Source organism: Salmo salar, chromosome 15, assembly GCF_965601325.2.
Source record: "Salmo salar chromosome 15, fSalSal1, whole genome shotgun sequence".
Lineage (NCBI taxonomy): Eukaryota > Metazoa > Chordata > Actinopteri > Salmoniformes > Salmonidae > Salmo > Salmo salar.
The window spans coordinates 99973820-100045908 of record NC_138305.1 but is presented as its reverse complement, the minus strand read 5'-3'; the positions used below and the strand labels follow the sequence as shown (position 1 = coordinate 100045908).

The 72089-nt window shown below is 43.5% G+C and overlaps 2 protein-coding genes across 4 annotated transcripts; one reads left to right on the top strand and one right to left on the bottom strand.

Moving 5' to 3' along the window:
* Positions 1-18586: 18586 nt before the first annotated feature.
* LOC106572690 (uncharacterized) lies at positions 18587-50608 on the top strand. Of its 2 annotated transcripts, XM_045696330.1 has the most exons (7): positions 18587-18802; positions 19327-19451; positions 21323-21422; positions 21805-21837; positions 22050-22103; positions 49483-49561; positions 50239-50608. In XM_045696330.1, the coding sequence occupies exons 1-7, from the start codon at positions 18679-18681 to the stop codon at positions 50255-50257; spliced, it is 534 nt and encodes a 177-aa protein (XP_045552286.1). In that variant the 5' UTR covers positions 18587-18678; the 3' UTR covers positions 50258-50608. The 2 variants fall into 2 exon arrangements, with proteins under 2 accessions (XP_045552286.1, XP_045552287.1); XM_045696331.1 differs by lacking the exon at positions 21805-21837.
* Positions 50609-51728: 1120 nt separating this feature from the next.
* Positions 51729-69304, bottom strand: LOC106572688 (glycoprotein-N-acetylgalactosamine 3-beta-galactosyltransferase 1-B). 2 transcript variants are annotated; one of them, XM_045696326.2, is made up of 7 exons: positions 68980-69304; positions 68097-68237; positions 67496-67652; positions 62650-62803; positions 62219-62380; positions 61498-62000; positions 51729-52322 (listed from the first exon to the last, which is right to left on the bottom strand). In XM_045696326.2, exons 3-7 carry the CDS (start codon positions 67574-67576, stop codon positions 51972-51974), a joined length of 1251 nt encoding a protein of 416 aa, XP_045552282.1. In that variant the 5' UTR covers positions 67577-67652; positions 68097-68237; positions 68980-69304; the 3' UTR covers positions 51729-51971. The 2 variants fall into 2 exon arrangements, with proteins under 2 accessions (XP_045552282.1, XP_045552281.1); XM_045696325.2 differs by lacking the exon at positions 68097-68237 and having other exon boundaries at positions 68980-69293.
* Between the last annotated feature and the right edge of the window lie 2785 nt (positions 69305-72089).

Genomic DNA, 72089 nt, shown 5'->3' with positions numbered 1-72089 from the left:
GTGGCTCCTCTAACAGCTGGCTCCTCTAACAGGTGGCTCCTCTAACAGCTAGCTCCTCTACCAGCTGGCTCCTCTAACAGCTAGCTCCTCTAACAGGTGGCTCCTCTTCCAGCTGGCTCCTCTTCCAGCTGGCTCCTCTTCCAGCTGGCTCCTCTAACAGCTAGCTCCTCTTCCAGCTAGCTCCTCTAACAGGTGGCTCCTCTAACAGGTGGCTCCTCAACCAGCTAGCTCCTCTAACAGGTGGTTCTTCTAACAGCTGTGTCTTCTAACAGCTGGCTCCTCTTCCAGCTGGCTCCTCTAACACCTTGCTCCTCTACCAGCTGGCTCCTCTAACAGCTGACTCCTCTACCAGCTGGCTCCTCTAACAGGTGGCTCCTCTACCAGCTGGCTCCTCTAACAGCTAGCTCCTCTACCAGCTGGCTCCTCTAACAGCTAGCTCCTCTACCAGCTAGCTCCTCTAACAGGTGGCTCCTCTTCCAGCTGGCTCCTCTTCCAGCTGGCTCCTCTTCCTGCTGGCTCCTCTACCAGCTAGCTCCTCTAACAGGTGACTCCTCTAACAGGTGGCTCCTCTACCAGCTCGCTCCTCTAACAGCTGACTCCTCTACCAGCTGGCTCCTCTAACAGGTGGCTCCTCTACCAGCTGGCTCCTCTAACAGGTGGCTCCTCTAACAGCTGTCTCCTCTAACAGGTGGCTCCTCTAACAGGTGGCTCCTCTACCAGCTGGCTCCTCTAACAGGTGGCTCCTCTAACAGCTGGCTCCTCTAACAGGTGGCTCCTCTACCAGCTGGCTACTCTAACAGGTGGCTCCTCTAACAGCTGACTCCTCTATCAGCTGGCTCCTCTATCAGCTGGCTCCTCTACCAGCTGGCTCCTCTAACAGGTGGCTCCTCTAACAGGTGGCTCCTCTAACAGCTGACTCCTCTTCCAGCTGGCTCCTCTACCAGCTGGCTACTCTAACAGGTGGCTCCTCTAACAGGTGGCTCCTCTACCAGCTGGCTCCTCTAACAGCTGGCTCCTCTAACAGCTGGCTCCTCTAACAGGTGGCTCCTCTACCAGCTGGCTCCTCTACCAGCTGGCTCCTCTAACAGCTAGCTCCTCTAACAGGTGGCTCCTCTAACAGCTGGCTCCTCTAACAGGTGGCTCCTCTAACAGGTGGCTCTTCTACCAGCTAGCTCCTCTACCAGATGGCTCCTCTAACAGGTGGCTCCTCTAACAGCTGGCTCCTCTACCAGCGTGTCTTTCTCATGGAGTGTAGGCCTAAAAAACTTCACTGGGGAGAGATGAGCAACACATGGAGAAGTATCTGATCACACTCGTGCACTCATCATGTACGCCATGTCGACCATCCGCTACTCACTGAAAGGTTGCCTGAAATGTGCCTTGACCCGGCGTCTTGCAAGTGGTTTGGGAACTATCTGTCAAACAGGACATGTGTGCTCTCTGATGGTGTTAAGTCAAGTTACCTCGCTATTACTAAAGGTGTCCTGCAAGGGTCGATTTTGGGACCTGTCCTCTGTACTATTTCTATAAATAATATTGGTCTATCTGCATAAACCTGGAACATTCATCTGTATGCAGATGACACTGTTGTGTAGGATCTGTTGGATCTGCAATCTGATTTTGTTGCCTTGCATAAAGTCCTTGTTGATTTAAAATTGGTACTGATTGGTAGATAGACTAAATCTATGCTATTTTCTAATTCTCATAGAAATATTTCAGATGGCTTATACATTTATGCATTGGATTGTTCTTTCATCAAGCAGGTTCTCGCTTATAAATATCTGGCTTTTGGATTGACAATAATTTGACGTTTAAAAACATGCAGATGAGCTAGTCAAGAAGCTGAGATTTAAATAAGGCTTATTTTATAGAAATAGATTGTGCCTCTCCCTAAACAGCAGGAAGGAGATTGTACAGTCAACTTTCCTGCCAGTTCTTGACTATGGTGACACATTTTGAATTTGTTGTATTGTTGTCCTCAGGCCACCATTGTTTTTTTGTTTTTTTTTATTATAATTTTTTTTAACCTTTATTTAGCTAGGAAAGTCACCGGCCAAACCCGGGCGACGCTGGACCAATTGGGCGCGATCCTATGGGACTCCCAACCACGGCCGGTTGATATACAGCCTGGATTGTAAATAAGACCCTGGTCTTAATGGGTTCCCCTGAATAAATAACATTTTCATAAATCAAAATTAAGACTGTCTACAACATTCCACTATCCCTCCCTGACTGACATTATCTTTTAATTTTAATTTTATTGTGCTTATAAGTGCTGCACTTTAGCTGTCAACATCCCTCCTTGTCCTTCTTCCTGGGAGAGAGCTCATTCTCACCCACCAAACTGAATCCGTCTAGGTGGTGTGTCAGTCAGACAGCGGCACATGGTAGGCAGTCACACAACAAAGCCATCCCCTGTGGTACTCATTCAGTGGGAAGACACCTGAAACAGAAAAGCATGACAGGGAAGAGAGTGGCCACCAAAGGCACCAACAAGGGTAACCGTATTGGCCAAAGACAGCAACAAGGGTAACAGTATTGGCCAAAGACAGCAACAAGGGTAACAGTATTGGCCAAAGACAGCAACAAGGGTAACAGTATTGGCCAAAGACACCAACAAGGGTAACAGTATTGGCCAAAGACACCAACAAGGGTAACCGTATTGGCCAAAGACAGCAACAAGGGTAACAGTATTGGCCAAAGACACCAACAAGGGTAACAGTATTGGCCAAAGACAGCAACAAGGGTAACAGTATTGGCCAAAGACACCAACAAGGGTAACAGTATTGGCCAAAGACACCAACAAGGGTAACAGTATTGGCCAAAGGCAGCAATGGGCTTCACATGGTTCTGCTTCCACATTCTCAAGTAATTACATCCTGTATTAGTCTGCAGAACTGACCTGATTTAGAACACACAGGTTGTCACGAGACAGAAAAGTCCGGACAGATGTCCACCAGCTTGCACACACACACACACACACACCTCATACCTGCACGCACGCCCGCACACACACACACGCACACCAGCAGACCACTACGTAAATATATCAAGACCATTACCTAAATATATCAACCACTACCTAAATATATTAAGACCATTACCTAAATATATCAAGATCATTACCTAAATATATCAAGATCATTACCTAAATATATCAAGATCACTACATTCATATATTAAGACCATTACCTAAATATATCAAGACTATTACCTAAATATATCAAGATCACTACATTCATATATTAAGAACATTACCTAAATATATCAAGATCATTACCTAAATATATCAAGATCACTACATTCATATATTAAGACCATTACCTAAATTTATCAAGACCACTACTTAAATAGCAATTCATAGAATAGCATGTCTAAAGTATGCTTTGAAGTCCATTCACATCTGCAATTAATCAAAATAAAGTTTAATCTGATTCATGATTCATGATTAATTTGTGAAAATGTAGTACTTTGAAAAGTTTGACGCATCACGCTCCTATTGTTCTCTTCTGGTTAGAATGTAATTGAGATTTTTTGGTACCAATTTCTATGGTTGAAAACCGATCTCAAGACTGTCAAGAGGGCAGATTGCTACAGATGTAGAGACAAGAATACAAACAAATAGAGCCAGTGGGAAGAAACACTGATTACCCCCAGTGACAAATACTGTCTTCATCTTCGCTATCACTAAACTACTTTTCTTTCTTCTCCAACTGGATGGCGAGCAGTAAACGGGCATCAACACTAACAGAAGCACCAGAGTTGTCCACTGATAAGATGTTTGAGGCTAAACAACATTGAAGTGTCTTATTTTTCTCCAGTTTGTATCGTATTCACCTATCGTCATAAAAGATAAAGTGCAGAAACAGATTTTTGAGCGGAATACAAAAACACTTTCAGGACCTAACTAAAGAACTTTGAAACCAGACACGCACACGTGTACACACACACACACACCACAATGGAAGTGTGTTTCAATGCAAATGGTATTTAAAATGAAATCCCATTAACATCAGATGACACGGATGCTGCGCTACAGGACTGTTTTGCTAGCACAGACTGGAATATGTTCCGTGATTCATCCAATGGCATTGAGGAGTACACCACCTCAGTCACCGGCTTCATCAATAAGTGCATCGACGATGTTGTCCCCACAGTGACAGTACGTACATATCGCAACCAGAACCCATGGATTACAGGCAACATCCGCACTGAGCTAATGGCTAGAGTTGCCAATTTCAAGGTAGCAGGACACTGATCTGGACGCTTATAAGAAATCCTGTTATAGCCTCAAATGAACCATCAAACAGGCAAAGCGTCAATACAGGACTAAGATTTAATCCTACTACACCGGCTCTAATGCTCGTCGGATGTGGCAGGGCTTGCAAACTATTACGGACTACAAAGGGAAACCCAGCTGCGAGCTGCCCAGTGATGTGAGCCTACCAGAAGAGCTAAATGTATTTTATGCTCGCATCGAGGCAAGCAACAGTGAAGCATGTATGAGAGGACCAGCTGTTCCAGAAAACACTTTCAGGACCAAACTGGAGATTACTGAAACCAGACACACACACGCATCACAGGAGGTTGGTGGCACCTTAATTGGGGAGGTCATGCTTGTGGTCATGTCTGAAGCGGAATAGGTGGAATGATAACAAATATATCAAACATATGGTTTCCAGGTGTTTAATGCCATTCCATCTGTTCCATTCCAGTTATTATTATGAGCTGTCCTCCCTTCAGCAGCCTCCCATGGCGCACACGACAATGGAAGTGTATTTCAGTGCAAATGGTATTTCACATCAAATCCCATTAACATCCCTGCCCGACAGTCTTATAGCCTTAGAGGAATATACCACCAGCCTAGCAATCAAATGATCATTTAGATGAAAGTGACATCTTGAGAACTTGAGGTGTCAGAGTTCAGGCAGAAACAATCCTGTACCCTACAGAGTCCAGAGTCCACAGGAGACTAGACACACAGGAAATATCCTCAGTTTCATTACAGACCAATAATTCAATTACTGACAGGTGCCTCTCAGCTCTTATCTTGTGGGGAGGAGTTGGGTGTCTGTGGAAGCGCATTGGAGTGGAAGATCTCCACCATTACGCTCCTTGATTTCCTCTGACGTTTTGAGAAGGAAGCCAGAAGAGAGGGAGATCCACCTCAGACATCCATTGGTTGTATTTATTTCTGGCTTCCATGTGTCGCTGTTGGCTGAAGAGAACAGCGGGGGTACAGAGAGTGGGGGACTGTGTTTCCCTAAGTTTGGGTGGTGTGAGCTCACACGTAGTCTGACACCTCCTTCAGACACACACAGGCATACAAAAAAATCTAATCAATTGTTTTTTGTCACATGCTTCATAAACAACAGGTGTAGACTACCAGTGGAATGCTTAGTTACGATCCCTTCCCAACAATGTAGAGAGAGAAAAAGAGAAATAATAGAAAAATAATAACACAAGGAATAAATCCACATTGAGTAATGATGGTTACTTGGCTATATACACAGAGTACCAAAACTGAGTTGATGTGCAGTGGTACGAGGTAGTTGAGGTAGATACTGTATGTACATATAACTATGAAACGTGACTAGGCAACAGGATAGATAACAAACAGTATCAGCAGCATATGTGGTGTGTGTGTGTGTGAACACGTTATGTGTGCGTTGGGGTGTCAGTGTAAGTGTGTGAGTATGTGTGTGCCCAGTGTGTGTCACAGGCCGGCTCATAGCCTGTGGCAAAAATGAGAGGACATCAACAACCGGTATAGGCCAATTCAAAAAGTTCTTTATTATAAAACAAAACTATTAATTCTAAACAAAGAAAAAGGAATGAGGTGTGGAAATGTCATAATGTAGGGTGTATGTAGGGTGCACGGATGCGTGAATATGTGTGTGTAAACATGACTGAGTGGAAACTAAATAAACCAACAAAGGAACAAACAAACAAAACAGGATCATACCTGGAGGAGCAGGGAGAGAGAGAGAGCAAGCGAAGCCAGACAGAGAGAGATTAGTGGAGCAGTTTGTTAAATACCCTGAGCCCAGGTGGCTCCAATCAACACCAGCTCCAATCACTAACGACCCTCCTCTGCCTGCAGGAGGAACCGCCCCTGCACTGCAGAAGAGGAGCCGTGACAGCATAGAGTTAATGGCCAATGCCATTTGGTTAGCTATTTAGCAGTCTTGTTTAGCAGTCTTATGGCTTGTGGGTGAAAGACTTGGTGCACTGGTACTGCTTGCCATGCGGTAGTAGAGAGAACAGTCTATGGCTTGGGTGTTTGGCAATTTTTTGGGCCTTACTCTGACACCGCCTGGTAAAGAGATCCTGGATGGCAGGGAGCTCGGCCCCAGTGTTGTACTTACGGTCTGCTGCCATGCAGTTGCCGTACCAAGCAGTGATGAAGCCAGTCATTGTAAATAAGAATGTGTTCTTAACTGACTAGTTAAATAAAGGCAAAATAAAAAAATGTATAAAAAAGTGAAGATCTTGACCCAGTCCACTACAGCCCCATCGATGTGGATGGGGGTACGCTCACCCCTCCGTTTCCTGTAGTCCAAGATCAGCTCCTTTGTCTTGCATATGCAGATATACTCACAACATCTGCCCCTGGGACTCATTGACAATGGGTTATCAGCTGTCTCCCGTCCTAGCCTGTGTACAGATATATTTGTTTTTACACCCACAAGCTCTACTCAGCAACTTCATCCTCTCTCTCTCTCTCTCTCTCTCTCTCTCTCTCTATTTCTCTCTCTATTTCTCTCTCCCTTCTCTTGTCCTTCCATACCTGCAAAATCAATGACGTCAACCCTCTCTTCAATTCCTCTCAACTCTTTTGACGAGATGAAACTTAAAAGCCTGTCCAAATGGAAGATGAGAAAGGCAGACTACCAGGGTATTATATCCTGTCTATGTCTGTGGTTTCTTCACCATTCAGGTAGTCTTAGAGCAAATAATCTGGATGGAAATATGTTCCTGTATAGACATCCAAATCTAAAGTCATTGTATTATAAAATAATTATAAATGATAAGTAAATGTATTATAAAATAATAATACATTATTAATTGTATTACAAAACATTTTACATGGCCTTCCTGCTAAATGAGAGTCCAAGATGTGAACGACTCCAAATCATACACTCGAAAATGCACACAGAGTCATACACGCGTGCACACACACAATCACTCACTCACTCACTGATCACTCACTGACTGAGCCCCAAGGGTCATATCAATATGTTGCGGCTCCTCTGCTGTCTTTCATTGGTGTTCTACAGTACATCTACTCAACTTATTTCACCCACCGGGAGATGGACGTAATAGATTTCATTTCCTGAGTCACAGCGCACACTCTTCATGAGCTAGCCTACTTGAGACAGATTCTTCTCCTACTGTATAACAAGAGTATAAACTGCCAACTCCACGGTGAAATAGATATATTTTGACAAATGGGTAGGGCATCATCGGCCAGTAGAGTATGCGGTCATCCCAATAAACAAACAAAAATACATCTGTTACGCAGGGTGGAGCAGGTGAACAAAAGTGCTGACTCAGATGAAAAAACAGGGATAAGGTAACCATGGTATTTATTGAAAAGCGGGGGGGAGATGGGGTGCAGGCCAGGGGGAGTTCGGGCAAGTAGCAGGGAACCAGGAACTGAGGCTGGGGCAAGGGGAGTAGGGGCAGGGTAAGCAGGTTCGGAGCAGAATCCAAGGAAGCTGTAGAGCGGAGGTCCAGGGCAAACGGCTTGGAATGCAGACTGACTGAGCAGAGGTTACGATCTGGCAGTGTGGAAGTGGCAGGGCTGAGTACTTGTAGAGGTCTTGATTATGTAACAGGTTGCAGCTGGTGGGAATCTGCTCTGACTCCAGCACACCTGTCTCCACTCACACAATCAGATACACCCACACAGAGAGAGGGAGAGAGCACTGGGGGAGTGGCGGCACATTAGGGAGACACAGGATGAGAAGTAGAGGGTATGGCAGGGGCAGATGTAACACCCAGTTTAAACCACCCATTTTATACCTCCAGGTTTTGTGGTTTATGGCCAATATACCAAAGCTAAGGGCTATATCCAGGCACTCTGTGTTGCATCGTGCATAAGAACAGCCCTTAGCCATGGTATACTGGCCATATATATCACACCCCCTCGGGCCTTATTGCTTAATTATAAACTGGGTGGTTCGAGCCCTGACTGCTGCATGGCTGAAAGCCGTGGTATATCAGACCGGGTATGACAAAACATTTATTTTTACTGTTCTAATTACAGTTTATAATAGCAAAAAGGCACCTTGGGGGTTTGTGGCTGTGTCCAGAGACTCTGCGTTGCGTCGTGCCTAAGAACAGCCCTTAGCAGTGGTATATTGACCATATACCACACCCCCTCGGGCCTTATTGCTTAAATATACCATGCCTAAGGGCGGTTCCTGTGCACGACACAAAGCGGAGCGCCTGGATACAGCCCTTGGAAGTGGTATGTTGGCCATATACTGTACCAAACTCCTTAGTGCCTTACTGATATTTAAAACGGTTACCAACATAAATACAGTGTCTTCGTAAAGTATTCAGACCCCTTGACTTTTTCCACATTTTGTTACGTTACAGCCTTATTCTAAAATGTATTCAATAGTTTTTTCCCCTCATTAATCTACCCACAATACCCCATAATGATGAAAACAGGTTTTTAGAAATATCACATTTACGTAAGTATTCAGACCCTTAGTACTTTGTTAAAGCAGCTTTGGCAGCGATTACAGCATCAAGTCTTCTTGTGTATGATGCTACAAGCTTGGCACATCTGAGTTTCTCCCATTCTTCTCTGCAGATCCTCTCAAGCTCTGGCAGGTTGTATGGGGAATGTTGCTGCACAGCTATTTTCAGGTCTCGCCAGAGATGTTCAATTGAGTTCTGGCTGGGCCACTCAAGGACATTCAGAGACTTGTCCCGAAGCCACTCCTGCATTGTCTTGGCTGTGTGCTTAGTGTCATTGTCCTGTTGGAGGTGAACCTTCATCCCAGTCTGAGGTCCTGAGCGCTCTGGAGCAGGATTTCATCAAGGATCTCTCTGTACTTTGTTCCGTTCATCTTTCCCTCGATCCTGACTAGTCTCCCAGTCCAAGCCGCTGAAAAACATCCCCACTGCATGATGCTGCTACCACCGTGCTTCACCGTAGGGATGGTGCCAGGTTTCCTCCAGACGTGACACTTGGCATTTAAGCCAAAGAGTTCAAGCTTGGATTCATCAGAGAGTCTTTAGGTGCATTTGGGCAAACTCCAAGCGGGCTGTCATGTGCCTTTTACTGAGGAGTGGCTTCTGTCTGGCCACTCTACCATAAAGACCTGATTGATGGAGTGCTGCAGAGATAGCTGTCCATCTGGAAGGTTCTCCCATCTCCGCAGAGGAACTAGAGACCTGTCAGAGTGACCATCGGGTCCTTGGTCTGCTCCCTGACCAAGGCCAATCTCCCCCGATTGCTCAGTTTTGCTGGGCGACCAGCTCTAGGAAGAGTTTTGATGGTTCCAAACTTCTTCCATTTAAGAATGATGGAGGCCACTGTGTTCTTGGGGACCTTCAATGCTGCAGACATGTTTTGGTACCCTTCCCCAGATCTGTGCCTCGACACAATCCTGTCTCGGAGGTCTACGGACAATTCCTTCGACCTCATCGCTTGGTTTTTGCTCTGACATGCACCGTCAACTGTGGGACCTTATATTGACAGGTGTGTGCCTTTCCAAATCATATCCAATCAATTCAATTTACCAGAGGTGGACTCCAATCAAGTTGTAGAAACATCTCAAGGATGATCAATGGAAACAGGATGCACTTGAGCTCAATTTCGAGTCTCATAGGAAAGGGTCTGAAGGGTCTGGGGGGGTTTTTCAGCAAAAAACTCTAGAAACATGTTTTCGCTTTGTCATTAGGGAGTAATCTGTGTAGATTGCTGAGGATTTTTTAAAAAATGACATCTATTTTAGAATAAGGCTGTAACGTAACAAAATGTGGAACAAGTCAAGGGGTCTGATTACTTTCTGAAGGCGCTGCATAACAGCAAACAATTCATTTTGCATCATATCCCTGGTATATTGTCTGATATACACACGGCTGGAATCCTGTTTCAGCCAATCAGCATTAAGGACCTAAACTATCCGGTTTCTAAATAACATTAATTGTCAAGAGACCGGATGTGTTTGAGGATTGAACAAACTGAGTCAGAGATTCTGATCCCCAGTGACACCTCATGACCAGACTCAAGGAACTCCAACTTACTTTGATCTCAACTTCACAAATAGACAGATGCCAATACAACGCCCACACAGATGCCAATACAACAAAAATGTGTCAATTTCAATCTCTGAATTGGCACGTTTTCACCAAATCAATTTAAATGTATTGCCAAGAAGCACTTGAGTTGCTTCCATCCTCAATTCAACTTTGAAAATAATAAACTGTGAAACATTGTTCACTATTCAGTATAACTGGACTATAATGACAAACACAGGCTCAAGCACTATAAGATGTGATAACTGGCTGCAGCAGATACAAACACGCTCCAGCAATACAGCTTCGGTGCAGTATTATTTCAAGGAGAACAGGCTGGTTAAAAACCATAGAATGAGAATGTTGCTTCATTACAATTCCATGTTCCTAACCCAGGGTAGCAGAACATCCGCAAATCAAATCAATATCTGCCAAGAAAATGCCACACCTGCCGTTAACTGTCATGCTTTTACAGAAAAAACGTCATGCTTCTATAGAAACACCCACAGCCAGGTCACAGAGAGCAAACATGCCCAACGCCTGTACATGTTCAAGTGGTCATCATGGTTGTCACAACATTCAACATGGTTCAACATAAACATTTGTCAACACTGAAATTGGGACAAGTTGATCTGTACAAATTCCTTTTAAGTTTATGTCAATGTCATAAACATCAGTGGCATAAATGTCAATGTCATGAATCACCTCGTTTTACAGTTGACTCAACATCATTGAATCACTTGAAAAATGATCACGTATTATTGTAAAGATCCAAGAGTGATCTGTTGGTAACAGGGAAAGGAGATGATTGTGTACTACAGGAAAAGGAGGACCCAATTTCCCCCAATTTCATTGACGGAGATGTAGTGGTGCAGGTTGAGAGCTCAAGTTCCTTGTTGTCCACATCACCAACAAACTATCATGGTCCAAACACACAAAGACAGTCGTGAAGAGGACACGACAAAGCCTATTCCCCTCATGAAACTGAAAAGATTTGGCATGGTTAACAGTGTCATGTCCTCAGATCCTCAAAAGGTTTTACAGCTGCACCATCGAGAGCATCCTGACTGGTTGCATCACTGCCTGGTATGGCAACTGCTCAGCCTCTGACCGCAAGGCACTACAGAGGGTAGTGCATACAGCCCAGTACATCACTGGGGCCAAGCTTCCTGCCATCCAGGACCTCTATACCAGGCGGTGTCAGAGGAAAGTCCTAAAAATTGTCAAAGACTCCAGCCACCCAAGTCATAGACTGTTCTCTCTGCTACAGCACGGCAAGCGGTACCGGAGCGCCAACTCTAGGTCCAAAAGGCTTCTTAACAGCTTCTACCCCCAAGCCATAACAGCTAATCAAACGGCTTCCCAGACTATTTGCATTATCCCCCCCCCCCCCCCCCCCTTTTATACTGCTGCTAGTCTCTGTTCATTATCTATGCATAGTCACTTTAACTCTACCTACATGTACATATTACCTCAATTACCTCAACTAACCTGTGCCCCTGCACATTGACTCTGTACCGGTACCCCCTGTATATAGCCTCACTATTGTTATTTTACTGCTGCTCTTTAATTATTTGTTAGTTTTATTTTTTACTTACCTATTTTTTACTTAACACTTATTCTTCTTAAAATTGCATTGTTGGTTAAGGGCTTGTAAAGTAAGCATTTCACTGTAAGGTCTACCTATTGTATTCGGAGCATGTGACAAATACAATTTGATTTGATTTGACTGGGCCTGTCTAAATTGTTTTCTGCAAAATCATCACTATTTGACTAACAATGGGGGCTTCAAGGGGAAAAAATGTTCCGGTGTAGGGGCCTCGAGGAAATAAATGCGCTGGTATGATAGCAACAGGGACGATTTCTGGTCCCTGTCCTCAAGGGAATAAATTGGCTTGTATGATAGCAATAGGGTGCAATTTCTGGTCCCAGTCCATCCCTGGCTGGTAATGAGTTAAAATGACCTGCAGTGTGACACTTTGACAACCTTTTTTAGGAATTTCCACAGAGCATTGCACCATCACCACTCCTCCGCCCTACCTCACCCCACACCCCCACTTCCCCACCCTACCCTACCTCACCCCCCGTCCCTGAGGAAGAGGGGAATGGGGAGAGGAAGATGGGAGAGGAACGAGGGGAGTGACGTGTGGAAGAGGGAGATGGGAGTGGGTTCATGGCCATATACCAGCAGGTAAACATCCCCTCTGGGACCATGCAGCACCATGCAGCACCATGCAACCCACTGCAGCCCAATGCAGAACCATGCAGCACCATGCAGCTCTATGTAGAACCATGCAGCACCATGCAGCTCTATGTAGAACCATGCAGCACCATGCAGCCCGCTGCAGTCCCTACTTCTGTCAGATCTCTCCACCCCCAACCTGACCCTCCCGCACACCAGCCTGGTCAACACATACACCAATAACCACACACCCTCCATCCCCAACCTCGACCCCTGCCCTCAAAACCCCCACTCTCTGCCTTATTTGTGGATCTACAAAATACAAGAACTAAGAAATATGTCCTGGAGTTCATTATTAAAACCGGACACTTTTGTAATATGCAACATTTGAACATTTGGATCCCTACTGGTCCTTTGTTGTTCCATGCATGTATTCCATTGTTTATCTAATCACAGTCCCTCGGGACTGAAGTCGTTGCATCTCTTATATCCCCCACGGCCATAGTCCCTAGGCTGCTATGATCTGAAAGTTTATATCAATGAAAAATGCATGGCTTGTACAGATGCGTTATGGTATGATTCATAAAACGTCCATTGAAGTTTAATCTGATTGCCAGAGTAGGCTTTAATTGTGACGCAAAAATAATTGTTGATTTATTTGCTAACTGCTGATAAACACTGTTTTGACTTGCTTTCAAGTTTTGGTCAATTAAATTGTATTTTCATTGTTTGATAATAATGTTTTATTTCTTAATAATAATACAGTTGCTTAAGAAGTGAACAATAAACCAAAACTCAATGTATTGTATTACCAATGCTTCAACACAGTAGCAGATTTAGGTACAGGCAACATGGGCAGCCGCCCAGGGCTGCATCTTGCTGGGGGCGGCACGGGGTGCCCGCACAAAAAAATGGAATGGTGACATTTGGTTTTCTATCGCTCATTTGCATGTCACGTCAATGATATCATGTCACCGTGTGGAACATTTACATTTTTACATTTACCTGATTTAGCAGATGCTCTTATCCAGAGCGACTTACAAATTGGGACTGTGGGTCAATTAACCTTGTCGGAGTTGGCGCCCTGATTCTAATTTGTGAGCTAGGCAGGCTACTGCCTGGGAAGGTCTCCCACTCAAAAGTACGAGATGGAGAGGGGGGCGGGAGTAGGTTGACCTCAGGTCTCCCCACTGGAAGCCCGAGGTAGGGGGAGTGGGGGAATCTATCAACTAGCACACCTCTAACTTTGTACAGTACTAATGCAATTAGTAAAATCAGTCACACAACAAAATGCTACCAAATTAACCAGAATTCATTCATAAGACTGTGAATATATAGTTTCACAGACATATGTTGCAATTTTTTCTGGTTTGTGCGAAAACCAGTCTGCAAACCACCAAGGTGAATTGGTTAAGTCTTGACTCTTGGTTGACAGTGTTGGGGGATGGGTACTGTATTGATGCTTGAGTGCCAAATCAACACAAATGGATAAGAAAAGATCGAAGCCATCAGGTGCCCAGTTTAGGAAAAAGAGGAAAGAAGAAGAGGAGAAACGCACAAAAGATGAAGGTATGCAGCTATGTCATCTCTTTATGAGTATAATATTATGCATGTAATGAAATAGGTTAGTATAACACTTACAGTGCCCTGCAAAAGTATTCACCCACTTGACATTTCTCCTATTTTGTTGCATTACAACCTGTAATTGAAATTGATTTTTATTTGGATTTCATGTAATGGACATACACAAAACAGTCCCAATTGGTGAAGTGAAATGAAAAAAATGACTGGTTTGAAAAGATCCTAAAAAAATTCACAACGGAAAAGTGGTGCGTGCATATGTATTCACCCCCTTTGCTATGAAGCCCCTAAATAAGATCTGGTGCAACCAATTACTTTCAGAAGTCACATAATTAATTAAATAAAGTCCACCTGTGTGCAATCTAAGTGTCACATGATCTCAGTATATATACACAGCTGTTCTGAAAGGCCCCAGAGTCTGCAACACCACTAAGCAAGGAGCACCACCAAGCAAGCGGCACAATGAAGACCAAGGAGCTCTCCAAACAGGTCAGGGACAACGTTGTGGAGAAGTACAGATCAGGGTTGGGTTATAAAAAAATATCAGAAACTTTGAGCATCCCACGGAGCACCATTAAATCCATTATTAAAAAATGAAAAGAATATGGCACCACAACAAACCTGCCAAGAGAGGGCCGCCCACCAAAACTCACAGACCAGGCGAGGAGGGCATTAATCAGAGAGTCAACAAAGCGACCAAAGAGAACCCTGAAGGAGCTGCAAAGCTCCACAGCGGAGATTGGAGTATCTGTCCATAGGACCACTTTAAGCCGTAGACTCCACAGAGCTGGGTTTTTCGGGAGAGTGGCCATAAAAAAGCCATTGCTTAAAGAACAAAATAAGCAAACACGTTTGGTGTTCACCAAAATGCATGTGGGAGACCCCCCAAACATATGGAAGAAGGTACTCTGGTCAGATGAGACTAAAATGTAGCTTTTTGGCCATCAAGGAAAACGCTATGTCTGGCACAAACCCAACACCTCTCATCACCCCGAGAATACATCCCTACAATGAAGCATGGTGGTGGCAGCATCATGCTGTGGGGATGTTTTTCATCGGCAGGGACTGGGAAACTGGTCAGAATTGAAGGAATGATGGATGGTGCTAAATACAGGGAAATTATTTCTTCTTTCTTTCAATCTTCCAGAGATTTGAGACTGGGACGGAGGTTCACCTTCCAGCAGGACAATGACCCTAAGCATACTGCTAAAGCAACACTCGAGTGGTTTAAGGGGAAACATTTAAATGTCTTGGAATGGCCTAGTCAAGCCCAGACCTCAATCCAATTGAGAATCTGTGGTATGACTTAAAGATTGTTGTACACCAGCAGAACCCATCCAACTTGAAGGAGCTGGAGAAGTTTTGCCTTGGAGAATGGCCAAAAATCCCAGTGGCTAGATGTGCCAAGCTTATAGAGACATATCCCAAGAGAATTGCAGCTGTAATTGCTGCATAAAGTGGCTCTACAAAGTATTGACTTTGGGAGGTGAATAGTTATACACTCTCAAGTTTTTCATTTCTTTTGTCTTATTTCTTGTTTGTTTCACAATAAAACATATTTTGCATCTTCAAAGTGCTAGGCATGTTGTGTAAATCAAATGATACAAACCCCCCAAAAATCTACTTTAATTCCAGGTAGTAAGGCAACAAAATAGGAAAAATGCCAAGGGGGTGAATACTTTCGCAAGGCACTGTATCTTTGTTTGCCTATGTTGCTTGCGATGCTATTACACCTAGGGCGACAATATTCCGTTTTCTGTCCAACTAGCTTACTTAACATTGGATATAAGTTCACACAGTTTCATCATGATAATGTGTGTAGCCTGCAGCAAAGCGATTACAACCTAACTAGCGCATTATTGATTTTGTTAACTTTCATTGAGGTGACATCATAAAGGTTTTCTGTGATTGTATTGACTAGGTCCTGAGCTCAGTAAGGGGAATTTCCAATGCTGTAGGCTAACTTAAAAGACGTCTATATTATGCTGATATTTTGTATCTTTTGAGATATATTGAGTCTTTTGAGGTGTCTTATGCCTAGAATTAGCCAAGGCGGTTGTATGGTTTATTTGGTTCCTATTCTGAAAGTTTGATAAATTGTGCATAATGACATGTATATTTAATTGTGCAACAAATGTATTTAGGGTGTCAGACTCATATATTGTATTTCAATGCAAATTCAGGGGCACCTCTGAAATATTTTGGAGCACCCTCTGGCACTGGCCAGGATGAGGAGCCATCCACCTCCTCAGCCACACAGACCTCTTCAGAAACCATCTCGTAGCCTCAGGATGAGGAGCCATCCACCTCCTCAGCCGCACAGGCCTCTTCAGAAATGATCTCAGAGCCTCAGAATGAGGAGCCATCCACCTCCTCAGCCGCACAGGCCTCTTCAGAAATGATCTTGGCGCCTCAGGATGAGGAGCCATCCACCTCCTCAGCCACACAGACCTCTTCAGAAATGATCTCGGAGCCTCAGGATGAGGAGCCATCCACCTCCTCAGCCACACAGGTGTTTTCACAAATGTTGTCTGAGCCTGAGGATGAGGATGAAGACGCATTTGCTTCCACTTCTCCACAGCAGGATTCTTCAGGTGTGTTTGTGTAGCACGCGGACATGTGTGTGTGTGGGTACACACACATGTGTTTATGTGTGCATCACTGCATAACATAAACAAAATAAATAATTTCCCTTTTGCAAAGTTTTAAGTTTCCATATTGTAGGTAACAATGATGATTTTATTATTACTGGGTATGTATGTGGGATGTTCCACCACTATAAATGCTGTGAATAACGGGTGGAAACTAATGCCCACGTGCTCTCCATCTCTTCTATATGAGTGTGTTATTCGATTTGTGTACTTGTGTGATAGATGATTTGTGCAATTTAGTTTTATTTGTGTGTTTCTTGTTAGCAATAGGATAATAGTGTAATAATTTGATTCTCTTATTTATTTGTATTTATATACTACAATTTGTTTCTGTTTGTCTTTGTTACTTCTTTTTTATATTTATAGTATCTTATTTCTGTATATATTTGTATATTTATATAGTTTTAAATGTTATGATTATTTATTTGTGTTTTTCAACATGTCTGATAAAAAATTACAGTTTGTGCAATATTGTGGGTTTTTTTGTTGAGGGGGCGCTGAAAGGGGGGTTCGCCCAGGGAGCCATACAAGCTAGAACCGCCACTGCTTCAACGAATGACTGATACTATGCTTCACATGCTTTAATAAATCCTCTTAAAGATTGGCCCCTTTTTTTCAATTTTCACCTAAAATGACATACCCAAATCTATCTGCCTGTAGCTCAGGCCCTGAAGCAAGGATATGCATATTATTTGTAACATTTGAAAGGAAACACTTCGAAGTTTGTGGAAATGTTAAAGGAATGTAGAAGAATATAACACATTAGATCTGGTAAAAGATAATACAAAGAAAAAACAACCTTTTTTGTATTTTTTTTGTACCATCATCTTTGAAATGCAAGAGAAAGGCCATAATGTATTATCCCAGCCCAGGTGGAATTTAGATTTTATCCACTAGACGGCAGAAGTGTAGGTGCAAAGTTTTAGACTGATTCAAAGAACCATTGCATTTCTGTTCAAAATGTTGTATCAAGACTGCCAAAATGTGCCTAATTTGTTTATGAATAACTTTTCATGTTCAAAACTGTGTACTCTCCCGAAACAATAGCATGGTATTATTTCACTGTAATAGCTCCTGTAAATTGGACAGTGCAGTTAGATTAACAAGAATGTACGCTTTCTGCCAATATCAGATATGTCTAAATCCTGAGAAATGTTCTTGTTACTTACAACCTCATGCTAATCGCATTAGCCTACATTAGCTCAACCGTCCCGCAGAAGACCCACCAATCCTGAAGAAGCTTTTAATCAATATTCTTCTTCTTCCTTGAACAAAGGAATCGTATTCTTTGGGTCTAATGTCAAGCTTGGGGTAAGTTGCAGAATCGATGTTTGTTCGCAACGGCTGTCAAACGCGTTTAAGTAGTAATTTAGCAGCAGAGGAAGCAATTTAAAAAGACCTTTGGAAACACACACACACACACACACACACCACTGACTGACCGACTGCCAATCACTTTGACATCTTTAGCCATCTTTACAGGATCTCTTTCTGCTAATCAACCCGGCAAGCGGGCAGCAGCTCAATTAGCTGTCTCCAAGACGTCCATCCATGTAGTCTCACGGTGCTGTGGCAGCTCCTATCTCTATAGTCTATAATGACTTCCTAGACGGATTGGGCTCTTGTCAATGACCACTACAATTAAGCGATCAAGAGCACAGGCCACCACGATGAGAGCAGCTATTTAGCAGTTAACTAGGGCAGAGCAAAAACCAACTGAAACCATAATCCACTTATCTTCAGTACCAATTAGATTTGTGTCATGTATCAAAGAATAGGACTATGGAACGTTTGGGGCCACTGAATGGATCATGGTGTTCGTTTTTCCGATGACAGCTAGGCGCCACGGGCTCCATTTGAACAGCATGGTCATCATCACGAGTAGTATGAATATGAGTGTACACGAGAATGTGATATGACGTCGAGAACCCACCTACGTTTCTGCAGCTGATTGGACTCGCGCAGATACCCAGCTATCATTTAATAAACAGAGGTGGACTGGACATGTCACTTTCCTCGCGGATCTCGTCGCTACACTGCAGGAGCTATTCACGCCTTTCCTCACTCCAGAACGCACCTGGGCACACGCGCGGTGTAACAGAATATTACCACTTCGATCAGAAAGCAGGTAAATAAGTATTTGTTTTAGATAAATATGCCTGTAATTGATGTACTATATATCTAGATGTTTTTAAATGATTGCTATGCTTGTCAAATGGTGTGCATATTTCAGGGACATTTGGAGACGCTGATAACCCAACCTTGAACACAGCGGGGAAAAAATAAATGTTGGACTGTTGTTGTTGAAACATGATTGATGTCCTTGAAAACATCCGAACGAAGCAAAATAACTGCCATTGTTTATTAATATAGACTTTAAATTCAAAATGCATGGCAACATTTCCGTGCGCATTATGCGTAATTTCAAACAAGAAGCCATTTCCTTTTGGGTCTTTTTATTTTCAAACATTTTTTAAAGATTGCACTGTAGAGTCATATCTGTCAGCTATATTATATTTATTGAGGGACAATGTTAATTTGCGTAAAATCAGGCTCAAATGTGAGGCGAGTTTAGTTTCCGCGGAGCTCTTATCCAAACTTTTCAAGTTGTTTGGCTATATTGTTGCTAACCCATCGTCACTCACCTTACAGGTGGTGGTAAAAATATGAGAAGCGGCTTATTGCTGGTGGCTCTGTTCGTCGCCATGAAACTCCACTCAAGCCAGTCCAGCTGCGAGGAACCTGCGGCTGGGGCATACAGGTCAACCGACTCAGAGGTATGGAAGTTTCTCAGCCAAACGTTTCAATTTAAATCTCAGGTTAGCGCGTAAATGTTCTGTTTTTCCTTCATACAATAAATACGATTTGTGAATTCAAATTACTGATAAAATACACTATAGCCAATGAATGGGTTGAATCAAAGCCGGACTGTGGAGATACCATTGTTTCATATGCCATGAAAACATTAAATCAGTTGGAATGAATTAATTCCTTCATATTTCACCAGACCTTGCCCACTGGGAACAAACGTTATTTCAACGTCTAGTTTTGATTTACATTTGGTTGAGTTGTCAACTAACGTGAATTCAACGTGAAATCAACAAAACTATTTACTGTAATTGGATGTAGGTTAAAAGTTGGGTGAAAAAGAGACGTAATGCCATTCATTGATTACTATTTGAAAATCCAAATCGTTTTCCAAGCTGATTCAACGTCATTACATTGATCTTTGGGGGGTGGAATGACCATGGGTACTTACAGTTTTTTCAATCACTTTGGTGCAATTTTCACAAGTACAGTATGTGTTACATTTTCACAACTCTAAGCACACAAATCTAAACAGATCATCAATGGCTGGTGTTTCAAAACTCCCAAGTACATTTTATATTGACTGAGTACAACAAGCTAATTCACAAAGTCTCTTGTCCACAGCACCAAATCACTCTTCCAATTTGGATACATATTCAATCTAAGTATCTTCTTTTCAAAATGCAATATCCTCTTTACTTTTTTTATGTCATTTGTTAACAATACAATTAACTATCACTTAATCAAACTGCTCAACACTGATAACTACTGAAACAAATGTATGTAGTGCCTAGTTAACATTATAGTTTGATTACTGCTGAACACTGTACATTTCTATATATTTACCTCATAAATGTGTCAATTTGACATAAATTTATGTTGGAGGGTAAAACTGAATCCTATATGGATGTGGCTGTAAATACTACATCGTCATTCTCCATCAGCAAGTGTTCTTCAACAGGACAAAGTAGAAAGAGTCACTATGTGCTACCATTTGGAATTATAGTGTAGTGTACAATGCACTGCTGAAATACCTAAATATACCTATATATATAATATATCTATATAATATATCTATCTATCTATCTATCTATCTATCTATCTATCTATCTATCTATCTATCTATCTATCTATCTATCTATCTATCTATCTATCTATCTATCTATCTATCTATCTATCTATATATATATATATATATATATATATATATATATATTATATTATATTCCACTCGTTATCTGAATTGCATTGATAAACTGTAAGCAGAGAGACAGGCAATACTGTATCAGTTGACAAGTCAGGTAAAAAAAAGAAGATGACATACAACACTGTGCTACATTTTTACAGTAGCCAACTGCTTTACAATACCCCTATTTTTGATGATTTGTTCTATGTATGTAATTTATAAGGATAATTAAACTATAAGATTTACATATTTCTCAACATGCTCACAAATATACTGTATGGGAAATTATACTTACCATCTACTATTCTTTCTATTCAGCACTATAAAAACGAACGTTATTTTTTTGCTATTGGATTAAATGGTAGTTAAAATGACTAAATGGTTAGCCTATCGTTATCTGATGTATTGGTGACCAAACAAAATGTTCTCATGGTATTTCACAGAAAAGGTTTTGGCATGGATGACTCAGGGGTGAAAGATGTATGAAACCCAAATGTATGCACCATCAAAGGTTTTGAACGTAAAATAGGGGGCATTACAAGTGTTATCAGTTTAGAGTTTTGTACCCGGGAGTATACCACTTACATCTAAAAATGTGTACAAGTGATTGAAAAAAAAAAAAACACTGAATACAATCATGTGTCATCATTACAGGAGGGTCCGGGTTTGGGAAACCTCCAGCGGACCATTCTGAAAAGATATAACGACCTGGATTATGACAGCTTCGTCGGGCTGATGGGGAGAAGGAGCGCTGGTAAGTGTCTGCTCTGTCTACTCCACATCCTAGATCAATCAAACAAAGTTATTTATAAATACCTTTTTACATCAGCAGATAACAGTGGTCACAAAGTGCTTGCCATGGTCTAAAGAGATGGTGTTGTGTTGACTCAAGCAATAGTCTTTCATGATGGATAGAAGTGTTTATACCAATTGGGTTGTACTGATAATGGTATTGTCACTGAGACTTCTCTGTTTTGACAAGATTGACAATTTGTCCTACAGTAGTCTTTATTTATTACATAACATGTTCAATGCTGATGCTGGTGTTCACTGCTGGTAAATGACATTCTTCATAGGACTAATCCACTTTTTATTGGGATTTATGATTTTTTGACAATTTACTTGTTTTTCCCCAGATATAAATGGTCTACCACCATCTCCCAATAAAAGTTAGTAATAACCATTAATTTACTGTTTCTTTTACATATCAATAGAAATGTTATTATCTTTAATAGAAAATTATGAGACATTTCGTGTCATATAATAATAATTAATAAAGTGCTTTTTTCATACCCAAGGTACAACATTTTTTAAATATACTGTGAACACCTGCATTTGATAATGACCTAATGACCATTCAGTATTCAATCTTTTGTAACAGGGGACATGGACGACGTCTTTGTTGGGCTTATGGGCAGAAGAAACTCGGAACTTGGTGAGTGTAGGTGGATGGGTATATGTTACTACCTTCAGAGAGCAGTAAGATAGTAATATGAAATCAGGTGGAAAAAATGAAGCACATGAGAATGTTTCAATTGTATCAAGTGACTCCGTTTTAATAATCAATCAAAAGTTAAATAAATGAATATTCATATCAAATAAGTTTACATAAATAGGAAATTATTCTCAGATTGAATTTCAAGAAATAACAAAAATATTATTGACATTACCCAATGAAACAAAACACCATTCAGTATTCAATCTCCTCCATGAACACACTAATATTCAGTCTCCCAGTCTTGTATAGCAAACGGCTCCATTTTATGATGACCACATCAGCAAGAGACAAACAGTTCAAAAGGCTGATGATAGAACCACGACAGAGTATTACTGTAATAACAGCCCAACTACGTTCTGCATCTCCCTTGAACCATAAGATGACATTACTCTCCTGTTGTACAAATAAACCATCCAATACATTCACTGTAATATACACTGCTCAAAAAAATAAAGGGAACACTTAAACAACACAATGTAACTCCAAGTCAATCACACTTCTGTGAAATCAAACTGTCCACTTAGGAAGCAACACTGATTGACAATAAATTTCACATGCTGTTGTGCAAATGGAATAGACAACAGGTGGAAATTATAGGCAATTAGCAAGACACCCCCAATAAAGGAGTGGTTCTGTAGGTGGGGACCACAGACCACTTCTCAGTTCCTATGCTTCCTGGCTGATGTTTTGGTTACTTTTGAATGCTGGCAGTGCTTTCACTCTTGTGGTAGCATGAGACGGAGTCTACAACTCACACAAGTGGCTCAGGTAGTGCAGCTCATCCAGGATGGCACATCAATGCGAGCTGTGGCAAGAAGGTTTGCTGTGTCTGTCAGCATAGTGTCTAGAGCATGGAGGCGCTACCAGGAGACAGGCCAGTACATCAGGAGACGTGGAGGAGGTCGTAGGAGGGCAACAACCCAGCAGCAGGACCGCTATTTCCGCCTTTGTGCAAGGAGGAGCACTGCCAGAGCCCTGCAAAATGACCTCCAGCAGGCCACAAATGTGCATGTGTCTGCTCAAACGGTCAGAAACAGACTCCATGAGGGTGGTATGAGGGCCCGACATCCACAGGTGGGGGTTGTGCTTACAGCCCAACACCGTGCAGGACGTTTGGCATTTGCCAGAGAACACCAAGATTGGCAAATTTGCCACTGGCGCCCCGTGCTCTTCACAGATGAAAGCAGGTTCACACTGAGCACGTGACAGACATGACAGAGTCTGGAGACGCCGTGGAGAACGTTCTGCTGCCTGCAACATCCTTCAGCATGACCGGTTTGGCAGTGGGTCAGTCATGGTGTGGGGTGGCATTTAATTGGGGGGCCGCACAGCCCTCCATGTGCTCGCCAGAGGTAGCCTGACTGCCATTAGGTACCGGGATGAGATCCTCAGACCCCTTGTGAGACCATATGCTGGTGCAGTTGGCCCTGGGTTCCTCCTAATGCAAGACAATGCTAGACCTCATGTGGCTGGAGTGTGTCAGCAGTTCCTGCAAGAGGAAGGCATTGATGCTATGGACTGGCCCGCCCATTCCCCAGACCTGAATCCAATTGAGCACATCTGGGACATCATGTCTCGCTCCATCCACCAACGCCACGTTGCACCACAGACTGTCCAGGAGTTGGCGGATGCTTTAGTCCAGGTCGGTGAGGAGATCCCTCAGGAGACCATCCGCCACCTCATCAGGAGCATGCCCAGGCATTGTAGGGAGGTCATACAGGCACGTGGAGGCCATACACACTACTGAGCCTCATTTTGACTTGTTTTAAGGACATTACATCAAAGTTGGATCAGCCTGTAGTGTGGTTTTCCACACAATTTTGAGTGTGACTCCAAATCCAGACCTCCATGGGTTGATAAATTGGATTTCCATTGATTATTTTTGTGTGATTTTGTTGTCAGCACATTCAACTATGTAAAGGAAAAAGTATTTAATAAGATTATTTCTTTCATTCAGGTCTAGGATGTGTTGTTTAAGTGTTCCCTTTATTTTTTTGAGCAGTATACATTAGAAAATAGTTACTTGGATATGGACACGCATTCCCTGGTGCACAGGCAGGACCCTTTGAAGCTAGCTAGTAGCCCCTCTCGATAGCTAGCTAGCCTAGCTCACTTGCTTGTTAGCTACATTGGATTTTCAACAAAAATATAACCCCATGACCTATAAACATTACAAAGAATGTCAGACCATGTTCCTAAACACCCTGTAACACATCAACAACAAATAAAGGACAAATAATATTTACCGGCAATGAGGTGGAAAAAAGGAAGCACATGAGAATGTTTCAACTTTATCAAGTAACTCTGTTGGGGCTAGGGGGCAGTATTGAGAATTTTGAAAAAAATATGTGCCCATTTTTAACTGCCTCCTACACCAACTCAGAAGCTAGGATATGCATATTATTAACAGATTTGGATAGAAAACACTCTGAATTTTCTAAAACTGTTTGAATGGTGTCTGTAAGTATAACAAAACTCATATGGCAGGCAAAAACCTGAGAAAAATACAAGCAGGAAATGAGAATTTTGTGGCTGTACTATTTTCGAGTCATTGCTAATAGATCACACAGTGACAAAGGATTCATTTTGCACTTCCTACAGCTTCCACTAGATGTCAACGATCTTTATAAAGTTGTTTGAAGCGTCTATGATGAACAGAGACCGGATGACAAGGAAGGGAAGTTGACGTCCCTGGGATGTCGTCACTTCATTATTGCGCGCACATGCGCGTTCATGTGAGGCGAGACATTTTTCAAAACGTTTTTCAAGACACAGGAGAGGTCGGGTTGAAATATTACTGATGTTTCACGTTAAAAATGGCCCTAAAGATTGATGCTAAACAACGTTTGACATGTTTGAACGAACGTAAATAGATTTTTTTTTTTACTTTTCGTGGTGACTTTTCCCTCCCCCGCCCTACATTTTGAGGAGCCTACTGAACGCGCTAACAACATGGAACAACTTGGAGTTATTTGGACATAAATTATGAACTTTGTCGAAAGAAACCACATTTGTTGTGGACCTGGGATGCCTGGAAGTGCCTTCTGATGAAGATAATCAAAGGTAAGGGATTATTTACAATAGTATTATTGATATTAGATGGTTCCAAGATGGTGCTGACCTGTATATCCTAGCCTATTGTTCTTAGCATAGCACCCCGTTTATTGCAAAGTGTGATTTCCCAGTAAAGTTATTTTGAAATCTGGCAATGCGGTAGCATTTACGAGATGTTAATCTATAATTCTTTGAATGACAATATTATAATTTAGCAATGTTTTCGAATAGTAATTTTGTAAATTGTAACGCTGATTCACCGGAAGCATTTGATGGAGAAAAAAATTCTGAATTTCACCGCCACTGTAAAATGTTGTTTTTGGATATAAATATGAACTTGATGGAACAAAAAATGCATGTATTGTATAACGTAATGTCCTAGGAGTGTCATCTGATGAAGATTGTCAAAGGTTAGTGCATCATTTTAGCTGGTTTTCTGCTTTTGGTGACGCCTGTCTTTGAATTGACAAAACATTACACACAGCTATTTTCAATGTACTCTCCTAACATAACCTAATTTTATGCTTTTGCCGTAAAGCCTCTTTGAAATCGGACAATGTTGTTGGATTTAGGAGATGTTTATCTTTCAAATGATGAAAAATAGTTGATTGTTTGAGAAATTGAAATTATTAGATTCTTGCAGTTTTGAATTTCCCGCCATGGTATCTTGTCAATAAATCCCTTTAGCGGGATCAGAGTGGGAAGGGGTCCCCAACAGGTGAAGCCAGCCAAGGTTGCCAGGTCGAGCTACAATTTATAGGCAAATGACCTCTGAAAACCCGCCCACAAGGCCTGACAACTAGCCCCTAAAATATGTTTGTTGCAAGAGTTGACACATTTATCCAATAACCCTTTTTCCATAAAGTTATCAACTGAATTAAGAAGGAATATCAATGTAATTTTGAATGACTTAAACAAAATGCATTTTTTCATCAAAATAACAATTCTTGAGAGTTTAAGAATATGTCGCAAGAGAAAAGATAAAACACCCTTATTAAACTCTCCAGATCATTGTCCATCAATGGATGTCAATTTAACTTGTTTTGACTGCTTTGATTATGCAGTAAGGCTGGAGGAGGTGTGGTAAGAACAGCCCTTAGCCGTGGTATAATGGCCATTTACCACAAATCCCAAAATTACCTTATTGCTCTTATAAACTGGTTACCAACTAATTAGCATGGTAAAAATTATGTTTTTGTCATTCCCTTGGTACATGTCTAATATACCATGGCTTTCAACCAATCAGCATTCAACACTCAATTATAATTATAAACTGGGTGGTTCGAGCCCTGAATGCTGATTGGCTGACATAAGAGGCATATCAGACAGTATACCACAACACAACATTTATTTTTACTGCTCTAATTATGTTGGTAAGCATTTTATAATAACAATAAGGCACCTCTGGGGTTTCTGGTATATGGCCAATATACCACGACTAAGGGCTGTGTCCAGGCACTCCGCGATGCGTCATGCAAAAGAACAGCCCATAGCCGTGGTATATTGGCCATGTACCACACCCCCTCGTGCTTTATTGCTTAAATAAACCCTGTTTGTGCACGTGCATAACTATAGATACATCCGACCGGAGAGTTTGAGTGATGAAAGTTGGACAGAGGGTCTCGAAATCTCTGCAAGAAACACTTGGGCAAACTTTAAAAAAAACGAATGTTAGTCTATTTTCTCGCAATTGTACCGTCATTATCTGCCAAATGTTAAGACTACAAACATAAATCGCCTATTTGCGAGAATATCTTGTTATTTCAATAGGCAATATAATTCAATATAATTGCAATTCAACTGTGCCATGATTTGCTGAGCTAGATGCAGGTAGCCTATAGCCCGATAGGCCAACATGCCAACATCTAATTTCAGGGGAAAATCCACAATGTGGAGAATGATACATTTGTGATAGAGCTGTGACCATGATCACAATTGATAACTTCCAATTTAATTTAACTAAACATGGCCATTAATAATTGCATAATAACACAAGGATACAACAACAAACTGAATTATATGCTATTAAATCAGTTTACCAGCTCCAGGTAGGCTACACAAGTGGCACAAATTGATTTGCATCGACTCCAGTGATATAATAATTTCAACATACTGTATTTATTGTATCAAATGGTACAGTAGCCGACAATGGCATATAAAGTAATAGCTTACTTGATGGCCATCAGATGCAAATGTCGCCTATCAGTCTCCACATGTAATGTGATTTTCATTGCGGACATTTCCCCATAACACAAGCACGCGAGGGAGTTCCATAACTTCCATTTCAAATGTCCCTAAAACTGAGCATGAGTAAAACCCTTCGCCTGATACGGTTATCCATAAGAAAAGTCACCTTCAAAAATGCAGTTTACTTTAAACCACCTCTGAGCGAATTTATCTAAAGTGCCCTAGTGCGCCTAAAGTCCTTTTCAAATGCATTATCGCCGTTGTCACTTCTAGCTTGTTAATATGTTTTATGGAAAAAGGGAGTCTCCATAATGACCCATCTAAACAGCCTACCTACAACCGGTAAAAAGTTATCACGATGTGCGCGCGTGCAGCTCTGTGCTGCTCTGTCTCCCTGACTCAGTGAAATATATATATATATATATTTTAAAGAGAAATACGTGCAATTGAAAGTAGCCCAAACCCCCCCCCCCCGACCAATACATTTTCACCCGCGACATCGTTTTCAAAGTAGCCCAATTTCGCTGGAAAACTGCGAACATGTCAACACTGAAGCCAGCTCAGTACTCCATTGATTCCTAGTCCAACACCAAAGTTAGAGCGCCCTCTTGTGTCCTGACTGTAATTGCATCTACTGCTGCATAATAAATACCTGACTGCATAGGAATGGATAAACTTAGTCCAGCAAAATAGAAAAGGTATCCCCTGAATCCCGTGTACTTTTAGTTCTAACTCAATTATTTGCAACCCGCTACACTCTCGCCCTCTTTAAATAGTCCCTCCTGTTATTACTCAGTAAGTCTGTAACTGAGCAGTATGTCTGGTGTTCTGTATAGGTTTCGGCACTGGTATTGATATTGGTCACACTGCTGACATTGGTAAGTAGACATGCATACTGGTGGAGTGGATGGTAGAGTTTGCTATAAAGCATGAATGTTAGGTCTCCACACCTGGTATGTTGGGTGTCCAAGTGTGTCATAAGTTAGCTTGCCCCTTGGTTTTTGGCAGTGGTGTAAAGTAAGTAAAAATACTATAAATCCTCTTGGGGCTAGGTGGGACGCTAGCGTGCCACCTGTGGTGCACTCCATCAACAGCAGGTGCATTTCAAGAGCGGCAAATTTGAATCCAAATAAATGTCAAAATTCAAATTTTTCAAAAATACAACTATGTTACACCATTTGAAAGATAAACATCTCCTTAATCTAACCACGTTTTACGATTTCAAAAAGGTTTTACGGCGAAAGCATAAATTTAGAGTATGTTAGGACAGTACATTTACAAGAGTTGTGTGTAATGTTTTGTCAAGTCAAAGACAGGGTCACCAAAACCATAAAACCAGCTAAAATGATACACTAACCTTTTACAATCTCCATCAGATGACACTCCTAGGACATTATGTTAGACAATGCATGCATTTTTAGTTCTATCAAGTTCATATTTATATACAAAAACAGCGTTTTACTATGGCATTGATGTTGAGGAAATCGTTTCCCTCCAATAACCGGCAGTCAAGTCAGCGTCACAAATTAAATAATTAAAATTAGAAAACATTGGTAAAATATTATATTGTCATTTAAAGAATTATAGATTTACATCTTTTGAACGCAATCAACTTGCCAGATTTAAAAATAACCTTACTGGGAAATCACACTTTGCAATAATCTGAGCACTGTGCCCAGAAAAATACGCGTTGCGATACAGACTAGACGTCATGTTGGGGAGATCTAAAATCGAAAATACTATGTAAATAATCCATTACCTTTGATTCTCTTCATCAGATGTCACTTCCAGGTATCACAGGTCCATAACGAATGTAGTTTTGTTCAAAAAAGCTCATCATTTATGTCCAAAAATCTCCGTCTCGTTAGCACATGATGTAAGCCAGCCGGACTTCTCGTCATGAACGAGGGGAAAAAATATATTTCAGTTCGTTCAAACATGTCAAACGTTGTATAGCATAAATCATTAGGGCCTTTTTTAACCAGAACATGAATAATATTCAAGGTGGACGAATGCATAGCCTTTTATAACGTATTGGAACGAGGGTACCCAACATGAAGTAGCGCGCCAGGTGTCTAATGGGACATCACCGTTCCATGGCTCTTGTTCGGTCAGATCTCCCTCCAGAAGACTCAAAACACTTTGTAAAGGCTGGTGACATCTAGTGGAAGCAATAGGAAGTGCCAAAATATTCCTAAACCCCTGTGTTTTTCAATGGGATAGGTTTAAAGTCAATACAACACATCAGGTATCCACTTCCTGTCAGAAAATGTCTCAGGGTTTTGCCTGCCAAATGAGTTCTGTTATACTCACAGACACCATTCAAACAGTTTTGGAAACTTTAGAGTGTTTTCTATCCATATATAATAAGTATATGCATATTCTAGTTACTGGGTAGGATTAGTAACCAGATTAAATCGGGTACATTTTTTTTATCCAGACGTGCAAATGCTGCCCCCTAGACCCAACAGGTTAAAGAACCTCTTAAGTTGTTTTTTGGGCTATCTGTACTTTACTATTTCTATTTTTGACAACTTCTACTTTTACTTCACTACATTCCTGAAGAAAATAATGTACTTTTTACTCCATACATTTTCCCTGACACCCAAAAGTACTCGTTACATTTTGAATGCTTAGCAGGACAGGAAAATGGTCCAATTCACACACTTATCAAGAGAACATCCCTGTTCATCCCTACTGCCTCTGATCTGGCGGACACACTAAACACAAATGTTTTGTTTGTAAATTAATGTCAGTGTTGTAGTGTGCCTCTGGCTATCCGTAAATGTAAAAAAAGAAAATAAATTGTGCTGTCTGGTTTGCATGACATAAGGAATTTGAAATGATTAATACTTTTACTTTTGATACTTAAGTACATTTTAGCAATTCCATTTACTTTTGATACTTAGGTATATTTAAAACCAAATACTTTTAGACTTTTACTCAAGTAATATTTTACTGGGTGACTTTCACTTTTACTTGAGTCATATTTTATTAAGGTATCTTTACTTTTACTCAAATATGACTTTTGAGTACTTTTTCCACCACTGGTTTTTGGATACATTGGGATCTTCTGACATCCATCCCTGCCTCTACGCACTGCTGATCTGAATCCATGACGTCATTCATACATGAAGAACCATTGTCTGGATTGGGCCCAACTACAGTTTCGGGAGTGTCATCTCTCCTTTCAACATGGTCCTCTCTCCCTTCGGCATTATCCCAATCCTCATTGTTTGGTTCTTCTAGGACCTCTGATTCCTGCTTCATGTTCTCATACTAACTACTTTCTGTATCCTGAATACAGGGATGAAACACATAGGCCTCTTCTGTCAGTGATTTTATCTGAGGTCTTGGGTGTTCTGCACTTGCAACTGGGTTAACTCCTTGAGAACAGAAGTCTTCCTCTTCATTAGATTCTTCTGAAGTTTCATCCCCATCTCCTCCATGTTCCATGTTTGATGTTCTTTTTCTAGCATGCGGTTTCCTCTCTTCCAAGGTTTCATGTTTCACACAGGTATGTTATTCACTAGCAACAGCATGTTGCTATGGAGCACTCTGATGCCCTTAGCACCATTCTCCCTTTCCACCTTGTAGACTGGTCCTTCCCCAATCTTCATTACCACCTTGTGTATGGCAGCGTCCCAGTAGGCCTGCAACTTGCCTGGTCCTCCTCTCTCTAACATATTCTTCACCAATACTCTATCTCCAGTTTGGAGGGCCACTGCACCATGGTCGTAGTGTCTTTTGCCTTTAGCAGAGGACTTTTCACTGTTTTCAGATGCAACTTGGTAAGCTTCCTGCATTTTGGTGGCCTAGTTCTTAGCGTAGACTGGTTGTGACACCTGTTCATCACACTGATTGAGGCCAAGCAACTGGTCAATGGTCAGGCGGGGTAGTTGGTCAAAGAGAAGGGACTGTGGTGAGGAAGTGTTGCTCCGTGATGAGTGTAGTTGTATGAATGTACAATATGAGCAAGCGTTTGGCTCTCACACACAGTTGCCTTTTCTCGGTGTCTGTTGGTTGTCACCCCTTTAACCTCTTGGGCAGCTTGGATGTCCTCAATGGTTAACGGTATCACATCTTCCCAGACATTAGTGTTGTCAGGAACTAGAAGACTGATTGACAGAGCAGCTGCCCACATAGCCTCCTTTTCTTTGACAGCTTTACTTTCCTTCCAGATGGCAGTAATGACATCTTGAGTCATGTTGTTGGTGAACTCGCATTCACCATTATTGGAGGTCAAGTGGGTTTCTGAATAGCGTGTCTGCATCAATATTGACTTTCCCTGGGCGGTACTTAATGTCAAAATTTAAGTTTGCTAGTTCACGCACCCATCTGTGCCCTACAGCGTTAAACCTGACAGTACTCATCACATATAAATGGGATTGTTATCTGTGTATATTGTAAAGGATGAGGCATAGTAGAGATAATCACGGAACTTGTCACAGCCCATTTTAGAGCCAGGAATTCGAGCTTTCCTGAGTGTAGGTGATAGTTATTTTCTGCTGGAGACAAGGCCTTCGACCCATAACCTATCATTCATATATTTTCCTGCTGCCTTTGGTAGTTTACTGGTAGTTAACCTGTTTAGGATAGGGGGCAGTATTTTCACGGCCAGACAAGAAACGTACCAGATTTAATCTGGTTATTACTCCTGCTGAGAAACTAGAATATGCATATAATTATTTGATTTGGATAGAAAACACCCTAAAGTTTCTAAAACTGTTTGAATGGTGTCTGTGAGTATAACAGAACTCATATGGCAGGCCAAAACCTGAGAAGATTCTATATGGGAAGTGCCCTGTCTGAACATTTCTTGGCCTTCTGTAGCCTCTTTATCGAAAATACAGGATCTCTGCTGTAACGTGACATTTTCTAAGGCTCCCATAGGCTCTCAGAAGGCGCCAGAACGTGGAATGATAACTCTGCAGTCCCTGGGCGAAAAACAATAGGGGTTTTGGAAAGTGGTCGTTCTGAGAACAATGACACTGGCGCTCGCGTGCATGTGACGACTCCATTTTCTACGTTCAGTGTTTGAACGGATACAACGTCTCCCGGTTGGAATATTATCGCTATTTTATGAGAAAAATCGCATAAAAATGTATTTTAAACAGCGTTTGACATGCTTCGAAGTACGGTAATGGAATATTTAGAAATGTTTTGTCACGATACACGCCGGCGCGTCACCCTTCGGATAGTGTCTTGAACGCAAGAACAAAACGTAGCTATTTGGATATTACTATGGATTATTTGGAACCAAAACAACATTGGGTGTTGAAGTAGAAGTCCTGGGAGTGCATTCTGATGAAGAACAGCAAAGGTAATCCAATTTTTCTTATAGTAAATCTGAGTTTGGTGAGTGCCAAACTTGGTGGGTGTCAAAATAGCTAGCCATGATGGCCGGGCTATCTACTCAGAATATTGCAAAATGTGCTTTCACCGAAAAGCTATTTTAAAATCGGACACCGCGATTGCATAAAGGAGTTCTGTATCTATAATTCTTAAAATAATTGTTATGTTTTTTGTGAACGTTTATCGTGAGTAATTTAGTAAATTCACCGGAAGTTTTCGGTGAGTATGCTAGTTCTGAACAAAACATGCTAAGGTAAAAAGCAGCTTTTTGATATAAATATGAACTTGATTGAATAAAACATGCATGTATTGTATAACATAATGTCCTAGGAGTGTCATCTGATGAAGATCATCAAAGGTTAGTGCTGCATTTAGCTGTGGTTTTGGTTTTTGTGACATTATATGCTAGCTTGAAAAATGGGTGTGTGATTATTTCTGGCTGGGTACTCTCCTGACATAATCTAATGTTTTGCTTTCGTTGTAAAGCTTTTTTGAAATCGGACAATGTGGTTAGATAAAGGAGAGTCTTGTCTTTAAAATGGTGTAAAATAGTCATATGTTTGAAAAATTGAAGTTTTTGCTAGCGGAACGTCTAGATGTAAGAGGTTAACTGTTCACAAATCTATCTACAATGGCCTGGTGGGCTGCTGTCCATTCTACTGGCATCTTTGATGGCAATTGACCTGAACAGTTTGTTTTCGGCTTTCCTTTCGATGTTCTTTTGGACATTTTGCTCTCCACTGTATTTTCTCAGTCGGGCTGGAGCAGTTCATTCAACGGTTTTGCGAGTCTCAAGAAATCTTCTATAGAGGACCTATAGGAACCTAGAAACCAGAGAAGAGACCTCACCTCTCCCACTGTTCTCACACAACAGGTAATGAGTAGGACCACTTTGACTTTCTTATCCACCCTCTTTCAAGCAGTGCGTGCACATACTCCTTCACTTCCTTGTACAATGGTTTTGGAATGGAGTTGTACGATTTCTGTACAGGTGTGTCATCACGTTGATTCATTTTCAAGTTTAACTCTGGCACACAACCTATATCTCCCGGAATTCACAGCAAACACATCTGATTCGTCGAACTACATTTGTCTTACTACTTCTTCCTGCCTTGAATCTAGATCAGTGGTTCCCAAACTTTTTAAAGTCCCATACCCCTTCAAACATTCAACCTCCAGCTGTGTACCCCCTCTAGCACCAGGGTCAGCGCACTCTCAAATGTTGTTTTTTGCCATCATTGTAAGCATGCCACACACACACACTATACGATACATTTAGAATACATAACAATGAGTGTGAGTTAGTCACAACCCGGCTCATGGGAAGTGACAAAGAGCTCTCATAGGACCAGGGCACAAATAATAATAATCAATAATTTTGCTCTTTATTTAGCCATCTTACATATAAAACGTGATTTGTTCATCGAAAATTGTGAATAACTCACCACAGGTTAATGAGAAGGGTGTGCTTGAAAGGATGCACATAACTCTGCAATGTAGGGTTGTATTGGAGAAAGTCTCAGTCTTAAATCATTTTCCACACACAGTCTGTGCCTGTATTTCGTTTTCATGCTAGTGAGGGCGAGAATCTACTCTCACATAGGTAAGTCGTTGCAAAGGGCATCAGTGTCTTAACAACGCGATTTGTCAAGTCAGGATACTCTGAGCGCAGCCAAATCCAGAAATCTGGCAGTGGCTTCTGATTCAATTCTATAAGGGCACAGGGCGAGACCCAGATGCAGACATGGGAGGCAGATGTTTTGAGTCTCTGATATTTATTATATTCCAAGGGGCAGGCAAGAGAATGGTTGTGGACAGGCAAAAGATCAGAGGCCAGATTCCAGGAGGTACAGGGTGGCAGACAGGCTCGGGCTCAGGACAGGCAAGGGTCAAAACCGGGAGGACTAGAAAAAAACAGGCGACATTGTCAGGTTGTGCGCTACTGGTTGATGGGGTGTGGGGAGAAGGAGATGCGGCGTTGGACCACTTCGAGGAGTTCACCCGCCACTTCCGGGCAGTCTTCGACCATCCGCCCGAGGGTAGAGTGGCGGGTGAACTCCTCGAAGTGGTCCAACGCCGCATCTCCTTCTCCCCACACGGCGTTTGCCACTCCAAAGCTCTCTCCGAGAGGCACGAGACGAGGGCGGACACCCTCTCTCTTCCCGAGGGAGCCGGGTGAACGGTGGCCAGGTATAGGTCCAGCTGTAATAGGAAACCCTGGCACCGTGCTGCCGTCCCATCATACTCCCTGGGAAGAGAGTATGAGACGCATCCCACTGGGACCGGATACAGGGGGGATGGGTAGTGGTAACCCCGGTTGTGCTGGTCGAGGTGCTGGAGAGACTCCCTGTCTCTCCCAGCGGTCCATGGTCTGGACAACGCGATCCATCGTGGATGGTGCAGCATCGCCGAGTGTTCTCGGACGCACTTCTCGACCCCTCGGACCGGGGTACCTGCTCCTGCTGACTCCAAGGGTGGTGTGGAATTCTGTCAGGTTGTGCGCTACTGGTAGAGAAGTCAGGTGCAAGAGAGCAGAGAGTTGATCAGGCGCACACTTTATTTGGCAGAAGCAACAACAGATGGACGCAACTGTGTCAAAACCTCCAGCCAAATAGCAAATGTGAAAAGCGCGACAACATTCACAATTATGCAAATGTTTAACAATAAACATACTTCGGGTTAAACACGGTGGCCCGGGGGAAAAACCAGCCTGGCGCATCACACAAAAACACGTAACAAAACAATTAGAGAAGAAAGCACAGGGGCGGAGCTTCGGTGGCGTGCCTGAGCGCTGAGAGAGCACGGCTCCTATCCCAGCCTCGGACGCGTCTACCTCCACTATGAACGCCAAAGAGGGATCCGGATGGGCCAGCACGGGAGCTGAGGTAAACAGAGCCCTTAGTTGCCCAAAAACCCTGTCCGCCTCAGCCGACCATTGCAAACGTACAGGACCCCCCTTCAGCAGTGAGGTAATGGGAGCCGCCACCTGGCCAAAACCCCTGATAAATCTCCGGTAGTAATTGGCAATCCCTAAAAACCACTGCACCTCCTTTACCGTGGTGGGAGTCGGCCAATTACGCATGGCTGAAATGCGGTCACTCTCCATCTCCACACCTGAGGTGGAAATGCTATACCCTGGGAAGGAGACGGCCTGCTGAAAGAACAGGCATTTCTCAACCTTGACGTACAGGTCATACACCACTACACCCTGCCCGTGCAGGTCCCTGAAAATCTCGTCTACAAAGGATTGGAAGACTGATGGAGCATTCATCAACCCGTACGGCATGACGAGGTACTCATAACGCCCTGAGGTGGTACTGAATGCCGTCTTCCACTCGTCTCCCTCCCGGATACGCACCAGGTTGTAAGCGCTCCAGAGATCCAGTTTAGTTAAAAAGTGCGCCCCGTGCATTGACTCAATCGCCGTGGCGATGAGAGGTAGCGGGTAACTGTACCTCACCGTGATTTGATTTAGACCTCGATACTCAATACACAGGCGCAGACCTCCCTCCTTCTTCTTCACAAAAAAACTTGAGGAGGTGGGTGAAGTGGAGGACCGAATGTACCCCTGACGCAGGGATTCAGAGACATATGTCTCCATAGCTGCCGTCTCCGCTTGTGACAGGGGATACACGTGACTCCTGGGAAGTGTGAGATTTATCGCACAATCCGCCCGTTGATGGGGTGGTAATTGAGTCGCCTTCTTTTTGGAGAAGGCGAGATCCAAATCGGCATATTCAGGGGGGATGCACACAGTGAAGACCTGGTCTGGACTTTCCACCGTGGTAGCACCAACGGAAACCCCTATACACCTCCCCGAGCACTCTCGCGACCACCCCGTGAGAGCCCTCTGTTGCCATGAAATAGTGGGGTCATGACGAGCTAACCAGGGAAGGCCTAGTACCACGGGAAATGCAAGAGAGTCAATGAGGAAGAGACTGATTCTCTCCTCGTGACCCCCCTGCGTCACCATGCCCAGGGAGATGGTGGCTTCCCTAATTAACCCGGACCCTAATGGTCAACTATCCAGAGCGTGTACCGGGAAGGGTCTAACCACAGGAACAATCGGGATCCCTAACCTAAGGGCGAATGCTCTGTCGATAAAATTCCCAGCCGCGCCTGAATCGACGACTGCCTTATGCTGGGAATGCGGGGAAAACTCAGGGAAAAACACATGCACAAACAGGTGGACAACTGAGGGCTCTGGATGAGAGTGGTGCAGACTCACTTGGGGTGACACCAGAGAGCCCTACCTGCTGCCTCGACTCCCAGAGGTACCAACCCGGCACCGACCGGCAGTGTGCCCTCTGCGGCCACAGATGGTGCACCTGAAGGCCCCTCCTCCGGCCTCCCTGAGTGCAGCCCCTCCCAGCTCCATTGGCACCGGAGCGGGGGTGCTGGAAGCTGGAACCGCCAGAGCCCTCTCTGGACGTCCGCGGGTGACCAACAGGTTATCCAACCGAATGGACAGATCCACCAGCTGGTCAAAGGTGATGGTGGCATCCCACCAGGCCAACTCCCGACGGACATCCTGGCGCAGGCTGCATCGGTAGTGGTCGATGAGGGCCCTGTCGTTCCATCCTGCTCCGGCGGCCAAGGTCCGAATTTCCAGGGCAAACTCCTGGGCGCTCCTCGTCCCCTGCCTCAGGTGGAAGACACGTTCACCCGCCACTCTACCCTCGGGCGGATGGTCGAAGACTGCCCGGAAGTGGCGGGTGAACTCCTCGAAGTGGTCCAACGCCGCATCTCCTTCTCCCCACACGGCGTTTGCCACTCCAAAGCTCTCCCCGAGAGGCACGAGACGAGGGCGGACACCCTCTCTCTTCCCGAGGGAGCCGGGTGAACGGTGGCCAGGTATAGGTCCAGCTGTAATAGGAAACCCTGGCACCGTGCTGCCGTCCCATCATACTCCCTGGGAAGAGAGTATGAGACGCATCCCACTGGGACCGGATACAGGGGGGATGGGTAGTGGTAACCCCGGTTGTGCTGGTCGAGGTGCTGGAGAGACTCCCTGTCTCTCCCAGCGGTCCATGGTCTGGACAACGCGATCCATCGTGGATGGTGCAGCATCGCCGAGTGTTCTCGGACGCACTTCTCGACCCCTCGGACCGGGGTACCTGCTCCTGCTGACTCCAAGGGTGGTGTGGAATTCTGTCAGGTTGTGCGCTACTGGTAGAGAAGTCAGGTGCAAGAGAGCAGAGAGTTGATCAGGCGCACACTTTATTTGGCAGAAGCAACAACAGATGGACGCAACTGTGTCAAAACCTCCAGCCAAATAGCAAAAGTGAAAAGCGCGACAACATTCACAATAATGCAAATGTTTAACAATAAACATACTTCGGGTTAAACACGGTACCCGGGGGAAAAACCAGCCTGGCGCGTCACACAAAAACACGTAACAAAACAATTCTACACAAAGACATGGGGGGGAACAGAGGGAATATATATGTAGTGTGATTAGGGAATGTAAACCAGGTGTGAGGGAAACAAGACAAAACAAATGGAACAATGAAAAGTGGAGCGGCGATGGCTAGAAGACCGGTGACGTCGACCGCCGAACGCCTCCCGAACAAGGAGAGGAGCCGACTTCGGCGGAAGTCGTGACAGACACCTGGAGGTGGGTGGAGACAATCACAAAGATAGGTGAAACAGATCAGGGTGTGACAAAATGTAATTTTCACAGAACCACTTGTTGCAATTTCGATGAGGCACTCTTGTTCAGATATCAGTAAGTGAACTGGAGGCAGGGCTTGAAAGGGATAAACGAATACAGTTGTTTGTGTCATCCGTTTCAGGAAAGTACCTGCATAATTGCGCACCCAACTCACTCAGGTGCTTCACTATATCACATTTGACATTGTCCGTAAGCTTGAGTTAATTTGCACACAAAAAAATCATACAATGATGGAAAGACCTGTGTGTTGTCCTTGTTAATGACAGAGAAGAGCTCCAACTTCTTAATCATTGCCTCAATTTTGTCCCGCACATTGAATATAGTTGCAGAGAGTCCCTGTAATACTAGATTCAGATCATTCAGGTGACAAAAAACATCACCCAGATAGGCTAGTCATGTGAGAAACTCGTCATCATGCAAGCGGTCAGACAAGTGAAATTTATGTTCAGTAAAGAACTTTAAGCTCGTCTATCAATTAAAAAAAAACGTGTCAATACTTTGCACCTTGATAACCAGCGCACTTCTGTATGTTGTAAAAGCGTTACATGGTCGCTGGCCGTATCATTGCATAGTGCAGAAAATACACAAGAGTTCAGGGGCCTTGCTTTAACAAAGTTAACCATTTTCACTGTGGTGTCCAAAACGTCTTTCAAGCTGTCAAGCATTCCTTAGGAAGCAAGATCCTCTCGGTGGATGCTGCAGTGTTCCCAAGTGGCGTCGGGAGCAACTGCTTGCACCCGCGTTACCACTCCACTATGTCTCCCTGTCATTGCTTTTGCACCATCAGTACAGATACCAACACATCTTGACCACCAAAGTCCATTTGATGTCACAAAGCTGTCCAGTACCTTAAAAATATCCTCTCCTGTTGTCCTGGTTTCCAGGGGTATGCAGAAGAGGATGTCTTCCTTAATTGACCCCCATAAACGTAACGGACATATACCAGGAGCTGTGCCAGGCCTGCCACGTCTGTTGACTCATCCAGCTGTAATGCATAGAATTCACTGGCATGTATGCAAAGCAGTACTTGTTTCAAAACATCTCCTGCCATGTTACGGATGCGTCTTGAAACACTGTTGTTTGATTAAGCCATTGTATGTATAGCTTTTTTGGCCTTTTCCTCCAGCATTGTCCCAGCCATATCCGCTGCAGCAGGAAGAATTAAGTCTTCCACAATAGTATGGGGCTTGCCTGTCCTAGCCACTCGGTAGCTCACCATATAAGACGCTTCTAGCCCCTTCTTATTAATGGTATCTGTTGTTTTTATACATGTCTTATTAGTCGAAAGTTGTCTTAATTCTCGCTCAAAAAACTCCCCTGGCCTATTTTTCAAATTGTCATGTTTTGTTTCTAAATGTCTGCGCAAGAGTGAAGGTTTCATCAAGTTGTGAGATAGTACTTTTGCACATGCAATGTCCTCTCACTGTCAACTGCCTTTATTTTCAGCAAACTTAACATGTGTAATATTTGTATGAACATAACAAGATTCAACAACTGAGACATAAACTGAACAAGTTCCACAGACATGAGACTAACAGAAATTGAATAATGTGTCCCTGAATGAAGGGGGGGTCAGAATCAAAAGTAACAGTCAGTATCTGGTGTGGACACCAGCTGCATTAAGTACTGCAGTGCATCTCCTCCTCATGGACTGCACCAGATTTACCAGTTCTTGTTGTGAGATGTTAGCCCACTCTTCCACCAAGGCACCTGCAAGTTCCCGGACATTTCTGGGGGGAATGGCCCTAGCCCTCACCCTCCGATCCAACAGGTCCCAGATGTGCTCAATGGGATTGAGATCCAGGCTCTTTGCTGGCCATGGCAGAACACTGACATTCCTGTCTTGCAGGAAATCATGCACAGAACGGCAGTATGGCTGGTGGCATTGTCACACTGGAGGGTAATGTCAGGATGAGCCTGCAGGAAGGGTATCACATGAGGGATGAGGATGTCTTCCTTGTAACACACAGCGTTGAGATTGCCTGTAATGACAACAAGCTCAGTCCTATGATGCTGTGACACACCTGCCGAAACCATGACGGACCCTCCCCCTCCAAATCGATCCCGCTCCAGAGTATAGGCCTCGGTACTCCCCAGCCTGGCTCCATGGACCCTTTCCATTGAGGATCTCCTCCCATGTCCATGACTCGAGATACCTCCTCTCCAGCTCCTTACCCCGCTGCTTGGTCTTCTTTTGGTGGGTGGTTCTGTCATAGACGTCGATGAAAGGGGACCAAAACGCAGCAGGTATAGTGCTCATCTTCTTTTATTATTAATAAAGTGAACACTTAAATGAAAACAACAAACCGACAATCAACAGTTCTGCAAGGTACACAGACTATACAGAATGCAACCACCCACAAAAACACAGGAAAAACAGGCTGCCTAAGTATGGCTTCCAATCAGAGACAGCGAAAGACACCTGCCTCTGATTGGAAGCCATACCTGGCCACACATAGAAAAAGAAACATAGAAATAGAAAACTAGAACCAAAATCCTCAAGAACCAAAAACACACAAAACACACAAAACAAACACCCCCTGCCACGCCCTGACCATACTACAATTACAAATGACCCCTTTACTGGTCAGGACGTGACACTACCATTCAAAAGTTTGGGGTCACTTAGAAATGTCCTTGTTTTTGAAAGAAAAGCACATTTTATGTCCATTAAAATAACATCAAACTGATCAGATATACAGTTTAGACATTGTTAATGTTGTAAATTACTATTGTAGCTGGAAACTACATATTTTTAATGGAATATCTACATAGGCGTACAGAGGCCCGTTATCAGCAACCATCACTCCTGTGTTCTAATGGCACGTTGTGTTAGCTAATCCCAGTTTATCATTTTGAAAGGCCAATTGATTATTAGAAACCCCTTTTGCAATTAAGTTAGCACAACTGAAAACTGTTGTTCTGATTAAAGAAGCAATAAAACTGGCCTTCTTTAGACTAGTTGAGTATTTGGAGCATCAGCATTTGTGGTTCGATTACAGGCTGAAAATGTCCAGAAACAAAGACCTTTCTTATGAAACTCATCAGTCTATTCTTGTTCTGAGAATTGAAGGCTATTCCATGTGAGAACTTGCCAAGAAACTGAAGATCTCGTACAACGCTGGGTACTACTCCCTTCACAGAACAGCGAAAACTGGCTCTAACCAGAATAGAAAGAGGAGTGGGAGGCCCCGGTGCACAACTGAGCAAGAGGACAAGTACATTAGAGTGTCTAGTTTGAGAAACAAAGTCCTCAACTGGCAGCTTCATTAAATAGTACCAGCAAAACACCAGTCTCAACATCAACAGTGTAGAGGTGACTCCGGGATGCTGGCCTTGTAGCTGTTTCCAGGTACAAAAGTAATTTACAACATTAACAATGTTTACACTGTATTTCTGATCAACTTTGTTATTTTAATGGCCACAAAATGTGCTTTTCTTTCCAAAACAAGGACATTTCTAGTGACCCCAAACCTTTGAACGGTAGTGTAAGTAAACCCAAAATCAATGTAGTTCTCATCATGTTTGCGCCTCTTCGATGGTCCAACGTCCCTGACTGTTGTTTGGTGCTTTCCCGGGTAAGGGGGCAGTAGCTCTTCGGCTGCATCAGATTCACAACTGTCAGTGTCCATGCCTGCTTGGCTAACAACAAATTTAGAATTACTGATGCTAGCATTGGATGTGCTCGTGGAAGCAGAACAACTTGTGTCGTCAACAGGTGCAGGTGTAGTACTGCTGGTAGTAGCAGTACTACCAGTAGAGCTGGTACACAAGCTGATACGCCTTACTTTTTTGAACCATTTATCAATTTTCGAGCAAATGGAATGAGCAGCAGCTACGTTTGGCAACATACGGACCGTTAGTGGAATTCCCGTGAGAGAGTGACGGTTAATGTGACTGGATGTTAATTATTTCACTAGGCTAGCTGTATTTGACATTGTGTTGTTATTTCGCTGAACACTAGATGGTTTAATTACATTTTTGGCAGTGAAACGAGGCTACTCAGGCGAGAAAAACCCTTCACCCAAATGTATAGCCCGTTGGAAAATATAAATGGACTGTTTGAAAATGTGGAGAAAAAAACAAGAAAACAATAATAATATATATATTATTAAATAAAATTGTGAATCACATTTTTATTTGGCGTACCTCGACGGCATTGTGCGTCCACCCCAGTTTGGGAATACCTGATCTAGATTACTTAAGTTTACTGGGGGATACCATTTCTCACGTTGCATTTGGGGTTTGTTGGATTTGTCATTGGTGACATCACCTACTGCTGGGTCTGTCTGCATGGTAAAGAGTGCAGCCTTCTTGTCTCCCTGAGGGGTAAGGTAAACGGGCACAGGGAAAATAGCAACTACTGACTCAATACTGCTTAGACATATTCTTGGTGCAAGCCATATATCGTGTGATTAATTTTGCTCTTAGATTTTCATACATTTTGACTTCCCTGCTGTGTAGAGATAAAGTCCTTCTGGTTCATGAGACATAACACATGGTTCAAACAGCATTACACCCCCCTTTTGCCAGCTTCTGACTCTATATTTCACATCCCTAGCTTGCCCACCTGGTATTGTGAATCCTGATTTCCCTGACTTAACTGTGTAGCTAGTCTGTCTCGTTTGTGCAGTTGGTGGCCATAGAGTTCACGGTGTTAACCACTGTGTCAGCGGTGTTCTTTCTCACATTCATTGCTTCTCCAAGAAGAGCACTCAAAAAAGATGGCGCCGGAGCACAATCTGCCCCCAACAGATTGTGTTTTTTTGTTTGTTTATCTGCGTTGTTTGTAACTTATTTTTTTTACTATTTTTGTACATAATGTTGCCTCTACCGTATCTCATGACCGAAAATAACTTCTAGACATCAGGACTACGATTACTTACCACGGACTAGGATAATCCTTTTTCTTCTGTCACGACTCTGGCGAGCCCGAGGCGGGGCATATACGGCTCCCTCAGGAACAGGACCCGACCCCAGTGATCTGCGTGAAGAGGAGGCGGAGAAAGAGAGACCAGAGGGCGGGCTGCCTTCTGAGGAGTCGGAGGCAATCGAATAAACCCCCACTCCCCTCAATTCTATTAGCAAACATGCAGTCTTTGGACAATAAAATGGACGAATTATTGGGAAGATTATACTACCAATGAGACATTAAAAACTGTAACATCTTATGTTTCACGGAGTCGTGGCTGAACGACGACAACATCAACATACAGCTGGCTGGTTGTACGATGTACCGGCAGGATAGAACAGTGGCATCTGGTAAGACGAGGGGCGGCGGTCTATGTATTTTTGTAAACAACAGCTGGTGCATGATATCTAAGGAAGTCTCGAGCTATTGCTCGCCTGAGGTAGAGTATCTCATGATAAGCTGCAGACCACATTACCTACCGAGAGAGTTTTCATCTATATTCTTTGTAGCTGTTTACATAACACCACAGTCAGAGGCTGGCACTAAGATAGCATTGAAATAGCTGTATTCCGTCATAAGCAAACAAGAAAACGCTCATCCAGAGGCGGCGCTCCTAGTAGCCGGGGACTTTAATACAGGGAAACTTAAATCAGTTTTACCAAATTTCTATCAGCATGTTAAATGTGCAACCAGAGGGAAAATAACTCTGGACCCCCTATACTCAACACACAGAGATGCATACAAAGCTCTCCCTCACCCTCCATTTGGCAAATCAGACCATAATTCCATCCTCCTGATTCCTGCTTACAAGCAAAAATTAAAGCAGGAAGCACCAGTGACTAAATCAACAACAAAAAATTGGTTAGATGATGCTAAGCTACAGGACTGTTTTGCTAGCACAGATTGGAATATGTTCCGGGATTCCTCCATTGGCATTGAGGAGTACACCACATCTGTCATTGGCTTCATCAATAAGTGCATCGATGACGTCATCCCCACAGTGACCGTACGTACATATCCCAACCAGAAGCCATGGATAACAGAGAGTATCTGCACTGAGCTAAAGGCTAGAGCTGCCGCTTTCAAGGAGCGGGACACTAACCGGGAAGCATATAAGAAATCCCGCTATGCCCTCCGACGAACCATCAAACAGGCAAAGCGTCAATACAGGACTAAGATCGAGTCATACTACACTGGCTCTGACGCTCGTCGGATGTGGCAGGGCCTGCAAACCATTACAGAGTACAAAGGGAAGCACAGCCGAGAGCTGTCCAGTAACACGAGCCTACCTGACGAGCTAAACTACTTCTATGCTCGCTTCGAGGCAAATAACACTGAAACATGCATGAGAGCACCAGCTGTACCGGAAGACTGTGTTATCACGCTCTCTGCCGCCGATGTGAGGTAGACCTTTAGACAGGTCAACATTCACAAGGCTGGATTAACAGGACATATACTGCGAGCATGCGCTGACGAACTAGCAAGTGTCTTCACTGACATTTTCAACCTCTTCCTGTCTGAGTCTGTAATACCAACACGTTTTAAGCAGACCACCATAGTGCCTGTGCCCAAGAACACTAAGGTAACCTGCCTAAATGACAACCGACCCGTAGCACTCACTTCTGTAGCAATGAAGTGCTTTGAAAGGCTGGTGATGGCTCACATCAACACCATCATCCCAGAAACCATAGACCCACTCCAATTTGCATACCGCTCCAACAGATCCATAGATGATGCAGTCTATTGCACTCCCCACTGCCCTTTCCCACCTGGACAAAAGAAACACCTATGTTAGAATGCTATTCATTGACTACAGCTCAGCGTTCAACACCATAGTGCCCTCAAAGCTCATCAATAAGCTAAGGACCCTGGGACTAAACACCTCCCTCTGCAACTGGAACCTGGACTTCCTGACGGGCCGCCCGCAGGTAGGTAACAACACATCAGCCACGCTGATCCTCAACACAGGGGCCCCTCAGGAGTGCGTGCTCAGCCCCCTCCTGTTCTCCCTGTTAACTCATGACTGCACGGCCAGGCATGACTCAAACCCCAATATTAAATTTGCCGATGACACAACAGTGGTAGGCCTGATCACCGACAACAACAAGACAGCCTATAGGGAGGAGGTCAGAGATCTGGCCGTGTGGTGCCACGACAACAACCTCTCAAATCAAATCAATGTTTATTTGTCATGTGTGCACCTTACAGTGAAATGATTACTTACAAGCTCTAACCAATAGTGCAAAAAAGACTACCTCTCCCTCAACGTGATCAAGACAAAGGAGATGATTGTGAACTACAGGAAAAAGAGGACCGAGCACCCCCCCACCATGACAGTCGTGAAGCGGGCTCGACAAAACCTAATCCCCCCAGGCGACTGAAAAGATTTGGCATGGGTCCTCAGATCCTCAAAAGGTTCTACAGCTGCACCATCGAGAGCATCCTGACAGGATGCATCACTGCCTGGTTCGGCAACTGCTCGGCCTCCGACCACAAGGCACTACAGAGGGTAGTGCGAACGGCCCAGTACATCACTGGGGCCAAGCTTCCTCCCATCCAGGACCTCCATGCCAGGCGGTGTCAGAGGAAGGTCCTAAAATTGTCAAAGACTCCAGCCACCCTAGTCATAGACTGTTCTCTCTGCTACCACAAGGCAAGCGGTACCGGAGCACCAAGTCTAGGTCCAAGAGGCTTCTAAACAGCTTCTACCCCCAAGCCATAAGACTCCTGAACATCTTGTCAAATGGCTACCCAGACTATTCACATTGCCCCCCCCCCCCCTCCCCTCTCCACACCACTGCCACTCTCTGTTGTCATCTATGCATAGTCACTTTAATTAACTCTACCTACATGTACATACTACCTCAACTAACTGGTGCCCCCGCACATTGACTCTGTCCCGGCACCCTGTATATATTATTTTTTACTGCTGCTCTTTAATTACTTTTTACTTTTATCTCTTATTCTTATTCGTATTTTTTGAAAATATACTGTCGGTTAGGTGCTCATAAGTAAGCATTTCACTGTAAGGGCCTGTTGTATTCGGCGCATGTGACTTATAACATTTCATTTGATTTCAAGTCAAACCCATTTTGTTGTGGCTTACCACCTCCTTCCTTTATGAGCTCCTCAATAACATTAAAGCCGACAAGTGGGAAGTCAACAGAGTTCTGGCTCACTAGCATGGGAACCTTTATAGCCATATTTGGTGCTTTGGATGTCCACCAGCACCTCAATCCACCCCTCAAAGGGTACTCTGGTACCATTTGCTGCTTTCACATTGCTGTGCTCTTTATCTCCAAGTAATGTGTCAATGGGTTGAATGTCAATGGTGGGCAGTGTCTTCTCAAGACATTTCTTTCCCACTAGGCTAACCTGTGCACCTGTGTCTAATAGCGCCTCACATGACACTCCATTCATGAGACATGAGAGCAGACACTTGCCCCCAATTAACTGTGCTATGTATTTTGTATTTTGCCCATTACTGTATTGTCCGTCTTCTGAATAAAGTGAGAATAATTCTCTGTCACTAGACCTTGCTGTGGTGTCGGTTTGGTTAGTAAATACCTCAGGAAGGGACTTTCCCATGTTTGAGGTCACTGGTCGTCCCCGCCCTGTGCCCTCCTCCAGTTTCCCAGTCTCTGTCCTTTCGGCAGACAACCCACTGCTCGGTGGCCAGCCTGTCCACAGTAGAAGCAATAGATACATTTATCTTTAGCTTGTTTCACACTGGTGTTCCATTTTCCCTTATCCCCCTTCTTCAAACACTGCTGTGTTTGCTACCATAGAGTCAGCACACCGCCCACGCTCACTTTTTGGTCTGATCGTTTTTTCCGGGTTCTTTACGAGGACTGTGACTTGAGTAGTTATCTTGGATGGCTACTCTGTTTGCCTGTACATCACCTTGTATGTGACATTGGTTTTATTCCGTCACACTATCACCCCCCTCACTTTGCTGTAATACATTATCAACTACTGAGCACTGTCTGTAAGACCCCCATGGGATTTTAGATTTCTGCGTCATCCCTTGCTGACTCAGTGATTAGATCTACAAGGAAATCATCTTTAATCTTAAAATCAGATACATATGCTTTTAAATCACTTCTTATATTTGCATGTTTGACACTGAATCCTTGATGTAAAGTGCAAAGGAAAACACGCTGGACCAATGGTTTGTCATACGTTAGTGTGTCTGCACCCTCGTGGCCAGCACTATGCGCTGTTTCAACCCAATAAGGCTATATGCAAGTTGCTGTGGGGTCTCTTTATCTAGTCGCTTTAAACTGCCTAGTTTCTGAAACAGCTCACTACTGGCTTTACCTTTCATGAGTGATTTGAGAAATTACTTTAATTCATCAACTGTAAGTCCTTCATAGTTAACTAGCATCTCTAAGAATGTGCCCGATTCTGATAACCTTGAGGACAGCTCTAACTACCTCTGATTCAGAAATGTTTGCTATGGTTTCCTCAATTTGCTTAAAAATGCTACTATAACTAATATCAGCACCTGAATCGGTGATTTGACCACCAAAGACCTTCAATTCACGTTGTGGCAGAAGGGCTGCCACGTCTGACTCTTACCAGAACACTAGGTCTCTGGATTTCTGGTGTCAGGAATGGCGACTTCCTCAGGAACCACCACATGGCCGCTGTACGTTGGTGTGTCTGAGAGTTTGTTGTCTGTTGACTCTCGTTGTCCTTGTTTGTTGTCCTTTGATGGAGTCCAGTTCTTCTCTCTGGCTGTTGTGTAGTCGTCGGTGTCCCCCAGCAGTTGGGTGACAAGATCCTGCAGAAATAACAGCTGACCGACGCCCTCATCTTCCAGCTCACTCAGCTGTTTACTGTTCATGTAACACAATGTATTCATGCATTTCTGCATCATTAGCCCCTGTGACAGTGGGAGCCTCTACAAGCGTTTCCCCACTCAGGACAGCTGCCAGTTTGTATAACTGCGTTTCGTTGAGCTGGATCAATCATTTTTGAATGTCCCACACTAGCTTTTTACGTGTTAACTCGTGCCATTCTGCCTACCATCTATTGACTTCTCTGTGTCTATGTCGAACACTTCTGGAAAGGGTGATGCCTAGCCAGCTTGCTCTGGTCTCCACACGTTTGTCGCCGTGGTTCTTTCACGATCCGCAACTCTGGTCAGTGTTGTAGATTCCAGACGAGCCCCCAAAATGTTACTACCCTCAGAATGGAGTTCTGAGAGCAGTAAGATAGTAATATGAAATGCGGTGTAAAAAAAGGAAGCACATGAGAACTTTATCAAGTGACTCCTTTTTAATAATCAATCAAAAGTTGAATAAATTAATATTCATATATCAAGTTTACATAAATAGGAAATTCATCTCAGATTGAATTTCACGAAATAACAAAAATATTATTGACATTACCCAATGAAACAAAACACCATTCAGTATTCAATCTCCTCCATGAACACACTAATATTCAGTCTCCCAGTCTTGTATAGCAAACGGCTCCATTTTATGATGACCACATCAGCAAGAGACAAACAGTTCAAAAGGCTGATGATAGAACCACGACAGAGTATTACTGTAATAACAGCCCAACTACGTTCTGCATCTCCCTTGAACCATGAGATGACATTACTCTCCTGTTGTACAAATAAACCATCCAATACATTCACCGTAATATACATTAGAAAATAGTTACTTGGATATGGACACGCATTCCCTGGTGCACAGGCAGGACCCTTTGAAGCTAGCTAGTAGCCCCTCTCGATAGCTAGCTAGCCTAGCTCACTAGCTGGTTTGCAACATTGAATTTTCTTTAAAAATATAACCCTGTGACCGATAAACAGACTTTAAATAGACATAGTCCATCAAATCCGCAACACATACATGAGAATATAGTCTATATAATGATCAACTCAGCTTGTGTGGCTCAGTTGATAAGAGTGAGGTGTTAGTAACACCAAGGCCATGGATTCAATTCCTATAGGGATCATACTGTATTTTAAGTCACTTTGGATAAAAGCTTTGGCTATGTGGCATATATGATCATATTAATTAGTCTACTGTATCTATACCTCCATAGTAATCCAATGTACGATGGAGAAAATGTACAGTATCTTTTCAGCTAAGTCACTCAGTGTGGGCTCTGTCTTACAGGTAACATGCGTCCTTTGAGGAAGGAGGTGTACCCGGAAACAAGAAAAGGAGGTCTTTTCATTAACAAGTGCAGACTGAGGTGAGTGTGTGTGTGTGTGTGTGTGTGTGTGTGTGTGTGTGTGTGTGTGTGTGTGTAAGGCATCTTCTCTCCCATGTCACTCAGGAGACTGCATGCATTTTATTATATTATATACTGGTTTCCATGCATGTGTTAATTACAAATGCATGATCTTAATTTGAGCCAGTTTGCCTGGCTTAAAAACAATCGTTAAGAAGCCAAGTCATTCCAACCATTTTACAATCATGATGACATCAAAAGCATTTACAGATGTAGGATCTTAATTTGAGCCAGATTGCTACAGCAAGAAAATAATCCTACAGCAACAGCAAATGTGAATTATTATGTGGATTAAAAATAATGGACATTTTTGTAGGGGTTGATACATTTTTAGTTAGCAAATCAAATCTGAAATTTCTAAAGTGTAAATTACAAACTTTTGAAGCCTTTTTAAAACTCAAATATACTTCACGTTTCCATTTCCTGCTGTGCAGGACAATTCTCTGTAGGCCTCCACTCAAATGAACAGCTGTAGTTCAGCTCTCTACGTACCAGAATACATTGAATAAGAAATCAAGTGCTCCATATTTCATGTTGAATTAAATAAAACTATAATACTATTTGAAAAACACATTTATGAACCTTTATTGATTATAAATGTATCATACTGTACATCCACTGTTACTGTTTTGATCCAGGTTTCGTCGTGGGTTATAGACAAGACATTCATCTGGACCCATCTCTACCATCCAGCCAAGGAAACACCCCTTTTCAGAAGATTGGAGATATTATTATACAATACAGAAGAGCAACGATATATTTTACAAAACAAAATATTACGAAAACGTCAATGAAATTTAAACTGACCAAACCTACATATTACTGTAACGTTCCAGATGGGTTGTCATAGTAACTAATAACTATACAGTTTGTATATAACATGTATTGTCACAAAAAAATCTGTCACATCTGATAAGATCTATTTCCTTAACATAGTGGGTTCTTTTTCTCCAAAAGTTCAAGATAAATCACATTTTTTTGTTGTTGTAAATTAAAATATGAATTTAACCCATCTTTGTACTTCTTGTCATATCACAACTGTGATATCTTATCAAATGGAAAAAGAGACTATAGAAATACAGGATCCCACAGCTGCCACCAATTATACTGGTAGAGTATACAGTACAAAAGGTAATATGATGTATACTAAGGCTGGGATTCAATACAATCACGGGTTATAGGCATTGCGGCTTTCAAAAGCAATGTTCCCGCTTTCACAGAGATCCCATTCACGGTAAACAAAATTGCCTTTAAATGCCGCAATGCCAATAACCGGCAATCGGATTGAATCCCACCCGAAATAGCTTGTTTCATTCCACTGAAAAACATACAGGTCAATGTTTTGTGTAGAAAATTAAGGTAGATATGAAATCTTCTCTTCGACTTCCCAAAAAGACAACGAAACCAGAGAACAAGGTAAATGGCTTAAAAACCACCGTTAAGAAAGAAGCCAAGTCATTCCAACCATATCAACCATTTTACAATCATCATGACATTCAAAGCATTTACAGATGTAGGATTTTAATGAGCCAGTTTGCTACAGCAAGAAAATAATCCTGTAGCAACAATAAATGTGAATTATTATGTGGATTATAATTAATGGACTTTTTTGTAGGGGTTGATCAATTTTTTCGTTAGGGAAAATCAAGTCTGAACTTTCAAAGTGGAAATTAAAAACTTCAAAAGCCTTTTTAAACCTCAAATACCTTGCAAGTTTTAAACTATGTGCTGAAAAGTAACAGGTGCATTACACATTCCAAAGGGCATCACAGTCCAAGTTATCAAGCGTAACGAAAGAGATGTGCATAACACCTAATAAGCTGTCAAGTACTGGAAATCGATAATGTAATAAGCTGTCTAGTACTGGATATAGATGAATGGTAAGTAACTGGATACTATTTAAATTCAAACAGAATATCATATTAAATAGCAACAGATATCAAATAAAAACAGTTAAGACTTTCAAGTTAAATGATTTACAGTATATAGACTCACTTAAAAGATATATATATATATATATACCACAGTGCAGGTTTAATTGATTATGGGGATTTTATATATATATATATATATATATATATATACCACAGTGCAGGTATATATATATGATATATGGGATATATATATATATATATATATATATAAAATCCCCATAATCAATTAAACCTGCACTGTGGTGGAACTTGCCATAAGTGCACTATGTGGGTAATTTCATTTTCATTATTTCATTATTCATGTGTCAATTCCACTTCAATTCAGTCAATTCAGGAAGTAAATTTTAATTGACTGAATTTAAGTGGAATTGCCCCATCCTGGTCCATACACTACACATTCCCATTCCAAAAACACATGTAAACCCATACAGAGAGAATCACCCTTGTCTCTTCTGTGTGACTACAGTCCTGTTGTTGTCAATGGGGATTTTACCCAATGTCTCCTTCCCACCTTTGTCTGACAAAGGCTTTTCCCCGGACTCGGCTTTGGACTGGTCTCCATCACCACCAACAGTAATACCAGCTGGGGTTCTCCCTCCCCCAGCTGTACCCACTGTAGGCCTTTCTGTCTGGGCCAGTCGCTCCACCAGGCCCTGGGGTAGTGGAGGTCTGTAGCGGTATCTGTAGCCGTAGGCACGGAGGTGGTAGGTCCAGTACTCCAGTGTGTACATCAGCACTGGATCCACATAGTGAAAGGATACTGCCAGGTCTGAGCAGCACCGGGGACCCTGGTGAAGGAAAGCACACACACACACACACACACACACACACACACACACACACACACACACACACACACACACACACACACACACACACACACACACACACACACACACACACACACACACCCACACACACACACAAACACAGTATTCTAAAACGTACTACATGGCCTTTCACTGTATCTGTTGACAGGAACCAAGGCTCCGAATCGCACCCTTAAAAATATCAGGGATTTTTGTATATTCAATTCAACAGCTTGAATTTATCCCTGACTATTGTGGTGTTCAATGTCTATTTCACATGGCTTTCAGTATCTTGGGTACTATGAAAATATCATTGCCCCTTTTTGACTGTCAGTCTGATAACCATTTGGAAATAGGCTACCTTGGTATCGAACAGCATAGACACTGGCTGTGTTTCCACCACAAATACGCTTGTTTACCCCTAATTGTATTGCCGTGTGTCTCGATGGTCCCTGTCTGACAGACTCATAATAGACTTCTCATTTGCATTGCAAAGCTCAAAGAACTAGCGTTATTATCGCTAACAAATTGGCAAATGTTCCTATTGTTGACAGAGTTTTGTCTCAACTGCAATCATCCACTTCAGCATCAATGTAATTGATGTATTTTAAAACTGTACTAACCAGGGCCAAAGACCCAGTGGGACAGACAATCGGAAGTTACGAATGTAGCTATGGTTCTATGAATACTTGGAGACCGTCAGTACGGTCGCCGCGAGCATGCCCATCAGTTGTTGAACGTTCGTACCTTCACCAACGCATTTAGCAGGAATTGTTGCAGAAGAAGATGAATGCTGTCCACACACTGAGGTGTTATACATGCCCTCATCGTGTGAAAGTTCAGAACCATGCCAATAAAGGTGACCTTTTGGCTTGGTGTGAAGTTGCTATTTTCGTTGTTCACAGTAAGACCCAGTACGATGACGTGGGTCAGTGTCAGCGCTGTGCTCTCGGCTGCACACTCACAAGAGTTTTTATTTATTTTATTCTACCCTTATTTTACCAGCTAAGTTGACTGAGAACACATTCTCATTTACAGCAACAACCTGGGGAATAGTTACAGGGGACAGGCGGGGGGATGAATGAGCCAATTGTAAGCTGGGGATGATTAGGTGACTGTGATAGTATGAGGGCCAGAAAGGGAATTTAGCCAGGACACCAGGGTTAACACCCCTACTCTTATTATAAGTGCCATGGGATCTTTAGTGACCACAGAGAGTCAGGACACCCGTTTAATGTCCCATCCAAAAGACGACACCCTACACAGGGCAATGTCCCCAATCACTGCCCTGGAGCATTGGGAGAGGGGGCACAGATGAGCCAGTCATCGAGATAAGGAAAGATCTTGATCCTCTGTAGGTGGAGGGAGCTCAGGGCTGCACTCACACATCTTGTGTAGACGTGAGGAGCCAGGGAGAGGCTGAATACAGTGAATGGTATGCATGGTCTTGGAAGGCGAACCACAGAAAACGCCTGTGTTCCGGTAACACAGGAACGTGAAAGTAAACGTCCTCGGACGTGAACCATGTGGCTACAGCCCGGAGAACATTGACCATCCGCAACAAGTGAAAGGGGAGCACTTTTAGGAAAACATTGAACTGCTTTAAATACAGAACTGGATGGAAGCCAGGAAATAGGTTGAGTAAAAGCCATCTTGCTATTTTGATGCTTTTACTTTGTGATCGCGCCCTTCTCCAGGAGAGATGTAATCTCCTGGTTGAGGATGCAAGCTTTCAGAGGGAATGTGACTGAAATCATTCTGACCCCTGAGAATGGTGGGGTTCAGTGATGGAACTACAGCCTGTACCCTTGTGAGAGGGTCTTCAACACCCATGGGTCTGAGGATTGGGATGCCCAGTAGGTCAGGGTCTGCTGGGTAAATCGCCATTCAGTTTCTGCCCCCTAGCCTTTTTTTGGGGTTGTCGGGCTTTCCACAGCCACGGCAGCTCTTGGGCCCTGGGGCGGGCTGCATGGCCGTCTGGGGCTGGTGAGCACCTGTGTTAGGCTGGTGGTATGGTCAAGGGCGTGTGAGAGCAGCAAGGTTCACACGCCTCAGGCCTCCCTCTGCCATGACTCTGTGATGCCTGGTGTCTGGGCTGTGAGTTCCACAGCGGTGTAGCCTGACTCAGCTGTTTTCTACCTTCAATGAACCCCTCAGCCACAGAACAGTACGTGGACCACTGAGAGATTTCTCAGCATCCGTCTGGAGTCATTGGACATTGGGGCTTGGGCGAGCCAGACCTGGCGATGAGTCACCACTAGGGCGGACATCAGTCTGCCTAGCTCTTTGGTCATGAACGCAAACACTTGAAGAGATGCGTCATTCAGTTTGCAGAGGTCCAGGTCTGCGTGCTCCGAATGGAGCATCCTGTTCTGTGCTAGCGTAAGCACCGAGAGAGAGTTCTCAATGTGGGCCATGCGGGCCGCTGTGTCGTAGGCTCATGACAGTAGCTCCTTTGTGGCCCTGCACTGACGTCTGGGGCAGCAGGTGTCATCCTTCAGGGCTTCATCTGGGGAGACCATCAGCTCTGCTATGCATTCATCCACTTTAGGCATATGGTCCAGCCCATGTTGTTTTGAGTCGCACATGGCAGATAGCGTCCTACTATCCTTGCCATGGTGGGCGAGAGCCCCAGGTCGGCCCAGCATCTCTGAAGCCCCATAAAAAAAGCCAGTGAAGGTAGCACAATGAATGGTGTAGCTGCTGGGGCCTTCTTAAAGAACAGGTTAGCTGCAGGATCTGTGGCTTGAGGGTCCTCAAGCTCTAGGCTAGCTAAGGCAGTACACTGGACAGGACGGCGCGTAGTGAGGCAGAGCTTTCTTCTGACTCAGTGTGATCAGAGCCTCGGAATGACTCCTCTGACCCATCTTTAGCGTTGAGACTGAATGGGTCCACAACACTGGTTGGCACCCCCTTCGCCATGTTGGGCTTTTCATCATCCTGGTCAGTAAAGTGCCGGTTGGATGCCCGAGTGGAAAGCAGGTCATCATCAAGGCTATCTGAGTCCTCTGGAGGGAGTGCTATAGGGCCCCGACTCAGGGGGCTCGAAGGAAGGCAAAATCGTTTTTAGCTGCTCTATCTCAGAGGATAGGGAATTGACATTCCGAGTGAGGCTCTTATTTTTTTACTTTTTCACCAAGGGGGCACCATCGGTTTTGTGGGATTTCCCTCTTTTGGTGGCTTGGGTGGGTCCTGGCGAACAACGCCGGACACTGGTAAATTATCTGTGAAAACCAGGCCCTCAACTCTGGCTAGCCACACCTCCCTCACCTTCACAGGAAGGATGGTGCAGTTAATGCAGGAGTCAGTAAGGGCCTCACACAGGTGGCCAATGCCTAGGCAGGCGGGGCACAGATCATGACCATCTTCTACTTGTAGTTCAGCTCCACAAGAGAAACAGCCATGCATGCCCAGCATCATGGTGATGCTGTCACGTCCTGACCAGTAAAAGGGGTTATTTGTCATTGTAGTTTGGTCAGGGCGTGGCAGGGGGTGTTTGTTTTGTGTGGTTCGGTGTTTTTGGTTTATGTTCTATATTTCTATGTGTTTATCTAGTTTTCTATTTCTATGTTGGGTTTTTGGCAATGACCTTCAAATAGAGGCAGCTGGTTGTCGCTGTCTCTAATTGGAGGCCATATTTAGTTGGGTTTGTTTTCTCTTGTGTTTTGTGGGTGGTTGTTTCTAGTATAGTCTGTGCACCTTACTGGACTGTTTTTGTCGTCAGTTTATTTTGTTTAAGTGTTTTCTTTAATAAAGAAAGAAGATGAGCACTTTACCTGCTGCACCTTGGTCCAATCCTTACGACGCCTATGACAGAACCACCCACCACCAAAAAAGGACCAAGCAGCGCAAGAAGGAGCAGCAGGAGAGATATTTGGAGTCATGGACGTGGGAGGAGATCCTTGATGGCAAGGGTCCATGGAGCCAGGCTGGGGAGTACCGGCGACCGAAGGAGGAACTGGAGGCAGCAAAGGCAGAACAACGTTTCTGGGAGAGGAAAGTAAGGGAGCAACATGAGGCCGAGAGGCATCCCCCCCAAACAATTTGGGGGGCACACGGGGAGTTGGGCAGAGTCAGAGTGGAGACCTGAGCCAACTCCCGTGCTTATTATGGAGAGCGACGGATCAAGCAAGCAGAAATGCGCACGGTGTCGCCCATACGCACGCACAGTCCGGTATGGCCAATAAGGGCTCCACAGCGTTGCCGGGCGAGAGTTGGCCGGCAGCCAGGGATAAGTGCGCCGGCGCAGCGCATCTGACCACCAGTGCATCTCCTTGGTCCAGTTTACCCTGTTCATGCTCCCCGCACTAGCCCTGAGGTGTGTGTTACTAGTCTGGCGCCTCCAAAGCCAGCCCCACGCATCAGGCCTCAAGTGCGCCTGCCCAGTCCAGTACGTCCTGTTCCTGCTCCTCGCACTAGCCCTGAGATGCGTGTCACTAGTCTGGTGCCTCCAAAGCCAGCCCCACGCATCAGGCCTCTAGTGCGCCTGCCCAGTCCAATACGTCCTGTTCCTGCTCCCCGCACTAGCCCTGGGGTGCGTGTTACTAGTCTGGCACCTCCTAAGCCAGCCCCACGCATCAGGCCTCTGGTGCGCCTGCCAAGTCCAGTACGTCCTATTCCTGCTCCGCGCACTCACCCTCCAGTGCGCCTCCATAACCCGGTACAGCCAGTGCCTGCTGTGAGCACTCTGCCATTAGTACGTCCTGTTCCTGTTCCCTGCACTCATCCTCCAGTGCACCTCCATAACCCAGTACAGCCCGTGCCTGCTGTGAGCACTCTGCCATTAGTACGTCCTGTTCCTGTTCCCTGCACTCATCCTCCAGTGCACCTCCATAACCCAGTACAGCCCGTGCCTGCTGTGAGCACTCTGCCATTAGTACGTCCTGTTCCTGTTCCCCGCACTCATCCTCCAGTGCACCTCCATAACCCGGTACAGCCAGTGCCTGCTGTAAGCACTCGGCCTCCAGCGACGCTCTCCAGTCTGCAGCCTTCAGCGACACTCTCCAGTCTGCAGCCTCCAGCGACGCTCTCCAGTCTGCAGCATCCAGCGACGCTCTCCAGTCTGCAGCCTCCAGCGACGCTCTCCAGTCTGCAGCCTCCAGCGACGCTCTCCAGTCTGGAGTCTCCAGCGACGCTCCCCAGCCCGGAGTCTCCAGCGACGCTCCCCAGCCCGGAGTCTCCAGTGACGCTCCCCAGCCCGGAGTCTCCAGCGACGCTCCCCAGCCCGGAGTCTCCAGCGACGCTCCTCAGCCCGGAGTCTCCAGCGACGCTCCTCAGCCGGAGTCTCCAGCGACGCTCTTCAGCCCGGAGTCTCCAGCGACGCTCCTCAGCCAGGAGGCTCCAGCGACGCTCCCCAGCCCGGAGTCTCCAGCGACGCTCCCCAGCCCGGAGTCTCCAGTGACGCTCCCCAGCCCGGAGTCTCCAGCGACGCTCCCCAGCCCGGAGTCTCCAGCGACGCTCCTCAGCCCGGAGTCTCCAGCGACGCTCCTCAGCCGGAGTCTCCAGCGACGCTCTTCAGCCCGGAGTCTCCAGCGACGCTCCTCAGCCAGGAGGCTCCAGCGACGCTCCTCAGCCCGGAGGCTCCAGCGACGCTCCTCAGCCAGGAGGCTCCAGCGACGCTCCTCAGCCAGGAGGCTCCAGCGACGCTCCCCAGCCTAGAGTCTACGGAACGGACATCCAGGTTGGCAGAGTGTGCTAAAGCAGTGAATAAAACAAACTTAGGGAGGAGGCTTCTAATGTTAACATGCATGAAACCAAGGCTTTTACGGTTACAGAAGTCAACAAATGAGAGCACCTGGGGAATGGGAGTGGAGCTAGGCACTGCAGGGCCTGGATTAACCTCTACATCACCAGAGGAGCAGAGGAGGAGTAGGATAAGGGTGCGGCTAAAGGCTATAAGAACTGGTCGTCTAGTATGTTCGGAACAGAGAGTAAAAGGAGCAGGTTTCTGGGCGCGGTAGAATAGATTTAAGGCATAATGTACAGACAAAGGTATGGTAGGATGTGAATACAGTGGAGGTAAACCTAGGCATTGAGTGACGATGAGAGGGGTATTGTCTCTAGAGACATCAATAAAACCAGGTGAGGTTACCGCATTGTGGGAGGTGGGACAAGAGGGTTAGCTGAGGCATATTGAGCAGGGCTGGAGGCTCTACAGTGAAATAAGACAATAATCAATAACCAAAACAGCAATGGACAAGGCATATTGACATTAGGGAGAGGCATGCGTAGCCGAGTGATCATAGGGTCCAATGAGTAGCTGGACCATCTGGCAGTCCGAAGGGCAAATACGGGTTTGGCGGATGCCAGGAAAACGCTACCTGCCCCAATGCATGGTGCCAACTGTACATTTTGGTGGAGGAGGAATAATGGTCTGGGGCTGTTTTTCATGGTTTGGGCTAGGCCCCTTAGTTCCAGTGAAGGGAAATCCTAACGCTACAGCATACAATGACATTCTAGACGATTCTGTGCTTCCAACTTTCTGCTAGCACATGATAGCAATAGAAGGAAGAAGGATTGGGAAACTAACTGCAAATAACAATAAACTGAACTCCACCTAGCATAGACATCTTTGTATTAGCAACTATTAATTATGAGCTGATATGGTATTAAAGTTAAGGGACATCACCCTGGTCGGGGTGATCCTCAGTAGGGGATAAAAAGGGAAAACACCATATTTTGTGCTGAGTGTGTTACTTGCAAATTACTGTAAGTGAATACTCCGGGTTGCAATCCGGAGTATACACTAACCTCTGATCAAAGAAGTTTCCTGTGGTCACTTGTGTGCACATAAGGCAGAATTTCCTTACATCAACCAACATCAGTGCCCGACCTGACTAATGGTCTTGAGGCTGGATGGAAGCAAGTCCCCGCAGCAATGTTCCAACATCTAGTGGAAAGACTTCCCAGAAGAGTGGAGGCTGTTATAGCAGCAAAGGAGGGGACGAACTCCATATTAATGCCCATGATTTTGGAATGAGATGTTTGATGACCAGGTGTTCACATACTTTTGGTAATATAGTGTACCAGGGGAGAGGGATGCCTAGGGGAGGCAATCCGAATCTCACGTCTTATAGCTGACTAGGCTAACAACCTTTCTGGACGCGGTTATCTCGGGAAGTGACCAGTTTGAGTTATAAATAGTCGTGGCCTCGATAATGAGCACAGCAGTGGAGGATATCTTGACAAGGTTAGCATCGGAGTGCGGTGACCAACACACACACACCCTAGCAGGTGGGCTAAATCCGCATAAGACAAGGAAGCCAAATATCCTCAGATAAAAGGGATAGGTATGGGAGACCTGTCACACAGCCTTGGAGGGCGAATTTCGCACTCTGACCCACAGGTCACACAGGCTGTTGGTGACAGACCGACAGTACACACAACTCACATAGAGTTTAGCTTATCGTACCGCTTCCTGGGAAGATGCAATCTGAAAAAAATGGGAGCAGTGGAGCAGTCAACTTGCGTGATATGGCTAAGCTAACTTTGCAAGAAGAAATAAGACACAGTGTGTGGTCTGACGTACGGTTTTATATGAACCGTGGGGGCACGTCTTCCCACGCTGTCACGTCACCGGCGTGACTTTGTTGTTATTATTACTGGACCTGCACGTAGCACAAGGGATATAATCCATACTTCCAACGATACTGACGGTCTGAAAGGTATGAAGTAGAACCAACATTCATTAATGTTGTCATTCACTGTGAGATATCCTTTACATAATATGTAGTTTATATTCAGGCTGTTTGTTCATTGAAAATAAATGTAAATATACCATATATTGCACCAAGAGGGTTTGTGTAAGACTGTGACGCCCTGGTCAAACGATGTCCTACCTGCATCCTTTAATAGACCAAAAACAATCGGTGTCACAGGAGGTTGGTGGAACCTTAATTGGGGAGGACGGGCTCATGGTAATGGCTGGGGCGGAATAGGGGGAATAGTATCAAATACATCAAACATAGTTTCCATGTGTTTGATGCCATTCCATTAGCTGAAATCTTTAAAAAATAATAATAATGTATCGGACAAGCGATCATTTTCACATTTTCATACATTTTTGGAATGTTTGGGAGTTACGTATACTAAGGCATTTGTGAAAATTCTATAGCATTATAGAGTGAGAAAGCGGCAGTACATCTGGACAATTAATAAACACTGCAGTAAATAAAACATCTGTCTCATCCAGTCTATGTAGACCAGTGCACCATTGCCAATCAGAGCTACAGTAGGCCTTTATGCAAACAAGCCATTGCCACACCGGCCTGTCATCATTCACATTCTTCATTGCAACTGCACAACTTTAGATCATTAGAACACATTCGCTAAAAGCCACAAAATACACCTGAATGGATTTCTGCAAATATGTCAATATCACATGGGAGTCCTCTAACTTTTGGGAACTTTACAGTCCTATTGATCAAACAACCACAACAAGCTCAACAACTAATGCTAGCCAGGTCAAGTTGAGCTAAAATTTAACGAAGGAACATTTGATAAACCCTCTCAAACTTTTTCAAGTAGTTGGCCATCAAAATTGCACTGATAAACGATGGGGCCTACTCGTTCTTCTGCACCTTGTTTACATGTTATCTAGAGCGTTCGTGACTATCTATTGTTTTGCCTATGTTTACTAACACCGGTCAAATTCAGCGGGTGTTGCTAAATTCATCTGTTATTCTGCACCCTGGCACACTCAGACGAGAGTGCTCTGAAATTGGGGTAAATAGCCAGAGTGAATTTGCGAACGCAAAAGATATGCTAACTGGATAACAGTCGTTCAAGTTCTTGCTAGCTAACCAAATGACACCTGCATCACTAGCTGTGTATAGCAACCGAAAAATGATATGTGGGGAATAAGCCAGTCACTCACCCACTCCTCCAATGACATGACATCCTCCTAACAGCTAGCTAGCTAGCTAGCTATCTAACTAATATTAGGCGCCGTGTTTTTAGCTTGGAATGTTGAATGTTGAGTCAAATAGACCCTATTCTTAAAACCTCTTATAAAGTTGGTTTTGTAGCATAAACTGGGAATTTGATATTATGATTGTCTATTTGTTTCATATCTGCAAAGTAGTTAAAACTTTGTCAGTTCCACTTCAATAATCTGTGAAACTGAAAGCCAACAAGTAAGAACAACAAGACAGACCTCTACGATGGGGTAGTAGCAGTAACTCCAGTACCAGAAGCTCTTGGAGAACTTCCCTGTCAGATGATGCTCGGGAACAAACGGATGAAACGTCTCCCGTTGCAGCGTATCCCTCGAGTCCATAGCCCGAACACCCATCTTCTCCAGACACTGTCCCAGAGCCAAGTCCTCCACAGAGGTGGTATGGGTACACACCTTGGTCTTGAACCCCTCCACGAACCTCCTGAGAGCTTCTTTGCTCAACACATATCCCGCTCCGCCACTCATGTACCCCTGCTTTGCATAGGGCTTGAAGCGCTTGCCATAGTAGAGGGGCTCCTCGGGCGTGTGATTGGACAGGACCCAGCGGAGGTTGTCCACCACTACGAAGGTGTCGTCGTCCGCCTTGAGGAACCAGTCGGCATCATTCCCATGATGCTCCAGGGCGTAGTGGAAGGCCCGGATGGTCTTCCAGTAAAGCTGGTCGCGGCCCTCCCCCGTGCCGAGCCCCACTGTGGGGAAGTCTGGAGAAGAAGAATGCTTTATTGCCCATTTTCCTACATTTCACCAACACTGGATTGAGAGCAGTTAGGGTTAAGTGCCTTGCTCAAGGGCACAACAGCAGGAGACAGCATCTAGGATACTTTCAACCAGATTTTTACCATTGGTCATGGGATTCGAACCGGCCACCCTTGAACCAGCCCACCTCTCTGCCCTCTAGGCTACCTGGCTGGGTACCTACCTGGGTCGTCAATAGAGCTTATGAAGACCACCACGTTGCAGTGGCGGCTCCAGGTGGCCTTTACGTGGCGGGCCTTGGTCTGCAGGTTACTGGGACCAGTCATCACCCAGCACAGGATGCGCACCTTCCGGTACAGCTCATCTGCCACGCGACTGTCCTCACCTGAAAACCATAGCCAAATTAGAAACAACTTTAATTGATGGAAGAGAGACACTGTATAGTATTCATATTTCCATGGGGAGATGTATGGATGTTTAGGAAAGAGCCTATTTCAATAATGAAGTGTCTTTGTGGCAGCCAAGAGGTCTATTTTCTATATTAAAATACACAACACACACCTTTCATACTTCCACACAGATTTATGAGAAACTTCGGAGGAAATTCATTTCCTTTAACCTGAAGAGGTCCTGTGTCTTATTGGGCCTGTGTACCTGTGTGGTGTGGGTGGTTGAGGTTGATGAGGGTTGCTCCTTCCATCCTCCAGTTATTACTGTCACTAGCCTGTCTCTCCTTCGCCAACGCTGCTACTGAGCTGTCCTGGCCCTCTCCCAGCACAGCGGGCTCCATGCCCATCTCGAACCACACCTGTTTTTACAAATAAAGATGACGTGATTCAAGTTCAATTAAGTTTACTGACTGATAACATCATAATACCATAGCAGGCATACAAAATACAGTAGGTACAGTCAACAGTAACAACAATGCAAGGAGAGAGTACCGTAATTACAGGTGTATAGGTATGGCTACCTGAATGGCAATTACAGGTGTATAGGTAAGGCTACCTGAATGGCAATTACAGGTGTATAGGTATGGCTACCTGAATGGCAATTACAGGTGTATAGGTAAGGCTACCTGAATGGCAATTACAGGTGTATAGGTAGGGCTACCTGACTGGCAATTACAGGTGTATAGGTAGGGCTACCTGACTAGTAATTACAGGTGTATAGGTAGGGCTACCTGACTAGTAATTACAGGTGTATAGGTATGGCTACCTGACTAGTAATTACAGGTGTATAGGTAAGGCTACCTGAATGGCAATTACAGGTGTATAGGTAGGGCTACCTGACTAGTAATTACAGGTGTATAGGTAGGGCTACCTGACTAGTAATTACAGGTGTATAGGTATGGCTACCTGACTAGTAATTACAGGTGTATAGGTAGGGCTACCTGACTAGTAATTACAGGTGTATAGGTATGGCTACCTGACTAGTCATTACAGGTGTATAGGTAGGGCCACCTGACTAGTAATTACAGGTGTATAGGTATGGCTACCTGACTAGTAATTACAGGTGTATAGGTATGGCTACCTGACTAGTAATTACAGGTGTATAGGTAGGGCTACCTGACTTGCAATTACAGGTGTATAGGTATGGCCACCTGAGTAGTAATTACAGGTGTATAGGTAGGGCTACCTGACTAGTAATTACAGGTGTATAGGTAGGGCTACCTGACTAGTAATTACAGGTGTATAGGTATGGCTACCTGACTAGCAATTACAGGTGTATAGGTAGGGCCACCTGACTAGTAATTACAGGTGTATAGGTAGGGCTACCTGACTAGTAATTACAGGTGTATAGGTAGGGCTACCTGACTAGTAATTACAGGTGTATAGGTATGGCTACCTGACTAGTCATTACAGGTGTATAGGTATGGCTACCTGACTAGTAATTACAGGTGTATAGGTAGGGCTACCTGACTAGTTACAGGTGTATAGGTATGGCTCCCTGAATGTTAATTACATGTGTATATGGCTCCCTGAATATTAATTGCAGGTGTATTGGGCTACCTGAATAGTAATTAGGCCTACCTGAATAGTAATTACAGGTGTATAGGGCTACCTGAATAGTAATTACAGGTGTATGGGGCTACCTTAACAGTAATTACAGGTGTATAGGGCTACCTTAACAGTAATTACAGGTCTTTAGAGTTACCTGAAGAGTAATTACAAGTGTATACAGTTGAAGTCGGAAGTTTACATACATTTAGGTTGGAGTCATTAAAACTCGTTTTTCAACCACTCCCACAAATTTCTTGTTAACAAACTATAGTTTTGGCAAGTCGGTTAAGACATCTACTTTGTGCATGACACAAGTCATTTTTCCAACAATTGCTTAGACAGATTATTTCACTTATAATTCATTGTATCACAATTCCAGTGGTTCAGAAGATTACATACATTAAGTTGGCTGTGCCTTTAAACAGCTTGGAAAATTCCAGAAAATGATGTCATGGCTTTAGAAGCTTCTGCTAATTAACATAATTTGAGTCAATTGGAGGTGTACCTGTGGATGTATTTCAAGTACTACCTTCAAACTCAGTGCCTCTTTGCTTGACATCATGGGAAAATCAAAAGAAATCAGCCAAGACCTCAGAAAAAAAATTGTAGACCTCCACAAGTCTGGTTCATCCTTAGGAGCAATTTCCAAAAGGCCTGAAGGTACTACGTTCATCTGCACAAACAATAGTACGCAAGTATTAACACCATGGGCCCACACAGCCGTCATACCGCTCAGGAAGGAGACGCGTTCTGTCTCCTAGAGATGAACGTACTTTGGTGCGAAAAGTGCAAAGCAATCCCAAAACAACAGCAAAGGACCTTGTGAAGATGCTGGAGGAAACAGGTACAAAAGTATCTATATCCACAGTAAAACAAGTCCTATATCGACATAATCTGAAAGGCCACTAAGCAAGGAAAAAGCCACTGCTCCAAAACCGGCATAAAAAAGCCAGACTACGGTTTGCAACCGCACATGGGGACAAAGATTGTACTTTTTGGAGAAATATCCTCTGGTCTGATGAAACAAAAATAGAACTGTTTGGCCATAATGACCATTGTTATTTTTGGAGGAAAAAGGGGGAGGCTTGTAAGCCGAAGAACACCATCCAAACCGTGAAGCACGGGGTGGCAGCATCATGTTGTGGGGGTGCTTTGCTGCAGGAGGGACTGGTGCACTTTCAAAATAGATGGCATCATGAGGAGGAAAATTATATGGATATATTGAGGCAACATCTCAAGACATCAGTCAGGAAGTTAAAGCTTGGTCGCAAATGGGTCTTCCAAATGGACAATGACCCTAAGCATACGTCCAAAGTTGTGGCAAAATGGCTTAAGGACAACAAAGTCAAGGTATTGGAATGGCCATCACAAAGCCCTGACCTCAATCCTAGAGAAAATTTGTGGGCAAAACTGAAAAAGCGTGTGCGAGCAAGGAGGCCTACAAACCTGACTCAGTTACACCAGCTCTGTCAGGAGGAATGGGCCAAAATTCACCCACCTTATTGTGGGAAGCTTGTGGAAGGCTACCTGAAACATTTGACCCAAGTTATTAAACAATTTAAAGGCAACGTTACCAAATACTAATTGAGTGTATGTGAACTTCTGACCCACTGGGAATGTGACGAAGCTGAAATAAATAATTCTCTCTGCTATTATTCTGATGTTTCACATTCTTAAAATAAAGTGGTGATCCTAACTGACCTAAGACAGGGAATTTTTACTCGGATTAAATGTCAGGAATTGTGAAAAACTGAGTTTAAATATATTTGGCTAAGGTGTATGTAAACCTCCGACTTCAACTGTAGGTAGGGCTACTTGAATAGTAATTACAGGTGTATAGGGCTACATCAATACTAATTACAGGGCTATAGGGCCACTAGAATATTGGAAACACTTCAGGAAGTAAAGCTAAACAAAGAGATGTATTCAATCCACTAACACTAAACATGGGCTTGTAACATATAAACATCTTTATTTTTGTATTCTGATCTTGAACAATGTTTCTTAGAGGTATGGGTAGTGCTATCTTGAAGTGCCTTAGTAAACATTGATAGTAGTGAGAAAAGTGTGAGTTTTGGCACAGAGACTGAAAGTGAATCCTGCCACCAGGAGGCGCCTTGCTTCTAGTGGACCTGAAAGGTTTAGATCAGGACAACTAAGGTTAAGAAACTGTATACAATTCGTTTTTATGTTGGAAATTATAATATTTACATTTCCAATTTAAGTCTGTGAAATGAAATGTTGATAACAAGCCGAGTAGACAATCAGATAAAACCAGGCAAGGTAGCTAGCTAGCCTAATTGATTTAGCTTTTCTCTTGTCTTGTCTTTTTGATGTAAATGTTTTCATTGATAACTGTACAAAATAAAATACTCATACTTGACATTTTGAAGAGCATTTTTCATTGGGTATGAGCTAGACCTAGATAAAATGAACTGGCTAGTAATTCAGTTAAGATATGAAGCTAGCTTGCTAACTAGCCAGTCATACAGAAGAGAGGGCTGCTGCAGGATTGCTATTTTACCAGTAAAATGTATCATCCCTATATAGCTAGCTAGCTAACTACATAGCTACATATCTCGATATCGTGGAATTATGTTTTTAGAATGTTTTACTAATTAAAAATGAACACCTGAAATGTCTTGAGTCAATTATTTATTCAACCCCTTTGTTATGGCAAGCCTAAATAAGTTCAGGAGTTAAAATGTGCTTAACATGTCACATAATAAGTTGCATGGACAGTGTAATAATAGTGTAAGAAGTCAGTGAAACGGCTGTAACTAAAGAAAAAAGCATATTGATAATTTGAAATCATAACAGTGATAGCTTTCACAGTAAAAGCTATCACTATTATGATTTCAAATTATCAATATGCTTTTTTCTTTATATTCATTAGGAAGTTGTGTAAATGGCAGTTGTTTGGGGGAAAAAGCATATAAGTTACGCATTTTCACAGGTGTTTTTTCTTGACTGATTACCATTTGATTGATGTGGTGCTCCATATATAGGATCTTAGTTTGATCACTTTTGTTAATGAGAATTTTCCTGCAAACTTGTAGTGTATTCAAAGTTTAAAAGGGCTTCTAAAGTTTGTAATTTCCACTTAAAATGTTCAGACTTGATTTGCCCTAACGTAAAATGTGTCAACCTCTACAAAAATGTTTAATTAATTATAATCCACATAATAATTCAAATTTCCTGTTGCTGCAGGATTACTTTCCTGCTGTAGCAAACTAGCTCAAATTAAGATCCTACATCTGTATTGCATGTTATATCGTTTGAAAGGGCTGTTTCTCAGCTTTCAAAATATGTATTATGTTGTCATTTATGGTTTGACACCAGCAAATAATGCTCATTAATGTACGCAGAGGTCATGGTCTCAATAAATTCAGAAAATCCAAAACTCTCCTACAGATGATGCAACAATGCCAATATGGCGATTTACAGTTACAGTTAGCTGGTGTTCTGAAGCCTAGTGTTTCCATTTCCCTTTAACCCACCTGGCGCAGGAAGTACAGGCTGAGGGTTCCCACTAAGAAACCCATGAAGAAGCAGCATCTGGAGCCACTCAGGCCTTTCATGGTGACCTCCTCCCTCCCTCTCCTTCTCCTCCTCTCTAGTAGTTCCTCCTTGTCACTATGATCACAGCATCTCTGTCTGAGATTAAAAGAGAACAGTAGGGATGAATAGGCAGACAAGATAGCCACCTAGAAGCAACAATAATTTCAAAAATAGTTTCCTTCACGTAGCCAGAAACCAACTGATCGTTAATCATAAATGTCTGAATGGTTTAAAGGACAACTCCACCACTTTTAAACCTCATTTTCCAACTCTCCAGCACAATGCCAGTGTGCACATACATGTGTATGTGAAAACGGTGCATTTCTACATTTTGTAGAAAAAATTCAAATTAAAAAGTTTTACCCGATGACATCATCAAAAGTTTAAACATTTCAATAACAGTGATTTTCTTACTTTTAACCCTGCCCTATTGTGCTGAAGATAATGAATATGAGGTTGAAAAGTGGCGGAACGATCCTTTAATCCTTTAAGTAGTAAATAGTTTGTCTTGCATGAACCATGACAGCTCAGCCCAGCTACCTGTGAAAGTACACACTGGAGGCCAAGTCAGGAACCTTGATCTGTAGTCTTTGTCTAGAGAAACCAGTTGGCCGATAACAATGGAGTAAACCCAGTACGGGAAACTTGAGTCCATGCAATCTTATCACCCAGGTATGTGCTCTACAAGAGTGAAAGCGCAAACAGGAGTGGCCAGTTTACTAGAATCCGGTCCATTGACTAGAAGTGAAATTTCAAAAGACATTTCAGACGTGCAGTACGGGAAACTTGAGTCCATGCAATCTTATCACCCAGGTATACGCTCTTGTTCGATTAATTTATTTTAGATGAGAGTGAAACTACAAGAGTGAAAGCGCAAACAGGAGTGGCCAGTTTACTAGAATCCGGTCCATTGACTAGAAGTGAAATTTCAAAAGACATTTCAGACGTGCAATGGAACTACAGAGACCCTTGCCACCATAGTTTTCAGATAAACAAGCTCACTTTAGCACATATGGAGGTTAGAGACCTCTAATCATGGACCAGGAAGTTAATTATTTACACTAAATAGGCCAAGCTTATATAACCCCTTAACAGACAGAGTAGGTTACACTGTCTGTACCCACTCTGTCTGTACCCCCTCTGCTGCCTGCTGTACTGCACTGCAAAACATGTCTAAACACAATGACACAATGGTAACATTGTATACTACAGTTTGCAAGCTACCCCGTGTCTTCCCTAGCCTAATCTCCTGGTGGGTGAGAATTTGGACTCGTCCTAATGACTGGAGAAGATAAATTGATACAATGTTACAGAGACCATCACGACAACATAACAGTTACGCGTGTTACCGCTATCCTCTTTCCACGTCAATACATTTTATATGTTTATCATCAGTTATTGTGTCCCAAAATATAATAATTACCTGTGTTTGTTGACCAGAGACCAGAGTTTGTTGACGAGAAGATGGAAAGCAACCTCCACATTGAGAGTGCATCCTAGCCTACAATAAATTGATGAAATTCGAGACTAAAGGACGGCATATAACATTACACCATCACACAGTGGGTCAGTCCAGTATTGAAGTTTGTAAAGGTCTCTTTGTACACAACCGCTCAGAAAATAAACGACACCATGACTAACGTCACTGTAGAATCCACATTTTTAAGCATTACAGTGTAATCTCCGAAACCGCGGCATTTGATAGATGGAAATATCGCGTTTGACCTAAGAGCCCGCCTCCTCCCCGAAACCACGCTCCTAGATGAGAGGATCAAAATGTGCGAGACGCTGCGCAGAATTACAGATTTTTGCAGCCTCGGTAAAGATCCCTTTTAAAAAAACGAGTTGCGGGTTAGTTATTTCGCAGTGGACAACCATTTGCAGATCAGTGAACAGTGAACAGTGATCAGTGAATCTGCGCATCACCTTGTTCGCAATGCATGATAATTTGAAGATCAGTAATTCTGCGCTTCACATTATTCAAGCCAAAAACAATACAAAAAGAAATACTCTTGAGTATATTGGGTGCGTTCCAGATGTGATAAAATAATAGAGATACAAGGATACGCCTAGGGATGCAGGAAGCAACTGAAAAATAAAATCCAATAAAATGTTATTACATTTTACATTTTAGTCATTTAGCAGACACTCTTATCCAGAGCGACTTACAGTGAATGCATACATTTCATACATTTTTTCTCCGTACTGGTCCCCCGTGGGAATCAAACCCACAACCCTGGCGTTGCAAACACCATGCTCTACCAATTGGTCACATACACATATTTTAGCTGATGTAATTGCGGGTGTAGCAAAATGCTTGTGTTCCTAGCTCCAACAGTGCAGTAGTACCTAACAATTCAAAACAATAAAACGCTTCACACAAGTTTTCCAGTCATTTTAATCAATGAAATACCTACATTTATTTAGAAGAATATGACTTTTAAATACTTTAACGAGATTAGTAGCCTACACTGCGTATCTTTATAGGCCTATGTGTCTGCAGTTATAACTAGGCCTTTAAAGCCCACTCAGAATTTATGGGTAAATAACTGCAGCCTGGTAGTATTTGCACAATTCTAACTACTTTGGTATAATTTACAGAACAGCAGTTAGGACACACCGACTCATTAAAGGGATTATCTTTATTTTTGCTATTTTCTACATGAAAACTATGAAATAACACATATGGAATCATGTAGTAACCAAAAACGTGTAAACAAATCAAAATCTATATTATATTTGAGATTCTTCGAAGTAGCCACTCTTTGCCTTGATGACAGCTTTGCACACTCTTGGCATTCTCTCAACCAGCATCATGAGGTAGTCACCTGGAATGCATTTCAATTAACAGGAGAGTGATAGTGTGCTTCATCAGATGACCTGGCCTCCACAATCACCCGACCTCAACCCAATTGAGATGGTTTGGGATGAGTTGGACTGCAGAGTGAAAGAAAAGCAGCCAACAAGTGCTCAGCATATGTGAGAAATCCTTCAAGACTGTTGGGAAAGCATTCCAGGTGAAGTTAGTTGAGAGCATGCCAAGAGTGTGCAAAGTTGTCATGACGGCAAAGGGTGGTTACTTTGAAGAATCTCAAATGTAAAATATATTTTGATTGGTTAAGCTTTCTGCCCATATAAGACATGTCTATGTCCTGGGAAATGTTCTTGTTACTTACAACATTATGCTAATCACATTAGTGCACGTTAGCTCAACTGTCCCGGTATAGGGTATTGGGTGGCAGCGTAGTCCAGTGGTTAGAGCATTGGACTAGTAACCGAAAGGTTGCAAGATTGAATCCCCGAGCTGACAAGGTACAAATCTGTCGTTCTACCGCTGAACAAGGCAGTTAACCCACTGTTCCTAGGCCGTCATTGAAAATAAGAATTTGTTCTTGACTGACTTGCCTAGTTAAATAAAGGTAAAAAATAAATAGGGACACCGATCCCGTAGATGCACTTTTTTTGTTACTACATGATTCCATATGTGTTATTTCATAGTCATTATGTCTTCATTATTCTTCTACAATGTAGAAAATAGTCAAAATAAAGAAAAATCCTTGAATGAGTAGTTTTTTTTATAACTTTTGACTGGTTCTGTAAATGATACCAAATTCAGACAGTTAGAATTGTGCAAATACTACCAGGCTGCAGTTATTTACCCAGAAGTTCTTAGTAGGTGTCATGACGTTGGCCTGTGGGTAAGGTTTATGACCCCCCCCCCCCCCCCCATAAATACCTTTCTCCCTTCCCCTCTCTGACCCTACTGAAGGACTTGAATAGCCTGTGTTAAATATAGAGAGTCTGGGAACATCAAACAAATGGGGAAAAGGAACCATATTTTGGTAATAAAACCAGTTGGAAATATGCTTGATAACGTAATGAGTATGGATGTCAGTTCGTTGTTATCTGGGACATTATGATTGATGACAGGACGACATAAACTGTACCTGAGAAAGTATACACCCTCTAGTTATCAGAGTCACATGGAATTGTTATGCAATTGAAATGTTTGATGTTGAAATTGTTTGTTAGGAGATTAAATGTAATTTTAGCTTCCAAATGAGAGAATTGGGTTTTCATAAGGAAAGTGCCCTGCTTGATCAGTGGCCCACCCCTGTGAAGAGGAGGGGTTATAAACGATGAAACACATCCTTCCCCCCTCTCCACTATATAAGCCTTTGACGAAAAGATGACCAGGTTGTTCCAGTATGGGAGGTCTGCAGCCTCTACGTTAGAAGGACACACATGTCAAGTACAGAACTAAGCCAACCTCGGCGTGAGCTTTGGTGGCGAATGGTATGAACTTTGAGCTTATTCACTACAGAAGTGATACTTCCTAGTCGTTGAGTTAGCAGCGGCCGCTGTAGACGGGGGCTAGGAAAGGACGGACGACGGATCCAGTCTAACAGATGGACGAAGATACCACCACGTATCCAATTTACCACCAGAGACATTCTTCCGAGTTTACAGGAAGATCTGTTGGCCAACCCGGCCAGCATCTACGACCAATCTACCGAAGCGCAGCTCAGAGTA

Excerpts from the sequence above, each read along its gene's own strand:
- LOC106572690 (XM_045696330.1), top strand. The coding sequence starts at position 18,679 with ATGTCACTTTCCTCGCGGATCTCGTCGCTACACTGCAGGAGCTATTCA. Across the intron at positions 18,803-19,326 it reads CCACTTCGATCAGAAAGCAG|GTGGTGGTAAAAATATGAGA; the intron begins GTAAATAAGTAT and ends CTCACCTTACAG. Across the intron at positions 19,452-21,322 it reads ACAGGTCAACCGACTCAGAG|GAGGGTCCGGGTTTGGGAAA; the intron begins GTATGGAAGTTT and ends TCATCATTACAG.
- LOC106572688 (XM_045696326.2), bottom strand. The coding sequence starts at position 67,576 with ATGAAAGGCCTGAGTGGCTCCAGATGCTGCTTCTTCATGGGTTTCTTA. Across the intron at positions 62,804-67,495 it reads GCCTGTACTTCCTGCGCCAG|GTGTGGTTCGAGATGGGCAT; the intron begins GTGGGTTAAAGG and ends TTGTAAAAACAG. Across the intron at positions 62,381-62,649 it reads CAACCACCCACACCACACAG|GTGAGGACAGTCGCGTGGCA; the intron begins GTACACAGGCCC and ends TATGGTTTTCAG.